Here is a 62,335-nt window from a genome sequence, read left to right as displayed (position 1 = left end):
AGGACTGAACAATTAAAGAATGGATAAATGAAGGAACAACCTGTGGCAAGGATGGACCAGTCAGCGTTTGTTTAACCATTCACCAGGGAGGGACATTATGGTTGTTTCTAGTTTGAGGCTACTACAAATAAAGGCCTATGTGAGCATTTGTATACAGGTTTTGTGTGAACATGTATTTTATTTCTCTGGAATAATGCCAGAAGTACAGTTACAGTGAGGGTATGTTTTTGTTTTTGTTTTTAAGAAATTGACTGTTTTCTGGAGTGATTGTATTATTTTATGTTCACATCAGCTCTGCATGAGACCTCCAGTTTCTCTGCATCCTTGCCAGCACTTGGTACTGTCATTTTTTGGATATTTATTTTTATTTTTTTATTTGATTGCCCCGGGCCTTAGTTGTGGCACGTGGGATCTTTAGCTGTGGCATTTGAGATCTTATTTGTGGCTTGTGGGATCTAGTTCCCTGACTGGGGGTCGAGCCTGGCCCCCTGCTTTGAGAGCGCAGGGTCTCAGCCATCGGACCACCAGCGAAGTTCCAATACTGCCATTTTTTATTTTATTTAATTTTATGTTCTTCTAGGTATAGAGTGATACCTCCTGGGGGTCTCGAGTTTCATTTTCTTTATTGCTAATAATATTGAGCATTTTTTCACATATATATTTGTCTGTATGTCTTCATTGATGAAAGGTCTCTTTGTATCTTTTGCCCATTTTATAATTGGTGTGTGTATGTGTTTACTATCAAGTTTTGATATAAATTATCTTGTTTCATTAACAAGCTTGAAATGGGCTGTTGGTACTTGCAGACTCATGGGTAGTGTACTTTGTATTTAGTGACAGAGCAGTGTACATTGCTCTCGCCTGGAGAATCCCAGGGACGGGGGACCCTGGTGGGTTGCCGTCTATAGGGTCGCACAGAGTTGGACACGACTGACTCGACTTAGCAGCAGCAGTGTATGTTGTATTTAGTGACAATCGTAGCAACATCAAATGCTTATTGAGCACACATTTTGTCAGGCACTGACCTATGTGACTCACAGGCTTTAGCTCAGTGTATATATGTTATTTTACAAATATCATGTATTCCTGTCCTAAATTGTAATCACCGCGACAATTTATTTACGAATAGCTGTCAGCATAAACAAACAGCTCTGGTAACACAGCATTGCCCAGATTCGAATTGGCTCAGTCTATTTGTGTTTAGTCAATTGAAAAACTTTTAAGCCACTGATGTACAAGTCAGGAGAGCTGCTCTTCAAGTGAAAAACGATTTCCACAGTCAAGACATATCACACAGGACACACCTTTATTATTTGTTTTAAGTAAATATCTGTCAATGTTCAGTTCAACACATTGTGCAAAAAGAAAAATCCCCCCAAGCTTTTATCTCCTCCTAAAACAAGGCAGAAAATAAATGCCTGTTTACATTACATAGTTTTAAAAAACCACATTGGTGTGAATAAAGCAGATACAATACAGTGATCAGATATTCTGAATTCCTGGATGAGTTTAGGAGCCTATTTCCTGAGGTTTTGAGAGAGGTGGGAGGTTTGGGGAGGGTCCTGAAGCAGCTTCGAGTTGGCCCTACAGTAGAAACACCGCTGTGACAGGCAAGATCCCTTTGGGAATAGGACGCACTCCTCTGTGCCTTAGGGCTGTACGTATGTGTTGCCGGCGAGTCACTGAGCAGGATGCCTTGGGGCCCCTGGCTTCTGGACAATCAATCATCTGTGCTGCTGCTTCTTTCTACACTTCCAATCAAAAGGAGGATGCAGGAGTTCCCTGGCAGTCTGGGATTCCAGTGCAGGGGGTGTGAATCTGATCCCTGGCTGGGGAACTAAGATCTCACTTGCTGTGCTGTGCAGCCAAAAAGAGAAAAAGAAAAAACAAAAACCCAGGAGGATGCAAAGCCCAGGGGACTTGGGCATCATGCAGAGTGAAGCCACAGATCTGTGCATTGTTAGCCCAAGTCCCCTGGACCAATGTTCAGCAACTGCATTTTGATGGATTGGTCACAGTCATTTATCCCAACCCCAGCAGACCCAGCAGGTCCTGGGATATCCTCTGCCCGCACATCTTTCTCAGCGAAACTCAGGGAAGTGCTGGTGCTGTGAGAAACCTGTAGCCCACTGCCCTCTTTTCCATCTCTTCCCTGGTCACCACCCAGCCCTCTGAACCTCCCAGGTTTGACCTTGCCCCTGTTTCTCCTCACCCTTTATCCTTTGGAATTGAGGCTTGACCCATTTTCTTACAAAACTCCAGACCGTGTTTTTCTCTTTAGTCTACCACCGTGTTGCCCTATGCCACCTCAAGGAAGCAGCCCTGGTGAGACAGGAAAGGGGCAGGGCACAGCCTTTAAAAGAATGATGTAGCTTGAGGACCCTACGTAAATGGATTAGAACCACCTAAGTCCAAGATGGTGGACAAGTCAACTTCACACATTGTAACACATCAGCAAGCTAAACGACACATCCACAGACACCATGAACATGAAGGTCAAAAGTGGGCATGACCCAATTCCTGGAAATCCCCATCCCTTCCCTAAAATAGCTGTTATACCCTTCCCGCTCATTAGACTATGAAATTTCCCACTTCTTTAAAAACTGACAACCCCATTCCCTGGTGACTCTCTGGCCTTCCAAGATGGCCCACACTCTGTCTGCGGACTGTGTTTCCCCCCAAATGAAGCTTTCTCTTTACCATGGCTCGCTCTTGAATTCTTCCCTGTACAAAGCCAAGACCCACACTTGGCAGTGGTCCCAGGGACTGAGATGTGGCCTGGGATGTGACCATCCTCTCATGCCCCACACTTTCCTGCAACACTGGGACTCTCCCTTCCAGAAAGGCTCTGGGGACGGGGGGGGGGGCGGTTCTGCCCATCTCCCTCTTCCCAATATTATTTTCCCTCCCCCTTACCAGCTAGGCTGTCTGCAAGTTACCTTTCCTAGCTGACTCTGCTTCCTTTATGAATGGGGTCCCTTTTTAGTGGGTCTCTTTCTCACAAGGCTGATGTGAGATTGATGGATTCCGTTATATCAGGGGTTGTGATGGTATAACGAAAGGGAAATTCTTATTTAAATGGGCACAAATTTTCAATTTCTGGAGATGCATGGCAGCACATCATTGTAATTATACTTATATATCCCATCACGTCTTAGTACTCAAACCGTAGTTAGATAATTCTAGAAATGGGCAGCCCTTCCTTTTCCTGTCCCTGTCTTGATCTCTGCTCTCAGATCCTGATAACCTGTCCTCCACCCTCTGGTCCCAGTCCCACCCTCTTATCAGTCACTCAAGGGGACTCACAGAGCGCCCCTCTTACCCAGCAGTGGAGGACCGCTCCCTGACTGCTATCACCATGGCAACTCACTGTGTCCTCCTTCCTCCCCACCCCCCATTTTCCAGTGCTGCTGGCAGATTTATGGAGTTCCAGACTTCTCGGGGCTGGCAGGGAAGAGGAAAGAGGCTGAGGGAAAACGGAGGCTCCCTTGACTGCAAAGGCAGCTGGCCATGCAGCTCAGGTTGGCTTGGGTCCCTGATCCCAGCCTGGTATTCAGTGTTCCCTCTGTTGTCCCCACACATTGTAGAAACCACTTGGGGATCCCTAGGCACCCCCAATTCCCTCTGAGAAAGGGCCAGCATGGGTCCCTAGGGTGGGGGGTTAGTGGCACATGGCTGGCATAGTAAGCATGTGGTTCAAACAGAAGATGGGTCTTCTGCTCTTGCAGCATGGTGGGGCAGGGGCTGGGGGATTACCTGATTGAACCAGGGGCAATGAGTTTTGCAAATGCCAAAGGCTGTCAGGGGCATTGGTTATTCAGCCATTCCCAATGTGGTTGGCCAGAGTGGGGCAGCCTAAGGAATACTCACCCCTGCTGACGTGAAGTAGGGAATTTGGAGATATATTTCCGCATGGGACCCCCTGGAGGACAACACAGGGACAGTGGGCATGAGATGCCAACCAGTTGGGGAGTGCAGCCTGGTGGGGGTCAGCACCAGACCCTGAGAACCTACCTTTTCCCCAGCCCACCTGTAGAATGAACACACCCATGTCTTATACATGCAGGACCTGCAACGTGCAGATAAACTCTCACTGGTGCTCTTGTAGTTAGAAGAAATCATTTCAAGGCATGAGCTGAATTTAAGGTAACTTAAAATTTTTTTTTAATTTATTCATTTTGGCTGTGCTAGGTCTTTGTTGTTGTATGGGCTTTTCTCTAGTTGCAGAGAGCTTGGACTACTCTACTCACTAGTTGCGGTGTGTGGGCTTCTCATTGCGGTGAATTCTCTTGTTGCGGAGCACAGGCTCTAGAGTGCATGGGCTTCAGTACTTGCAGCATGTGGGCTCAGTCGTTGCGGTTCCCAGGCTCTAGAGCATACGTTCAGTCATTGTGGCACACGAGCTTAGTAACTCCACAGCATGTGGGATCTTCCAGGATCAAGGATCGAACCCATGTCTCCAGCACTGGGAGGTGGATGCCTTACCACTGAGCCAACAGGGACGCCCTCAAGGTAACCGTCTGTCATGATGTGTATTCTTAGTCAGCAGGGCTGTGGTAGTGGCAGGTGAGAGCCCATGAACATGATGGTGGTTGAACAAACCCTCCTCTGAAAGGTTTCCCAGATGTGGTGGAATTGAGACCCAGGCTACAACCTGGATGAACCTTGAGGATGTTCTGCTGAGTGAAGTAAGCCAGACACAGAAGGACAAATACTGTATGATTCCACCTACATGAGGTAATAGATGTGGTAATGAATTTACTAGAATAGGTGAATTCATTGAGACAAAAAATAGATTCGAGGGTATGGGAGGTTGTGGGGGGGAGGGGGAGTTAGTGTCTCATGGAGGCAGCGTTTCAGCTCAGGAAGGTGAAAAGGATCTAAAGATAGGGGGTGATGGTAACACAGCCTTGTGAATGTGCTTAATGCCACTGAACGGTACACGTAAAAATGGTCAAAATGGTAAATTTTAGGTTATGTGTATTTTACCACAATAGCAGAAGTCACCTCCCCCGCCCAAAAGGGGGTGGTGAGGTGAGGCTGAGTGGAGAATTGGCCTGTCCCTGCCATGGGGCGTGGGAGTGCAGGGCTCATCTGAGGCTTTGATGGGGAGCAGTGTTCTGTGCCCCTAACTGCCTCACTCTGCCACCTCCAGCCGCCTGTGGTGTTGAGAAGGCTGTGTCCCGGTGCCCTGCCCCTGATTGCTGAAGCCACCATGGATGCCCCGTCACCTCCCTGTGGGGTTCCACCTCATTTGGGAAACCCCAGGGTGGTGACCACCCTCAGCATCAGTCACGTCTCCCTCTCTCTGGAAGGCACAGGTATGTGAAGTGGGCTGTGAGGACCCACCAGTGCTGGCCAAGTGGCTACAGCAAATGTGTGGCCCACGTGCCAGCCAGCTGGCAAGAAGGTGGCTCTGCTCTCCTAGGACCCCCATGTTGCTCCCACACCAGCTCGAGGGCCTGGGGTGCCGGCAGCCCCTCCTTGCCTTCTGACTCACTGTTCAAACCCACCAGCCCTTCTGAAAGAGCCGGAAACAGGCACGAAGCCCTCCAGGGAGCTATTTTTAGGGTTCATCTGTTCTTTTTGATTTCTCCTCTAGATTCTATATTCTCCCACCCCCAGATCAGAAAAAGCTAAAGATTCTGGAAACTAGTCATCAGTCCCTCTGTCCAGGTGCTCTTCCTTTGCTGGGCAGCTCAGTTTGCAAGCTGGGCCCTCACCCCCACCTTCCCATACCACTCCTTCTCTTTCTTCTTCCCCAACCTCACCCTCTGGTTCCCCAGCTCCAGAGGCAGTGCAGAAGGCAAGCTATTTGTCTGACATCATCTTCTACTCCCTGGTCTTCTAAGAGTTACTCACTCAGGCAATCCCTGTTCAGCCAGAGGAGACTGTCCAATTGCCAAGCAACCCACTGTTGGCCAATCACAGAGCTCAGAGGTGATGTCATGGTGAGAGCTGAGCAGTGGTGCTGATGTGGAGAGAAGCCCAGGGTACCACTAATTGAGGGAGTGAAGAAGGCAGCAGCTCGCTTCTAACTGGACTGCAGGTAAGTAGAAATGGAATGCAAATTATTTGAAGCTTTACATACAAAAGAAATGAAAAACAGCAGCTGTAGAGAGGAGAAGTGAGGAGTCTGGTATCTATTGTGTTGCCTTTTGGTTTCATTCAATTCAACTTTGCCAAATCCTGGGGGCAATGGGGTGAGGCAAAAAGGATGGTGCCTGGCAAAGGGGCAAGGGTGGGCTCTAGGAGTCTCTTCTATTCTGGACCTCAGGGGACAGAGGATGGGTGGGAATTGCCAGAGCTTCTTACAGATCAGCCATCCACAATGAGTTCTTTCTGCATAAAAATGTTTTGTTGCTGAGGGAGAAGGGTTTTATTCAGAGTCTGGCTTTCCCTGGATCATCTCTGGCCCCCCAGAGCCCTTACGAACTGAAAGCAGACCTGTGGTTTACATTTCCTTTCTCAGCCACAGTTATTCTGTCTCCCTTGCCCATTGGCAGCCTCCTTTGCTTTCTCCTCAGTCTGTACTGGGTTGCTTTTTTCTCTTGGTTCTAATAATACAATGAGCTCACCATCTCTTCTTGCCCCGCCCCGCCCCTGAGGTCAACCTGGTCCTACCTAGGCAGGGACAGATGGCTGTGAGGCTGCAATCTGTGGGAACCCACACCTGCCACACCCTGTTCTCTGCCTGTAGCCTCAACCAGGGCGCGACACCTCCCCAGCCCCAGTGCTCAGCCCACTGCCTTCACCAGGAGTTTAGGCATTGTCCCCACCTCATCCTCGGGGACACAGGGTTTTGACAGCCAGCGGCCAGCTGTGTCCCTGCATGGCATGCTGCCTTTGTTTTATTCCTCTTGGAAGGTATGGTCAGTTGTGGAGGAGTCTCATTGTCCTGAAAAGGTCAGGACCCCATAGGGCAGCACAGAAATATACCAATAGCACTTGTCCAAATGCCTGGAGAAGGGACCCCAGAGGCTAGAATAGTGGTGGTGGGGGAGAGGCAGCCAGCAGTGACCTGTGGGGTGGGTGGGAGGTTGAGGGTGGATGTGGGGGAATCTAGTCTCCACCAAGGCTGAGGCTCCCTCAAGGGGGCGGAAGCCTCTCCTACAGGCAGGAGTCAGGGTGCCAGCGGGGGATGAGATCATCCTTCAGACTAGGGGATAATCCTAGTGCTGGAGCTAGCAGAGAGGACAGGTCTAATCGACAGTTCCACCGCAGGGAGGTAGAGTCGCCCGGAGACCCTGCCCCACCCTTCAGGGCCAGCCAGACCTGTGGTGCCTCGGCTCTCCCACGCCCCTACCTTGCCGCTGGGAAGACCTGTCATTTTCCCTGAAGCCCACTTCTCATCCATAGTGCTGGAGCACCTGTCAGCAAGTCCCAGCCCATCTGGGATCCCTGGCTCCACCCAGGCTGCTCTGGGAACAGGTTTGAAATGGGCAAGAATCCTTAACTGCTGAAGGTTCTGCCACAGAGCAAAGGAGAGAATGAGTCCCCCATCACTGGAGGCATCCAAGCCAAAGTCGGATGACCACCCAGCAGGGTAGCTATAGAGGAGATTTCTGCATTGTCTTGGAGATTGGTCTGGATCAGTGTTTTTCAAACTGCAGACTGAGACCTGTTTGTGGATTTTGAAATCAATTTTGTGGGTTGTGACTTGTTATTTTCTTTTTTCGGATAAAATGGGATAAAATAGAGTAGGAAAAAAGTAAAAATTCATCCCATACAGTAGTGTTTTCCTATACCATTTTTAGTTGCATATTCTCAGTTATGTTAAATATAAATATATTATTATGTTTATAAATAATTTAATAACATTCATAAGCAGATATGAATATATTTATGTTTATATTTCAGTTATATGTATGTGTATGTATATACATATACATAGATATATACATATGTGTGTGTATATATATGTAAATACATATATATGTCAGTATCATGGCATATATATATATTGGATCATGATATAAAATGTGGTTCTTTATTGTGGATTCCAGTAAGAAAAAGGATTGAGAAAAACTGGCCTAAATAACCTCTTACCACTTTTTCTAACTATAAGACTGTAAACCTTTGGATAACTCTTACTAGACTACGAAGTTCATTTAAAATTTTAAAAAATTCTTGATTGTGGTAAAATACACATAATGTGAAATTTACCATTTTAGCCATTTTTAAGTGTTCAGCCAGTGATATGAAATACTTTCACATTGTTGTGTAACCATCGCCACCATCTCCAGAACTTTTTTCATTTTCCCAAACTGAAACTGTCCTCACTAAACAGTAACTCCCCATTCTTTCCACCCCACCCCTGGCAGCTCCCCTTGTACTTTCATTATTGTGACTCTGAGTACTTTAGGTCCCCCATCAAAGTGGAATCCTACAGTAGTTATCTTTTTATGACTGGTTCATTTCACTTAGCAGAGTGTCTTCAAGGTTCATCGCTATTGTGGACTGTGAGCTTCCTACAAGAAGAACTGTTTTATTCATTAGTGCTCCAGGTACAGAATAAGTGCCCAAACTCCAAGTGTTGCTTTAAGTGGAAAACTATATCTCTTTAGGGAGAGACGATTCTAAATGACCCATCAAAGACAGAGAAGTCTGGTGTAACATGGTCCCCTCTGAGCAGACTATGGAACAGATACTATGCTGATGGGTAGTGGGAGTGTCTTTTATTTCTGGCTTCATATCTAGATTTCACTGTGGCTCAATCATAGACATTCTAGGGACAAGTGAGGTTAGCTGTCTTCTCTTGTCCAACTAGGTCGTTTTAACCACACTTTCCCTGTGCGACAGACGTGAGCTGACTGGCAAGATTTAAAATAGAGCAATAAAGACATAAGCTGAGATCCAGTGAGCGAGGTCCTGGAACAGAAAAGAGAGACAATGGCAAAGAAGGAGCATAAGAGAGAGCTAGAGAGAAAGTGCCTACATGAAACCAACCATATAGAATGGGAAAATTCAGATCTTTGGGGTTCTTGGTTTTAAATCATTGAATATTTTTTAAAAAGTCAAGATCAGAAACAAAGAAAGGCTTCATTTTTCCTGAATTCCTAAGATCCTCTCTCCAGATCCCCTTGCTATTTTTATATTATTTCCCACTTACCTGGAGACTATCGTTTGGAGATACAGAGATACAGAATTCCCAGAGATTTTGAAATCCTGAGTAGGTGGACATTTTGGAGGGTGGGGTGGGAGGAGAAGAGAAATTTGGAGGAAAATTCCAAAACATGCCGTGTGTGATGGCCTGTAGGGAACCAGACTCTCTCCCTTCCCATCTCACCTCCCCTCTTTTTTGGCTTGGGAAATAAACATGCATCATATATAACTTAATTTACTTTTAAAATTAGAATTTGCTGTATTTAGAGATGTGGTAGTCTTGGGAAAAGGTTACTTTTTGTCCTTTTCTTTGAGGGAAGAGTGAGAACCAAAAAAAAAAAAAAAAAAAAAGTTCCTTGACATTTTAAAAAGCATTTTTGAGATTTGTACATTTTCAGTCCCACGAGGAAGACAAGGATACACACAAATAAAGGTATTGGGTTGGCTAAAAAGTTTGTGCGGATTTTTCCATCACATCTGGCTAAAAATCCGAATAAACGTTTTGGCCAACACAATACACCATGCCTGCATCCCGATACACAACGATTCTGCTTCCCCAGTAGAACTCACTGGTTTTTTCTATCATTGCAGACTGATCATTGTGTGTCCACTCTTTTAGGGTCCTGCTTTTAGCGGTGGGTGGTGGGCAGAAGCCAGACTGAACAGATCAGAAGGGGTAGGAATCTGGGGGTGGTGGCCTAATTTATGACAGGGCACAGGTGACCTGAGAGCTCAGAGAACAAAGTAGTGAGTGTGAATCCTGAGAAAGGAGCTAAGCGCAGACTCTGTGTTGAAAGACCCAGCGGGGTGGGGGTTGGGCAGAGTGCAGTGTTCCAGTGGGTCATTTGGGTATGGGGGCCCAGAAATCCAGACCGGGTAGAGAGCGTGGTTCAGACTGTGTGTGTGTGAACAGGTGGACCGACTATCTACTGATTGCACAAACCAACTGGGCTGTTGATCCCACAGTAGGACTGTCTGTTTCCTACACCTGCCACCAAACCAGATAGCAAGGACTCAACAAGGATTCCATGAACCCCTCCTGGAAAAGAATTACTCCAGCATAGTCTAGATAATCAGAGTTTTATCACATTAAAGGACTCAAGTACAAAAGAGATGGGGTATTGATAATGACCACCAAGAAAGAAAACGCTAGAATTTAGAGTCATTGCCTAGTTATAATCAACATGCTCATAAAGGTGAATGCAAATGTTAAACATCTGGAGGCCAGGGAATATATATATATATATATATATATATATATATATATATATACACATCATCGTATTTCTCCTTAGTACCTCGCCTTGTGCTTATAGTAAATATTTCTCCAAAAGTATTTGTTGAATGAATAATGTAAGAAAGAAATCAATAATGATACTCTAGAACTGAAAATCCAAGTCACTATGACGAAAGTCAGGTTTGTAGGGAAAGGAAGTAAGAGTGTGCTAAAGCTCTTATCTCCTAAAGAAAATCATTAGATACTATTCTATTCGTCTAATGAAATTACATGCATTCCTCATTTTATTGCGCTTCACAGATATTGCAGTTTTTACAGACTGAAGGTTTGTGGCGACCCTATGTTGTCAGATGATGGATAACCATCATTTTTTAACAATAAAGTATCTTTTAGACAAAATGCTACTGCACATTTAGTAGACTCTAGTATAGATAAACATACCTTTTATACCTACCAGGAAACCAAAAAATTCATCTGACTTGTTTTATTGCAACATTTGCTTTATTGTGGTGGTCTTCAGTTGATCCTGCTATGTCTCCAAGGTCTGCCTGTGGACATAAATGATTTTAACTTCAAGATAAAATCAAGATGTAAAACTTACAAAGCATCGGAGAAGAATGAAAGAACAGAGAAACAGGAGTAATACTGCAAAAGAGAAGAGTCTCCCTCTCATGTAGCTAGACGTGGGGCCAGAAACCAGGCTCTGCCCCTCCTACGTAGTCTTGGGAACAACACTGGACCTCTTGGGTCCTCTGTCTTCTTTTTGAACACAGATGTTAACCAGACACACTGTAAGATCTCCATGGCTCCTCCCATTTATGGGCACAGAACTTGACCCCTGGAAGTGTTCACAAATCTATTGCTTGTTCTCTGCTGACAGTGAAAATGATTTAATTGATTGACTTGGTAGGTCATGTGTGTTCATTTTAACAGGGACTTTCTGAAGCAATGCCTAACGCAAAAGAGGGCTCAGTGCTGAGACTAAGGTACTTGTGGTTGGGAGGGAGAGTTGGGACAGGCAAGCTTTTGTGTGCCCTTCAAACACATGCCCCAGGCAATCATTCATCTTCCTTATGTTAACACTTGGCCTTGAGTCTCAGGAAGTACCATGGAACTGTGATGTTGGGCTGACCAAAAGTTCATTCAGCACTATCCATAACATCTTATGGGAAAATCTGAATGAACCTTTTGGCCAACCCAATATAAGAAGACTTTGATAAATCCCATTTTTATGGGATCCCATAAATCCCATCTTTGTGATTTTCGACTTATATGACTTTAGGCAAATCAAGTCACCTTCCTGAATTGATCATCTGTAAAGTGGGTTTAATAGAATAGAATAGAATTTAATTCTCTCTAAATTCTATTGGATAGAATTTAGAGAGAATGAAAGGATAAAAGTGATGATAATGATGTAAAAATAATAGACATAAATAGAAAACTAGAAGGAAATACCAACAGCAAAGAGTAGCAAAATGCCAGAGATTTGTTTCCTTTTCTCTGTCACACAGATGATCTGAAATGTATTAATATGTTTGTAATTAAAACATTATCAGTAAAAGGAATATATATATATATATACACATACACACACATATGAAAGTGCCTGGCAAGCTGTAGAGCACTATGAAACATTCCTGTTGTGACTAGGAGTAAGATCACAGGGATTTGCTCTATGTGCTGATGCTTCCAAAGGCTTTGACCCCAGGATGTGACACAGAGCTGGGTCCCAGGTCCTTGTTCTCCATCCAGCAGCCCTTCACCGAAGCCCATGCCCCTGACTTGTGTGTGTGTGTGTTTCTAAGCTTAAAAAAATTTTTTTTATTGGATTATAGTTGCTTTACAATGTTTTGTTAGCTTCTGCTGTATAGCAAACTGAGTCAACTATACGTGTATACATATATCCCCTCTTTTTTGGATTTCCTTCCCATTCAGGTCACCATAGAACATTGGGTAGAGTTCCCTAAGTATACAGCAGGTTCTCATTAGTTACCTATTTTATACATAGTACCGTGAGTGTATATGTGTCAGTTCCTCCATGTGCCTGATTCATACTTCTAGTAATTTGATTCTCCTGTATCTATTGAATGGAAAATAAAACTAGCCCCCAAAGCACCATCACAGTGGATTATTTGGGGCTGTCTGTTTTCCAGACTTCATTTTGCTCCTCTGGCTTGCCAACAACAAGGAGGGGCCCCTCAGCCTTAGGCCATCAGAGCTCTGCATTTGCCAGCAGGTGATGTCTCCTTGTTTCCTAGAAGCACTGTTTCTAGGAAATGAAGCTGCATTTCTCAGCCTGCTAGGGACAGTCTGGAGGTTATTCTTGGCCAGGGCTCCCACCATTTCTTCCCCTTGGAGCCTCAGAAGCAGACCCAAGCAGGTGCTGATGAGACACTCGTCAGTTCCCCAAATCACTTAAATCACAGGTTGCACATACACGGACAGGCAAGGCCCACTGAACCACACCAAGGACTTGAGCATCCAGGGATTTTGGTATCCACAGGTATCCTGGAACAGATTCCCCCATGGATCCGGAGGAATGACTATATTCTGCTTTGTCTAGTGTCTCTCTGCAAGTCTCAACCCACCGTTCTTGGCCCATACCCTAATACCTATTCTTTCTTCCTTTATAACATGGTCCTTATTATTGCCAGAGATTTGCCCAAGGCTAGCAGAAACTTCTGAGACTCTAAATTCACACCCAGGGGACCCATTCATTTTTTTCCTTATTGAAAACCCTTGTGGTTATTTTGGGACCTGGCTGAGGGCTTGGCATGGAATTAAATATTCAACAAATATTGTGGAAAGAATGAAAACCACAATCATGAAAAAATAATTTATCTCTTCTTTTAAAGAAAACCCAAATGAGACACATGACTGCCAATCAGAGACTTTGGATCAACATGAAATAACCAGGTTTACTGTACGGACATGATATGATTCCATGACATTTAGGCAGCTTGTGCAGTGTATTTCAGGTTAATGTTATAATTTCAACAGGACTTTAAAAAATACCGGTAATTGGCACAAATCAAAAGAGCCAGCTTCCTCTACTGCTTGTGGGTAAAGGAACTGGGTCAGAACTCAGAACTTCTACAGCATGATTCTATGAGTTCTTTTACTGTCTCTGAACACTCTTTCCAGGGACCACTCTATTCAAACCATTTGGATGCACATTAGCTTTTTTTCCTCTGGAAAATAGTCTACAGGGGGTTTGACACATCCTGATGGCATTTTCTGGGGAGAGCTTGCAGTGACAAATAAAATGCTTGTTCACTCGGATCATATGGATGGTCAGAGATGCCTCCGGAGGTCAGGCATGCATCCAGTAAATGGCCATATGGCATCTGAGAGCTGGATGCTCTTCTGTATTGGCTCTTGGCTATTGATTGCTTTATAGAAAGCCTGAGGGCACGAGTCACAATTTCTGGTCTTGTAAAAAATGTCCTTCAGCATCCCTATCACCATCAGTGGCTCTGGTGGAACCCCCACGTCTCACCCCCCCCCGCCCCCCCCGCCGCCACCTTGTGGGATGTTCCTGTTGTGTGGGAGGAGAGAGGGAAAAGCACTGACTCTGGAATTCAGAGGTTTGGTTCCATCTCTGCCACCAACTCAGTGTGGCGTCTAGAAACCCAGTCCCCAGGGAGGAACACACTGGCGTTATGGAAGGGACAGTCGTTGGTTGTGTGGGATCGTTGTGTGCCATGAAGGACGTTTAGGCTACCTGGTACCACAGGGATGCCTGTAGCACCTCCAGTCAAACAGTCCTCCAAAAGTCACATGTATTTCCCAGGAGTGAGGTTGCCCCTAGTTGAGAATCCCTTAGTTAGTGATGGCCAGTTCTTCCTTCCCTGACATTTTCATGGTCTTGGGGGAACTGGAGGCTCTGATCTCTTCATTTTCATTTTTTCCTCCCACCAAGAGATCCCTCCTCTGTCAATAGCCTTGATTCTAGATCTTCATGGTCAGCTGCCCTACCCCCAACCAAGATTTCCTCCTTCTGTGTCTTCTGATGACCTAGACCTCAGCTCCATGGGATTACCGCTAACTGATTAATTTTATCAATTGTGCTAATGGTTCAATCCATCAACAAAAATGTGTAAATGCTTGCTTTTCCATACACAGACTCTTAGATGCTGGAGCTGGACTAAGAGTAGGGAGCAGTTTGCAAAAGGGAAAACAGTGTCGCATGGGATGCAAACAGTCCAGGGTTTAGCTCATTTAGGCAGGCCCTCATCCCTTTGGGCCTCACCTCAGCTCCTAGTCTTCTTCTCCCAGCAGTATAATCTAAAGAGAGAGATGGGTTTTAGACTGAAAAGTCCAGCCTTGCCCCTTACTACCGGTAGGACTTAGTGTACTTAACCTGACTCTGTTGAGCTCCAATTTCCTCATTATAAAAGGACCTCAGAAAATAAAACTGAGATAATGCCTATGATTTTTCTGGTACCAAGGAGGTACCCAAGAAGTGGTAGTTATTATTATTGCAATGATCCTCAGCATCACCATTTTTCCTCTTTTTTGTTTGTATTCAAAAGATGCCAGTGGCTTCCTACTGAATAGAAGATAAAGTACCTTTCCCTGGTCTGGAGGTCTGATCTTCCTATTCCTATTCTAGCAACTGGTCCCAATGCATCCTTCATGCAGCCCAGTGGGTCTTCTCTGTTTCACCGGTAAACCCAGTCCACACACCCAGCACACAGGCGAGTTCTAGAGCCACTGCAAGACTAGAAGCCGGCAGAAGCCACACTGCATCATAACCCCATCACCCTCTCACCTTTGCCACCTGAAGCATGAGTCCTCTCGCCACTGGCTGAGCTTGATCGTACCTGACAGCACAGGGGTTGGGCTGCCCAGGGAGGCCCTGCCTCTCCAAAAGTCAGTCTGCACCCATCAGAAATGTGTGGGAGTGAGCACCAGGGGATGGGACAGGGGAGGCAGGGGCGATTGGGAGGCTGTGGTCCTGAACTCTGGCTCTGGTTCTGTGGTTATCGGCTGAGTGATTGAGACATGTTCCTATTCTGTTGCGGCGGGCCCCTTTGAGCTTCTATTGCTAGATATGGTCAGTTTCCTAGTCTTCCTTAGGGGTAACCAAGGAAGGTTAGGGGCAACCCAAGGCCTGGAATTGGCCTCTGCCTTAATAGAAAGCATGCAAGGACACTCTGGGAGGGCCACAGCTGTGCCTCAGCAAGGGTTTTTGCCAGATGATGTTCTGATATCTGGTGTCTTGGATAGAATCTCCCACTGATGGGCCTGACTTCTTAGCTTTACCTCCTACTCTGGCCTCTATGGTCTTTTAAACTTCACCTGCCTCCCTAAATTCCTAGCATTCTGTCCTCCCTGACCTTGGCAATAACACCCCTTATTGCCCCTCTCTGGTAGTCCCTGGTTAGGCCTGGTGGCCCCACTCCATTGCAGGTATTCTGCTGTGACTTGACAACCCAACCCACACTGTCAAGCCATTTGACAGATTCCACAGCACTGAGACAAGCTTGCAGGGCCCAGGTCTCTAAACTAATGCTGGTCTGTGGGCCTTTGGGTTCATGGGATGCACCCAGGAGAACGGCCTGGGCTGTTGGTGTTCAAGATGGGAGAACAGAGGACTGAGAGCTGCTTTGAAGGGCCTGAAGGTCAGGGGTTAGCATAACTAGATCTTTCTAGCTGTGAGTGTCCAATCTGGGTGTCACCCACAAGAAACTTGGACTACTCAGGCAGCAAGGCTGAGTGCTGAGGAGGGGGTGGGACCGGCCCACCACCCACATTGATGCCACAGGTTAGTTAGGGATGCAGTCAGGCTCCCTGCTGTGGCCACCACTACCCAGGGACTCTGGACCACTTTGCATTGTTGGCCCTTGCAGAAGAATCTTCCCTCCCACCTCTCCCGCCTTCCGCCGCCACCCCCCACCCCGCCCCCGTTATATCCTTTCTTAGAACATTCTTTTGAGTCTTAAGTGCCATAGAAGTGACGTGACTATTGGCATGAAGATTTATAAGGGTACCGTGTACCTCAGGTACACATACACAGGTCATCTTTTTTTTTTGGTGAGCTCCAGGACATTTGCGATCTTAGTTCCCCAAGCAGGGATCAAACCCATGATGCCTCCATTGGGAACCCAGAGTCTTAACCACTGGATCACCAGGGAAGTCCCAGAGATTATCCTGAGAACCAAATCAGACCATGTGAAAATACTGGTAGCTGAGATACAATGAACGAGTGAATCATGGATTTGAATGAATCCTGGCCCTGTTGCTTATCAAGTATATTAGATTGCTTGGGCTACTGTAAGAAATGATCACAAACTTAGTGGCTGAACACAACAAAAATTCATCCTCGTGCAGTTCTGGCGTCCAGAAGTTCAGAAATGAAGATGTCAACAGGGTCTTACCCCGCCCAGAGACTTGGAGGAGGGTTCCCCCTGCCTCTTCCAGTTTCCAGTGCTCCAGGCCTTGCTTGGCTTGTGGCAGCATCACTCCAGCCTGTCTCCACCTTTCCAAGGTCTTCTCTCTGTGCATCTCTCCATGCATGTTTCTTATAAGGGCACTTGTACCATCTGGACAGACAGAATGATCTAATCTTGAGATCCAACTTACTTAAACGTGCAAAGAAGTCACATCCCCAAACTGCAAGGGTTAGGATGTGGACAGGTTTAGTTCGAGGACACCACTCAACGCACTACACTGAGTGACCTTGGTAATGCCATTTAGCCTCTCTGAGCTGCAATTCACACCTCTTTAAGACAGGGGTAGTAAGTCCTACATCACAAGGTTATGATGAAAATTAAAGTGAAAGCACTTGTCACATAGTAGATGCTCTATAAATACACATGGTTAATGATGCAGATTTCAACCCTGTGAAACTGAGAGCTCGCAACTGCAAATCTCATGGGCATGAATACCTCTGCTCATCTTTTTAAAAAATTTCTTTTGTTTATTCACACTGCATGGCCTGTGGGATCTTAGTTCCCTTACCAGGGATCGAATGAACCCTTGCCCCCTGCATTGAAAGCACAGAATCTTAACCACTAGACTACTGGGGAAATTCCCTCTGCCCATCTCTAGGAGGTCTCCTCTTCCCTGCCCTGTCTTCTTTCTCTGCCTATCTGACCTGTACTTGATTCCTCCTGCAATTAAAACTCCTCACATAGTATCTTTCATTGATGTATACAGAGTGCCTAGTACGTAGTCTTCATTAAATCATATCCTGAGGTTAGACTGCCTTTCCCTGAGTCCCCAGGACCATGGAGGAAACAGTAGTTAGCATTCAGTCCTTCCACTGGCTATAAGAGATGAGCTTTTAAGTCAGAAGATTTGAACCAGCGCTACACCAACTAGCTGTGTATCCTTAGCTAAGAATCTTAACATCTCTGAGCCCCAAGTTCTTCACCTAAAAGCGAAGCTGACAATGCCTGTCTTATCAGCCCAGCCAGCCTCCTGCAAAGATCGACTGGGATAATGTAGGCAACCAGGACTGTAATTAGTCACATGCTCCATGAGTGTAGGGTCTTAATTATCATTTTCAGCTCAAGCCAAGGGACATAGTCCCTGACTCTAGGTAGCCACGCTCACAAAAAAGCCCAGCTTGGTATCCTTCCTCAGGGTGTTGTACTTACTCTGCCTCCTCTTTCCTATTTGGACCCCCACTTTTAAAAACAAGTATCTATTTATTTTTCTATTGAATTTTTTGTTTCGGCCTCACCCTGTGGCATGCAGGATCTTAACCAGAGATGGAACCTGCCTGCCCTGCCCCCTGCAGTGGAAGCTCAGAGTCTTAACCAGTGGACCGCTCTCACTTCTGATCCATTACCCAGGTTGAGGTCTGAGCCTGTGCCCTCTCCTGGAAAGGTCTCCCTCCCTCTGCCAGTCGCCCCATCAAGCAGCCTGGTCATGAGTGGGAGATGGTGTGGAATGGAGCTCATGACCAGGGGGGTCGTTTCCCGGCACTCTGCCCGCATCTCTGCTCGGGGACTCACTGGTGCTGCCAGGATCAACTTGACTCCAAGGACAGAGGCCCATTGTGTTGTGTCGGGAGGGGCCCTGGCAGGGACCTCTGGCTCCAAAGCACAAGGAGAACACAGAGGCCCTGAGGGGAACAGAGCCCTTCAAGTCTGTTGACCTGGTTTCAAATCTCTGCACTTTCGCTTTCTAGCTGAGTGACCCTGAGCAAGTCACACAAACCCTCTGAGCCTCCATTTCCTCGTGTGCAGACGGGAATGACAGTCCTTACCTGTAGGTGTGTGATACCTGGTAGTGAGCTTGATGTAAAAGGCTGAGGAAAGGAAACTAATATTTATGAAATTCTCCCTTTTGCTGGATGCTTTTCTCATTTCATTTGGACAACTCTGTGCAGAATTAAGATGGGGAGAACAAGGTTAGATGTGTGACATGACTAGTGATTGCTACAAGAGAGGTGAAGCCTGTGTCTGACCCCACACTGGTCCAGCCTTAAAGCCTTGGTGGAGCCTCTTGTTCCCATCCACTCCCCTGCCCATCTCCAGTCAGTACTGCTTCTGATCGCAGAAGGAAAACACCCCAGTAAGCAAGGAAAGGGGTTCTAAGTTGGTTCAGAGTCCCTTTCCTTCCTGGGGTGGCAGACAGTGAGCTCATGTCACCTTCTGCTGGCACAGTGACCACTGAGGATGACTGGGTTTGTCAGGGTTCTCCAGAGAGACAGACCAGTAGGCTACATATAGAAAGAGAGGACTGACTCATGCAGTTATGGAGGCTGAAAAGTCTCGCTATCAGCTGTCTGCAAGTTGGAGGCCTGGGAAGGCCAGTGGTATAATCCTGTGTGGGTGAGTGCTTAGTCGCTTCAGTCATTTCTGACTCTTTGTGACTCCACAGACTATAGCCCACCAGGCTACTCTGTCCATGGGATTCTTCAGGCAAGAATACTGGAGTGGACTGGTGTGCCCTCCTCCAGGGATCCCCAACCCAGGGATCAAACCCACATCTCTTATGTCTCCCGCATTGGCAGATGGGTTCTTTACCACTAGTGCCATAGGGGAAACCCTGAGTAATCCTAGTCCAAATCTAAAGGCCAAAGAACCAGGAGCTCCCATGCCTGAGGGCAGGAGAAGATGGATGTCCTAGCTCAAGCAAAGAAAATCCTCCCTTTCTCCACTATTGTGTTCTACTCTGGCCCTCAATGAATTGGGTGACGCCCACTCAAGCTGGGGACGGCCACCTTCTTTGCTCAGTCTCTCGACTCAAACGCTCACCTCTTCCACAGACACCCTCACAGACACACCCAAGGATGTTGTTTACCAGCCATCTGGCCATCTCTCTTAGCCCAGTCAAGCTGACACAAGGATGAACCATCACAGTAACCAAGAATCGAGTGGTGCCCATGATGGTGGCTCACTGCTGGTTGTTCCTCTCTCCATCAGATAGAAGGTTGCCTCCTATCTGTCCTCCAGACACGCTCCAGTCTGTTTCCTTCCTGCCTCTTCACCTCCTTCTTCACACTTTCTGGTCCAGCATCAATCAGCTTGGGACCCTCGTAGCTTTCTCACCCCGACTCTCTCTTTTACTAAAAAAAAATATGTATTCATTTGTTTGGCTATGCTGGATACCAGCTGCGGCATGCAGGATCTTCATGTGGGATCTAATTCCCTAACCAGAGATAGAACCCCGGCCCTCTGCACTGGGATTGCAGAAGTCTTAACCACTGGGCCACCAGGAAGTCTCCCTCACCCTGACTCTGGCATGTGCTGTTCCCCCAGAAGAACATCCTGCTTAATTTTGACTCATCATTTAAGACTCAGTACTGGTACTGCTAACACCAGGGGTCCTTTCTGGCTCCCCAGACCTCATGCAGAGTCTAAAGCCCCATCTCTGTAGTCCTGCAGTAATCCCCAATGCTGATTTCCATCTCTGCATGAATCACATGATGATCACATTAATACTCAATATTTGTCTCTTTTCATAGTCTAGGATTGTCTTAAAGGGGGTCAAGCAGTGTTTAGGACAGTGGTTCTGGAGATGAGCAAAAGAGAGTGAGAGGGCAACTGAAGAGGTATTTTGTTGGATTTTTCTTTACGTTTTCTAAAAGAAATTTATTTCATTTTATTATGACATTGTAGAATAACTATACTCTAAATTTCTTTTTTAAAAACTGGAGTATATTTGCTTTACAATGTTGTGTTGATTTCTGCTGTGCAACAAAGTGGATCAACTATATGTATATGTATATCCCCTACCTCTTGGACCTCCCCACCATGCCCACCCCCATCCCACCCCTCTAAGTCATCACAGAGCACCAGGCTGAGCTCCCTGCATTATACAGTAGGTTCCCACTATCTATCTGTTTTACATGTGGTTAGTGTATATATGTCAATTCTAATCTCCCAGTTCATCCCACCCCACCTCTCCCCACCTGTGTCCAAATGTCCATTCCCTACATACATGTCCGTTCCCTCCATCTGCATCTCTATTTCTGCCCTTCATTAGATTCATCTGTACCAGATGAATCTTTCTGACTTATTTCACTCTGTATGACCGGCTCTAGGTCCATCAGTGTCTTTACAAATGACCCAGTTTCATTCCTTTTTACAGTTGATATTCCATTGTACACACGTACCACACTGAAGAGGTATTTGACATCCTCTGTCCACTGTCATATGGTCTGGACAGGAAGGTCCAGGGTGAGTGGACCTTCACAGAGTTATTTTGTGAATATGTCCCAGGTGATTCCGACTTAGGGTTGGTCTCTCACCTCAACCTTTGCCTTGGACCAGGTGACTGAGCCGCACAAGGAAACAGATGAACATCTACTGATACATTCAGTTTGGGGAAACCCGTGTTTGAGGCTTGAGGGGTCTTGAGATTGGGAAGTCAGTGATGAAACTCTTATTGTGCTTGGAAACTGAACTTGACTTGGGTGATGTGGAAGAGGTGGCTTGGTGTTTGGGGAAGGGAAATTCAGCCTGGAGGTGGGGGACAGATGATCCTGAAATTTCCTCCCTGGTTGTATAAAGACCTTCCTCATGTGAATAACCTGTCAACTAAAATGCTCTTAATTTTTGGATTTGTGACAGTGTCCTGAGCTGACATCAGACTTACCTTGACTTTCACTAGGACTCAGCTCTCATATTCCAGAAAACATGACCCTTGCTGGTAAGTACAAAAACCCATTTATGTTATGGGCGCCACAACACAGGGTATTTCTGTACACATGTGTTTGTACTTACATGTGCACAGAGAAGATAAAAGGTTGACAGGAAATGCACCTAAGGGTTAAAGAGATTATCTCTAGGTGGGAGGTGGGATCATAGCTGAGCTTTTCTTCCTTGTACTCATCTGAGTGTGTTTTTTGTTTTCTACAATGGCTATGTAATATTTTTGCAATTAATCCTGCTTTCAATTTGTAAAAGGAAATGAGGGGTGAGTTGCAGCAGTGGGGGTGGGGAAGGGACTGACAGGAGCACACACCAGGGCCTGGAGGAGTTGGGTTGGACTGGACTCAACATATCAGCTCCATGGACTTCCCTGGTGGTCCAGTGGTTAGGACTCCATGCTTCCACTTCTGAGGGCCCGGGTTTGAGCCCTCGTTGGGGAACTAAGATCCTCTAAGCTGAGTGGTGTGGGGAAAAAAAAAATCAGCTCTAAACGTGACATCCTGGTTTCCAAACCCTCTCCAGACACAGAGTGACCAGATAGGGGTGGGGGTATGTGTCCAGTCTTCACGGAGGGACACCAGCCCTTTTGGCTTTGACCACTGCATTGGGATGATCAGGGAAGGCTCACAGCCTAACCTTGTCACCCAGGGAAGGACACGATCACAGGAATGGTGGCGGCCTTCTTTGCCCTCACAGAAGTACTGCCAAGTACCTTGAGAATGGAGTGTGTGTTGCCTCTATCCTAGAGTGAAAGGAATGGAATATCCTGGGCACGTGGGGGGAAATAGAGAAAGGTCCAGGGTGCATGCTGGGGTGAGGGCACTGGTGCTTGGGGTCCATGTTGTTGCTGTTTAGTCGCTCAGTCGTGTCTGACTCTTTACGACCCCCAGGGACTGTAGCCCACCAGGCTCCTCTGTCCGTGGGATTTCCCAGGCAAGAATACTGAAGCAGGTTGCCATTTTCTTCTCCAGGGGATTTTCCCTGGCCCAGGGGTCAAACCTGCATCTCCTGCAAGTCTCCTGCATTCTTTATCACTGAGACCTGGGAAGCCATTGGGGTCCATACCTGAGGGCATTTTTTGCGTTCAGTATCACAAAGGGAGATGATGCACTGGAGAGAGGATAGGGTCCTCTGGGAGCTCTGGCAGGCTCAGGTTCTCATAGGTGGGCAGAAGTGGGTCCAAATCATACATAGGGGTTCTAAAGAGAGCTGCTCAGGGCAGAAAGGGCTGTGTCACCGTGCAAGGGTCTGGGTGGTTTGGGTGCCTCTGTGGAGCCTGGTGACCCCCGGGGTCTGGTTTCTGAGTCTAGGAAGGGGGTCGCCCTCTTCACCTGTCCGTGTTTCCACAGCCTATAAGGAGAAGATGAAGGAGCTCCCGCTGGTGTCCTTGTTCTGCTCTTGCTTCCTGGCCGACCCCCTGAATAAGTCATCCTATAAATATGAAGGTACATGAGGGCCACCGCTGGGGGACTAAGGACCGAGGCTTCCTGTAGCTTGTCTCCAGGAGCCCAGTATACCCACCCTTGTTTCCCGAGATTCTGCCCTATGTCACATTTTATTTCACAGAGCCAGTAAAGTCACTGCAGCTGATTCTGGGGGGTCTACATGCAACACGATGGTGGGAGTGGGGCTGCAACCCGGGGGACCAGACACCAGCTGAGGGTCTGAGTCAGACCCTCTCAGAGTGCCCTTGATCTCGGCTTTTGTTCACTTGTGTGACAAACAAATGTGGTGGAAGATGCAGAGGCCAAGTAGACAGAGAGTCTGCCCTCAGGGACACCTAGCCTAGAAGAGGGACAGTCATGTGTCAATCACCAGACACCCTGGCCCATTGTCTCTTTAGTGAAGGGTCAAGAATGCTCTGAGTGAGTCCAGAGGTGGGAAGGGACTTCTGTGCTTTGGCCACCCAAGGAGTTTCTGGGATGGCCGTGTTGCCCGAGCCCTGTGACAGGTCCCAGGATACAGACAAGGAACATTGATTGGCCATGTCCTGATTGAGGGGGGTTGGTGGCTGGGGAAGCCAGGTCACCTCTTAATTTCCTGGGGCTTAAAAGGACGGTACGGGTTTGGTCTGGAAATGAGAGATGGGAATGCTCGGGTCACCTGAGATTGTTTTTTCTGTTTAGGCTGGTGTGGGAGACAGTGTAGGAGAAAAGATGAGAGCCAGCGGAGAGACAGTGCTGACTGGAGAGAAAGAAGAGAGCAGGGTAGGAGGGGGCGGGGGGAGAGGTCTGCAGGCCGAGCATCAGATCTGTAGTGGAGTGAGGAGTGGACGGGCGGTGGGTGGTGAATGTCTCCGTGTGTACCAATTTGAAAGTGAAAGTGTTAGTTGTGTTCAACTCTTTGAGACCCCACAGCTGTAGTCCATCAGGCTCCTCTGTCCACGGAATTTCCCAGGCAAGCCAGTTTGAGCAAGAGCCCAGCTAAAGGGGGACCCTTGTGGCAGAAGCAAAACAAAGGCAGTTGCTACAGCCATGATTAGAAATCCCCTGTCCTGGGGCTCCTGCTCTTAGAGCCAGAGACTCTCCAGTGGCTGCCCACTCCAGCTGCATCAGAACCCAGCAAGCTTGGGTGCTATGTTCAGGACAGACCCAGAACCCTGGCCTTTGGTCAGCCTTGAGGACCCTGGCCCTCCCTCATATGTGTGCATGCTATAGGGGGGCCCGTATGGTCTTCAAGGAGGGGTGAGCAGCCCCTTTTCTGTTCTCTGCAGCAGACACAGTGGACCTGAACTGGTGTGTCATTTCCGACATGGAAGTCATTGAGCTGAATAAATGCACTTCTGGTCAGTCCTTTGAAGTCATCCTGAAGCCACCCTCCTTTGATGGGGTGCCTGAGTTCAATGCCTCCCTCCCCAGACGGCGAGACCCATCACTGGAAGAAATCCAGAAGAAACTGGAAGCAGCTGAGGAGCGGAGGAAGGTAAGTGGCTCTCCTTTTCTTCCCCGGCAGGGCGTGATGGGGAGGAAGTTGAAGAAGACAGGTTCTGAGCTGAAGTCGGGTCACCACCAACCTGTAGATATGAAGGCAGCACCTCCAGATACCAGGAAGGGAATGAAACACTATGGGAGAGAAACAAAGATATAAAAACCCCAGGTGTTTAGGAGCTTGCTTAGGGGAAGAAGATGCTATATTACATGCCTCCAAGGGGTGACCTTATAGTGACCTGGGCCAACACTAAGGATTTAAGGAAAGGCTGGACAATTAAGGAAAGGGGTCCTTAACTGGGAGAGGGGGAAGAAGGTCATGGCATGGTATATTGGGTTGGTCAAAAAGCTTGTTTGGGTTTTTGGTTAGTGCTTACGACAAGCCCAAAAGAATTTTTTGGCCAACCTGATACTTTCACCCCTTGGTGTGCCTTCCTTACTTTCTATGGATTCTTATGGTTCAACTCCGATGCTGTTTCTGTGTAAGCTTACCTTCATCTTTGAAGCTGAAAATGATGATCACCCTTGAATTCCTATAGCACTTCATTTCTGCCTCAAGGCATACGTCACATGCTAGCCTGGGTTAGAGTTATTTATATATGATTTGTCTCTACTAGACTTTTTTTTTCCTTTCCCAAGCTGCTAGAATAGTGTCTGCTACACTGTATCTGATCACTTTTTTGTGAATGAACGAATGGATGGATAGATGGATGAATGATGGCAATGAGAAAAAGAGGACTGAGAGCCCAGTGGGAGAACCCAAGAAGCATCCTTGCTTCCTGCCAACAGGCCAGGGGCCCAGGCTCAGGGAGGTGTGCGCTCTGGGTGTGCAGCTCTTAAGTTATGATGGTAAAATCACACCCTGGCTTGCTCACCTGCAAGGGCCTCCTTTTCACTTCATGCTCCCATAGTACCAGGAAGCAGAGCTCCTGAAGCACCTGGCAGAGAAGCGAGAACACGAGCGGGAGGTGATCCAAAAAGCCATCGAGGAAAACAACAATTTCATCAAGATGGCAAAGGAAAAACTGGCCCAGAAGATGGAATCCAATAAGGAGAACCGGGAGGCCCACCTTGCTGCCATGTTGGAACGGCTGCAAGAGAAGGTAAGAGGTCTCGGATTGGAGAGGAGACTCCTAGGACTTGCTCTTCCTTCCACGGCAAGTACGATGGACATGCCTATCATTTCAGGGAGCAAGTAGCAAGGCAGGAGTGGCCACATTTCTCTTAGGTTAGATCCTTAGAGAGTTCCAAGGGATTACTTGGGAGGTGGCAGGCAAGAACTATAAACTGAGCCAAGAACCATGAACCAATGAACCAAAAACCATGAACTCCTTGGGGGGATGAATTGCCCAGCTACACAATTGAAATTTCTCATTGTCTGAGGGAGATTAGACTGCTTATCTTCCAGAGAAGCCTGCTGAATGCTTTTGTACATTCCTGGCTTCATCCTTAAATGCCCTGATTTGATTTAATGAAAGATGCTGACTTGAGCTCTTGACTTGAGGCCAAGGGCATGACCAGCTGAGCTGCCCACTGAGCAGGAAACATGATCCTCTCCAAACTTCTTGATGTGGGCTGAGTGGGTCACCGGTGTCTCCAATATTCTGCCTTTTGTCAATAAACCTAACGATGTCACCCGAATATGAGAAACGTGAGAGACTGGGGTTGGTCCCGCGTGTCAGCAGAAGCACAGCCCATTCTGCTGAGAACACGCTGGCCTCGTTTCCTGAGTCCCAAGGCTGCCCCAGTTTCTCCTGCGGCTCCTGGGAGAGCTCCAGCTCTGTGTTTTATTTCCAGGCGCCGCCTGCCGCGCGGTGACTCCCGGGACCCGATCGGTGGCCTCATCCCATGGTGAGCAGCGTGGTCTCCGCTCCTTCCTGCCCATCCACCTAGACTCTCAGGCCCTTGGCACAACTACTAGAAAGATCTGGTTTCTTCACAGGGGATCTGGATGTTGTGTAGGCCCTGCAGCTGGCCAGCATGTGGCAACCCCCATCCACTCTCTTTCTCCATCCTTCGGGGGGCAACGAGCCCTCCATAAGTATCAGATGGGAGGGAAGTGTTCTGGGTCTGATTTCAGGCTTCCTCAGTTATTGAGAGATGGGTAGGAACAAACTCTTGCAGGAAAAAGAAATCAGAGACTGGGACAGGATGTGGCCTGGGCACTCAGGCTAAACCTGAGACAAATACTGAGGATAAAGCCATGATATGCGATTTGAAAGACTGCAAAACACTTTTATTTCATCATACCCCTATCCTCACAATGCGATGAGCAGGACCGGCATTATCCTTATTTTACCAGTAAGAATCCATGTCAGAGGAAGGTCCAGTGACTTGCCCAGCGTCACATAGCCACTAAGCAATGGAGCTGGGAACAGAACTGAGTTCTTTGACTATGAGTCTAGGTGACTCTTTCTATGCTTGTTTCAGGAAGACCAGACCACAAGCATCCTGCCAGCTTTTTGTCAGACAGGGAGCCACTTGGAGGCCAAGGAAAGGGAGTCCAGAAACTAGGGATCCATCCAGTAAGCAGATACAGGGAATAGAGAGAGGTTCTGAGCTAGAGAGGCTGGGAAAGTCCAAGGTCTGGAGGAAGAGCTATGGGGGTGAGATAAGCCTCAAATGAGCACGATGTTAGAGCAGACGTGTGGGTGGGCCTCACTCCTCTGGGTTCCTGACCCCTCTTCACCTTTGCCCCTCGATGAAGACAGGAGGTAGGATGAGATAGGTGTGTGGTGTCTGCTCTGCTAGGCACCTATAACAATGCCTGTGCATCAGTACTTGCGTGAGTCACCAAGCGTCAGCACCAGACTTACCTGGTGTAAAGTTGAAAACTATAGGTACTTGGACCCTAACCCCAGACCCACCAATCCTGGCTCTCTAGGGATGGTGCCTGAGGACCTCAGTGGTTTTTTTTCATATTAAATTTTTTTTATTAGAGTATAATTGCTTTACAATGTTGTATTAATTTCTGCTGTATAGCAAAATGAGTCAGCTATACGAACACATACAACCTGTCCCTCTTGAGTCTTCCTCCCACCGCCCCCCCATCTCACTCCTCTGGGTCATCACAGGGCACTGAGCTGAGCTCCCTGTGTCATACAGCAGCTTCTCACTAGCTATTTTACACATGGTGGTGCACATATGTCAGTGCTACTCTCCCAGTTCATCCCGCCCTCCACTCCACCCTCCCCTGTGTCCATGTAGGGCCTCAGTTTAATAAGCTTCTAAGATCATGCTGACATGTGGCAAGGTTGAGAACCACTGCCCTAGATGTACCATTCCCCATGCTTTCTTCAGGGCCATGGAAAGTTTTAGGGTCTCTCCAGGGACAGATCTGTAGTCTAAGGTACCTTCTGGGACCTTGGGCTGCCTCAGTGGGTCTTCCCCAGGCTGATTCATACCTGGATGTGAATGGATAGAAGGCTCTGGCAGAGACCCACTTTACTGAGCATCTATTATGTGCATGGTGCTAGATGAGGAACTGGAGATACTAATACAAAGAGGAAAAGGCATGCTCCCTGCCCACAAGGAGGACCCAGATGTCTTCATCATGATCAGGGATGGAAAGTAGACCATGAAAAGCCCTAGAGGTGAACCCCAAAATTACAGAATTCTAGAGGTAAAAGAGCCTCCTTTCCATTTGTTGTTTAGTGGTTAAGTCACATCTGATTCTTTGTGACCCCACAGACAGTAGCCTGCCAGGCTCCTCTGTCCGTAGAATTTTCCAGGCAAGAATACTGGTAGCCATTTCTTCCTCCAGGGGATCTTCCCAACCCAGGGATTGAAACCAGGTCTCCTGTATTGCAGGTGGATTCTTTACCACTGAGCCACAGTGATGTCTGTGGCCCTCCCTGAGCCTGATCAGTGAAGTGAGTTGGTCAAGGTCACACAGCTGATGGGCATTTGAAGTCAGAGCCCATTGTTTGGTTTGATGATGCTCAGAAACAAAGGGAGCTTCCCTGGTGGTTCAGACAGTAAAGAATCTGCCTGCAATGCAGGAGACCAGGGTTCAGTCCCTGGGTTGGGAAGGTCCCCTGGAGAAGAGAATGGCAACCTACTCCAGTATTCCTGCCTGAGAATTCATGGACAGAGGAGCCTGGCAGGGAAACAAAGAGTTGGACACCACTGAGTGACCAACAGTCACTTTCAAGAAACAAAAGAAGATTCTCTATCACACTTTGTGGAACTGGACATTTTCCAAAATCCTTTATTTGATTTATGCTTTACAAGCCCTTGTCTTTCATCCAGGGGCTTAAAACAACCTTCACTAAAGAGGTGGACCAGAAACACAAGGGCAGTCCAGTTGCCTGTGTGTAGGGGCCACCTGCGGTGAGTTCTCCTGAGCTACTCCTGGCATCAGGTCAAGCAGTGTAATCAGCCCCAAGATGGCCAGGTGAGGGTGGCAGAGGCTGATGGTCCCTGCCAGGTGGGTCCCCCAGGGAAGTTGTTCCCAGGTAACAAGCATCCTGGGGCCAGAGGCACCAGCAAGCTCCCTCACCTGTCTCCTGCCAGGCTCACCTGCCTCCTCTGGTCCCTTCTCAAGATGCCTTTGCAGACCCTGCGAGTCTCTTCCTGTGGTGGCCAGTGGTGACCACACTGTTTGCTTTGGCCCTCCAGCCCCTCCGTCTCCCTTTATCCCGGGGTAGTCGGTGTGACCCGATCTTTTCTCTCCCTTCCCTCCCAGGACAAGCACGCGGAGGAGGTGCGGAAAAACAAGGAGCTGAAGGAAGAGGCCTCGAGGTAAAGCCCAGAGGCAAAGAAGTTTCCAGAATGGCCAGACAGCTCCAGCAGCTCCGCAGTTCCGGAGGCAGCCTGGCCCATCGCTGGCTGCTCTCCCAGCACTGGGGTTTGGGGGGAGGGGGGTGGCCAGGGGCGTTTCCTCTGCTTTTGGTGTTTGTACATGTAAAGAATTGACCAGTGAAGCCATCCTATTTGTTTCAGGGGAACAATGATGGGGTGGGAGAGGGGAGTGAAGGAGAGAGGTGGGGAAAGAGAGATGGAGAAGGACTCGTGGACATTGTAATCCAGCCCAGGTCAAATTCTAGGCTTTTCTTCACAGTGAGCATCCGGGCACCGCCTTGAAGGAAGTTAACAACAGGCGGTAGAATTCCCAGCAAAGGGCAGAGTCCTGGGTGGAAGGAGGGCTGCAGGGCATGGCCAGAGACGCCAGCAGCGAGTGGGGGGCCCTGTGACGGGGGGGATGAGGTGTGAATGTGTGTGCGTGTGTTAACCATTATCTTTTGATCGTCATGACCAACAATGAAACATTTCCTCCAAGTCTCCAGTTCTTTATTTCCTGAATTTGTCCTTGTGTAATTTATAGAATGTTCTTGAATTTGGTTTCCCCCCATCAGGGGCCAGATGCCCCCTTATTTGTTATTTTGACCATCAGGGCATCTGAGGTGCTGGGTGAGGATAGTTGAGACATGCCATTCTTTGGCATTGTTTGATTTTTCTTCATTTTTACCCGCCACTCCCCTCGCCTTTCCTGGGCTGTCCCATGTTGTATTGAGTGCACTGAATTGATAAAATTAATATTCCTTTGAGTGGATTGACATTCCAATGTGGTCTCCAAGAAGAAAGAGGGCTCCCCTGGTGGCTCAAATGATAAAGAATCCTCCTGCAATGCAGGAGACCTGGGTTTGATCCCTGGATCGGGAAGATCCCCTGGAGAAGGGAATGGCTACCCACTTCAGTATTCTTGCCTGGAGAATTCCACAGACAGAGGAGTCTGGTGGGCTACAGTGCATGGGATCGCAAGGGTTGGACACAACTGAGTGAAAGAAGGAAGGAGGAAGTCTGCCTCATGTGAAGGATATGAGATGCTAGGTGGTCACAGATAGTGAGTAACTGAGGAAATAAAGTTTGTTAGTGGAAAGCAGAGAGGATCATTTCATGATCCAGAACATGGAACCACAGCTGGGAAAGGAGCCTCCCTACTTCTCTCCCTGCAAACAGAGGGGGTGGGGACAGCCTGTATGTGAACAGGGTCCCAGGGCACCTTGCCACCTTGTCCTTCCCACTGTCTTATACAACTCTGTAAATAAAATTTTTTTTCTTCCCACTAGTGGCACTGCAATTTAGATTCATTTAGAGTAGGATAACAGGAGGGATCAGAGATGTCATTTTTTAATTGTGTGGCAGGAATTTTGATTAGTACATGGAGTGGACACAACTCTTCCTTTGAGTGGGTGGAGACAAGGATGATAGATATACACCAAGAGTATGTCCACACCACACTTACCTTCTGAGTGTAAGTGACAAACCTGCTTATGGTTATCTAAGCCCAGAACTCAGGTTTACATATAAGCACAAACTCCCTCCCCCCCACCGTGGTGGCTTTTGCAGGAATGCAGTCCCTCTGCTGTGCTGGTCTTAGGTCTTTAGCCATTGATCTATCTCATTCCTCTGTGCTCTCTCCTTGGCTCTTGAGTCCTATTCTTCTCCATTTACCTGTCCTTGGACTTAATTCTTTTCTCCTGCTCAGCACCTTCTCACAGACAAGAGGTTAACTTGAATCCACTCTGACAAAACCTAAAAGCAATCTTTGAAAAAAATTACACTGCTTTCAAGCAAATTATTGGCATGCCAGAACAAAGTCCAAACTGAGCCCAACAATGTAAAATTAAAAATATCTGGTATCTAGTAAAAATCTACAAGACATACAAAGAAGAAGGAAAATATTGCAGATAATCAGGAGAAAAATCTATGGAGGCAAATATAGAAAGGAAAACTTTGATGGAATTAATAGATAAAGATTTTAAAATAGCCACTAAAATCTGCTTCATATGTATAAGGAAGTAATAGAAAACAAGAAAGAAATGGAAGATATATAGAAAAAGACCCAATGGAAGTTCTAGAATAAAAAAACATAATATTTGAAAAAATTACACATATACACTGGATGAGATTAGTGGCTGGTTAGTCAAAAGAAAGCTTGAAGACAAAACCACAGAGATTATTAAAGCTAATTACAGAGTGAAAAGTACTAAAGAAATGAGGAGGGTAGCAGTGATCTGAGGAATAAGAAAGAAAATGTTTCAGCACATGTAAAATTTGAAGAGAGGAGAGTACAAGGGAGATGAGGGAGCAAAAAATTATTTTAAGAAATAATGGCTAGCATATTTGAGATTTCATAAAATGTATAAATTGGAGAAGGAAATGGCAACCCACTCCAGTATTCTTGCCTGAAGAATCACATGAACAGAAGAGCCTGGTGGGCTACAGTCTGTAGGGTCGCAAAGAGTCAGATATGGCTGAAGATACTTAGCAGCAAAATGTATAAATATCAGTTTTAAATCTCAACAAACCTCAAGAAGAATAAACAGAGAAACAACACCAAGATACACCCCAACCAAATAGTTGAAAAACGGTGATAAACAGAAAATTTTTCTCCGCCTCCCTGCAGTTTTTTGAGGCATATTCAACCTACAGGACTGTATAAATTTAAGATGTTCAGCATCATGACTTGACTTACATATATTGTGAAATGATTATCACAACATGTTTAGTCAACATTTATCATCTCATATAGAAATGCTCACTTTTCACTTTCATGCATTGGAGAAGGAAATGGCAACCCACTCCGGTGTTCTTGCCTGGAGAATCCCAGGGACAGGGGAGCCTGGTGGGCTGCCGTCTCTGGGGTTGCACAGAGTCGGACACAACTGAAGCGACTTAGCAGCAGCAGCAGCATTCATAGTGATGAGAGCTCATAAGATTTGCTCTCTAAACAACATTCAAGTATACCATGTTGATAATTACATTACATTACCCTAACCCTAATGGGTTTCCCTAGTAACTCAGTTGGTAAAGAATCTGAGTTCTTTACCTGGTTCAGAAGGAAAAGGCAACCCACTCCAGTACTCTTGCCTAGAGAATTCCATGAAAAGAGAAGCTGGGCAGGCTACAGTCCATGGGATAGCAAAGAATTGGACAGGACAGTGTGACTTTCATTTTTTCTTTTCTTTTCACCATAACCCTGAATTATGTAAACACTCCAATTACAAAGTATAGACTGCTACATCAAATAAAAAAGCAAAGTCCAAGCTATTTGCTACATACAGTGGGTTCATTTTCAATATAAATATTAAGATAGGTTAAAAGTAAAAATAATAAATAAAGATATGTCATGTAAGCACCACTCAAAAGAAAGCTGAGGTGACCACAGTCATATCAGACTAAGTAAGATTTCAGAACAAAGATCATTACTAGGAATAAAAAGGACAATATATAATAAAGGAGGCAATTTATCAAGAGAAAATAATTGTAAATGCTTGTGTATCTAATAACAGAGCTTCAAAATACATTGGGAAAAGCCTGATAAAACTGAAACAGAAATAGTTAACTAGCTTGACCAACTAGAATACTATCTCCAACAACAGTGGAGTATACATTCTTTTTCAAGTACACATGGAATTCACCAAAATGGACTAAATTCTGGGTCATAAAGCAAGTGTCAGAAAGTTCAAGAGAATGGAATCATACAAAATAAATTTTCTGACTCTAGGGAATTAAAGCAGAAATTAGTAACAGGAAGATCTCTGGAAAACCCCCAAATATTTAGGAATTAAACTACACACTGTAAATAACCCATGAGTAGAGCCATAAATCATACAGAAATTTAGCATGGAAAAAAATGAAAGTCGTTCAGTCATGTCTGACTCTTTGCAACCCCATGGACTATACAGTCCTCCAGGCCAGAATACTGGAGTGGGTAGCCTTTCCCTTCTTCAGAGGATCTTCCCAAACCAGGGATTGAACCCAGGTCTCCTGCTTTGAGGGCAGGTTCTTTACCAGCTGAGCCACAGGGAAGCCCAAGAATACTGGAGTGGGTAGCCTATCCCTTCTCCCGTGGAACTTTCTGACCCAGCGATTGAACCCAGGTCGCCCTCATTGCAGGTGGATTCTTTACCAGCTGAACTACCACGGAAGCTCCAGAAATTAGCATACTTTGAACTAAAAGAAAGTATCACAATACATCATAAATTTTAGGAAACAGCTAAAGAAATGCTTAAAGAGAAATTTATATTTTAAATGCTAATATTAGAAAAGAAGGAAGATTTCAGATCAACAATCTAAGGTTTCACCTTAAGAATTTAGAAAAGCAAGAGCAAATATATCCAAAATAGGCAGAAGGAAAACATAAAGATAAGAGCAGAAACCAATGAAATTAGAAACAGAAAGACATAGAGGGTAAACAGGAACATAAAAATGCTTAACATTGCTAATTACTAGAGGAATAATTGTGCAAATGAAAGCTACAATGAGGTTTTAATATCACCTCACACCAATCAGAGTGGCCCCATTAAAAAGTCTACAAATAATATTTTGGTTAGCATTCTGTGATTGTGTTATTCCTTCTGGAGGTTGCAGGATTGTATTCTTGCTTCTTCTGTCTGCCCTCTGGTGGATGAGGATAAGAGGCTTTTGCAAGCTTCCTAATGGGAGGGATTGACTGTAGGGAAAACTGGGTCTTGCTCTGGTGGGCAGGGCTGTGCTCAGTAAATCTTTAGTCCAATTGTCTGCTGATGGGTGGGACTCCTTGTTAGTTCTTTGTCCTGAGGCAACCCAGTCCCGGAGACTGCAGGCTCTGTGAGACATCCAAGAGGACTTGCCAAGACGTATCTCCCAGCACTGCTGCTTCCAGTGACTATGTCCCCGCCAAGGGCCCCTGCCAACCTATGCATCTGCAGGAGATGCTCCGACACTAGCAGGTAGGTCTGGCTCAGTCTCCTGGGGGGTCTCTGCTTCTTACTCCTGGGTCCTGGTATGCACAAGATTTTGTTTGTGCCCTCCAAGAGTCTCTGTTTCCCCAGTCCTGGGGAAGTTCTGTAAGTCCTGCTGGCCTTTACAGTCAGATTCTCTGAGGAGTCCCTGTCCCTTTGCTGGATACCCAGGCTGGGGAGCCTGATGTGGGGCCTAGATAGCCTTCACAATAGTGCAAGAACTTCTTTGGTATTATTGTTCTCCAGTTAGTGAGTTGTCCACCCAGCAGGTATAGAATTTGACTTTATCATGATTGTGCTTAGTCGCTCAGTCATGTCCAGCTCTTTGGGACCCCAGGGACTGCAGCCCGCCAGACTCCTCTGTCCATGGGGATTCTCCAGGAAAGAATACTGGACTGGGTTGCCATATTTCGGCCCTCCTAACATCTCGTTGTGGCTTCTCCATTGTGCTTGGACACGGGGTATCTTTTTCTGGTGGGGTCCAGTATCTTTCTGTCAGTGGTGGTTCAACAGCTAGTTGTGATTTTGGTGCTCTGGAAGGAAAAGATGTGCGCATGTCCTTCTACTCTGCCATCTTGAACCAATCCTCACTTAGGCCTCAAAAAGTCTACGAATAATAAATGTTGGAGAGGGTGTGGAGAAAAAGAACCATTCTACTTTGTCGTTGGCAATGTAAATTGGTGTAGCCACTATGGAGAACAGTATGGAGATTCCTTAAAAAGCTAAAAATAGAGTTATCATATGATTCTGCCTTCCTACTCCTGGGCATATATCTGGACAAAACTGTTACAGAAACCACAGAGATGTGAGTTCTATCCCTTGGTCAGGAAGATTCCCTGGAGGAGGGCATGGCAACCCACTCCGGTATTTTTGCCTGGAGAATCCCACAGACAGAGAAGCCTGGCAGGCTACAGTCCACGGGGTCACAAAGAGTATGACAAAACTGAAGTGACTTAACACACGTGCACATTACGTGATGCAGAGTAAGGCTTCTCAAACTGGGCACATGATATCTGGGGATATACAAAGCTACAAGACAAAAATTTCACATCTTCCCAGAAGACCGTCTTTATTGAAAAGCTGAAGGGAGACATTGTTATGATAAATATGAAAAGCAACTACAAAACAAAAATGCACCTCAATGTTTTTATTGTAGTAAAAAAACACAAAATGTAAGACGAACCATCCTAACCATTTTTAAGTGTATAATTCGGTAATATTCATTATATTCACCTTGTTGTGAAACAGATTTACAGAACTTTTCCTCTGACAGAACAAAAAACTCTGTACCTTTTAAACAACAATTTCCCTTCCCCCCCACCCTCCAGCCCCTCCCTGGTAACCACAATCTACTTTATATTTCTATGCATTTGACTACTTCAGATAACATACATAAATGGAATCAGGCAGTATTTGTTTTTTGTAACTGGCTTATTTCCCTTAGCATGTCCTTAAGGTTTCTCCATGTTGTAGTTTGTGCCAAGATTTCCTTCCTTTTTTAAGCTGAATAATATTCTATTGTATATATTTTGCTCAGGCTTCCCTGGTGGCTCAGTGGTAAAGAACCCTCCTACCAATACAGGAGACTCGGGTTCGATCCCTGGGTAGGGAAGATCCTTTGAAGGAGGAAATAGCAACCCATTCCAGTATTCTTGCCTGGGAAGTCCCGTTAACAGAGGAGCCTGGTGGGCTACAGTCCATGGGTATCACAAAGTGTCAGATATGACTTAGAGACTGAGCACAAGCATGCTATTTTGTTTATCCATTCATTCATTGATGTATACTTGGGTCTCTTCAACCATTTGGCTAATGAAAATAACGCTGACATGAATATGAGTGTACACATATCTCTTCAAGGCTCTTCCTTCAATTGTTTAGGATGTATATCCAGAAATGGGGTTGTGGCTCATATGGTAATTCTATTTTTAATTTTTGGAGGAACTATCATACTCCATATGCTGAGCTGTGCTTAGTCGCTCAGTTGTGTCTGACTTTTGTGACTCCATGAACTGTAGCCCACCAGGCTCCTCTGTCCATGGGGATTCTCCAGGCAAGAATACTGGAGTGGGTTGCCATGCCCTCCTCCAGGGGAATCTTCCCAACCCAGGGATCTTACCCAGGTCTCCCACATTGCAGGCAGATTCTTTACTGACTGAGCCACTAGGGGAGCCCAAGAACACCGGAGTGGGTAACCTATCCTTTCTTCAGAGGATCTTCCCGATCAAGGAATCAAACCGGGGTCTCCTGCATTGCAGGTGGATTATTTACCAGCTGAGCTACCAGGGAATCCCACTGTTTTTCATAGCAGTTGCAAAAATTTTCATAGATTTTTGAGGAAAAAACAAAAGCTTCTAGGATTTCACTTGCTTCTAAATGGCCAGGTCTGTCTACACTCCACACACCCCAAGGATCAGCTTGCTCACTTCTCTAACATTATGCTCATTTTGGTGGAAAAGTTTGGGAAGTCTTGACGTAGGGGTTGAAAATAACCTCTAGAATCATTGCAATCTGGATTTATGAATATTGGATCTACTGTTACCTCTGTGACTCTTGATAAGTGACTAAACCTTTTGAAGTTTTAGTTATCTATCTCTAAAATAACTAAGATTAGTCACTACTAAAGCTAAAATGCTTAGTACTATGTCTGGCACACACCTAACGCTCAGTGAATAGTAATTAGTGATATTCTATGGCTGTTCTCCTCTGCAATGAGACTAAGTTTACTTCCTCTTCCTCATGATAATGTTATCATAATCTTCTTCATGATAGATGTTTAAAAATATCTAACATGTCCGCCCTTATCCTCTGGTAAACTTTCCACATTTATCTCCAATGCTATGCTATGCTAAGTCGCTTCAGTCGTGTCCGACTCTGTGCGACTTCATAGACGGCAGCCCACCAGGCTCTGTCGTCCCTGGGATTCTCCAGGCAAGAACACTGGAGTGGGTTGCCATTTCCTTCTTCAGTGCATGAAAGAGAAAAGTGAAAGTGAAGTCACTCAGTCGTGTCCGACTCTTCGCGACCCCATGGACTGCAGCCTACCAGGCTCCTCCGTCCATGGGATTTTCCAGGCAAGAGTACTGGAGTGGGGTGCCATTGCCTTCTCCATTATCTCCAATAGTTACTCGCATATAATGTTTACTTTCTATAGAGACTTTCAAGTTGCCCCGTATCTCTCTTTCTATAGAGACTTTCAAGTTGCCCCATATCTCTCTTAAGTGTGATGTTCAACTTTCCTGAATCCAAATGGGTATGGCCATTTTAGCAAACCATTTGGTGATATATAACATGACCCTAAAAAACGTCTATTGTTGTTGTTCTTGTTTGTTGTTCAGTCGTGTCCAGCTCTTTAGGACCCCATGGGCTGGAGCCCACCATCTCCTTTGTCCATGGGATTTCCCAGGCAAAGAATAGTGGAGTGGGTTGCCAATTCTTTCTCCAGGGGATCTTCCCAGACCAAGGACTGAACCCGCGTCTCCTGCGTTGAAGGCAGATTCTTTACCACTGAGCCACAGGGAATCCAAATGTCCATACCCACTGATTTATTTACTTTCTAGAAATCTAAAGAAATCTGAAATACCAAGTTTATGGACAAAATTCTTATGAGAATATTAAATATAATATTAAAATGCTGCTCATGTTACTGTCTGGCAATAGGGAAATAATCTTAAAAGTGTGGGACAATTATACAGGGAATGTTTGTAAAAATTTTTAATGTTATAGGGAGCTTGACTCGGCAGCCCATGTGAAAAAAATGATATAATTTAAGTGGAAAAAGCAGGACATAAAATTATATATAATTTAGTAATTCTTAACCATATAAAATTACACAGGCAGTATATGCTAATTTATGTGTTTAGCTTTTCATTCTGTTGAGATCCTATTGTAATTTAGATAAGGGCAAGGTTCTGAAGATACAAATAGAAACACAATAAAAATTCTTTTTCTGGAATGTCCTGTAATCTAGATGAGTTATATAGATTTTCAAAGTATTGTGATAAGTCATATAATGAAAGTAGATGTTTTATGGGAAAGCCTGACTGTTCAGTGGAGTGGGAGGAGGTGAGAGAGCAGAGATGTTTACACAGGAGAGGGTTATCTGAGCTGACTTTTGGAGAATTACCAGAAGTGGGTCAGGCAGGCAGAGGATGGGAAGAAGAGGGTTTATTGTTGTTCAGTCCCTTCAGTTATATCTGATGATTTGTGACCCCATGGCTGTAACAAGCCAGACTTCCCTGTCCATCATCAACTTCCAGAGCTTGCTCAAACTCATGTCCATTGAGTTGGTGATGCCATCCAACCACCTCATCCTCTGTTTCCCCCTTATCCTCCTGCCCTCAGTCTTTCCTAGCATCAGCGTCTTTTCCAATGAGTTGGCTCTCTGCATCAGGTGGCCAAAGTATCGGAGCTTCAGCTTCAGCATCAGTCCTTCTAATGAATATTCAGGACTGATTTCCTTTAGGATTGACTGGTTTGATCTCCTTGCAGTCCAAGGGACTCTCAAGAGTCTTCTCCAACACCATGGTTCGAAAGCATCATTTCTTCAGTGCTCAGCCTTCTCTATGGTCTAGCTCTCACATCCATACATGACTACTGGAAAAACCATAGCTTTGACTACATGGGCCTTTGTTGGCAAAGTGAAGTCTCTGCTTTTTAATACACTGTCTAGGTTTTTCATAGCTTTTCTTCCACGGAGCAAGTGTCTTTTAATTTCAAGGCTGCAGAAGAGAGTAGGGGAAGGAAGCAGAGAGCCTTCCAGACTGAGAGAACAGCCTGTGCAAAGGTAAGAATGCGACATGGCATTCTGGAAGTGACTAGTAGTTCCCTATAGCAAGGATTGATAGTAATAAAGGATGTGCCAGGAGTTGGAGGTACAAGAATTGGCTGGACCCAGATTCTTCATGGAGCTAGAGGAGTTTGGGAATGCTGGCTGCATCCTGTGAGATTTCTGGAGGGTTTAAAGCATGAGATCTGTGCTATGCTGTGCTATGCTTAGTCATGTCCATCTCTTTGTTACCCCATGAACTATAGTCTGACTGGCTCCTCTGCTCATGGGGTTCTCCAGGCCAGAATACTGGAGTGAGTTGCCATTTCCTCCTCCAGGGATCTTGCCTGACCAGAGGATCAAATCCATGTCTCTAGTGTCTCCTGCATTGGCAGGCGGATTCTTTATCACTAGCATCACCTGGGAAGCCCAGAGAGGAAAGAACTGTGGCTGAAGCAGGGAGCCTGCAGAGGAATGTTCAGGAGATCAGGCAGGGTGAGAGCCTGAACTAAGTATGTGATGGTGAGGCGTTAGAGGGAAGAGTTGCAACAGGAAGAATCAATGGCATTAGTGACTTAATAAAGAGATTTCCAGGTTTCTAGCTTGAGCAGGTGGGCAGATGGTGTTGCTACCATTAAGAAGAGAAAAGAATATGGGAGAACAGGGAAGGTTACAAGGGAAACATTCAGTTTGGGGGATGGTGAATTTAAGATTTGATTTCTTTAAATAATATAACCAAACTGATTTCTTGATTACAATTAAGTTACATAACTTGCTTATGAGTTGCTTTTCATAAAACAGCATTAGGGAGTAAGTAATGGGGCTCTGTGTTCAACAACCAAGGCTGGGGTCAATAGTCCTGGTAAGTGTAGGAACAGGCAATCTCAGAAGCAGTGACTGCAATAATATCCTAACACCTGATGGAGATAAATTTAAGTTACAGCTATAAATACATACAAAAATTTATGCTTGAATATAGAGTAACTAATTAATGCTAAATGTATTGGACATTAACTTGTCATGAGCATAACTTCAAATTATCATAAGTCATTTCAGTTTCAGGGAATCTGTTTCATGAGTATGTGTTTAGTTTGCATAGTAAAACTTTAAATAAAAAACTCAACCTCTCCTGTTGTTGGTTTATTCATTTTTGACCAGGAAATGGAAACAGTACATACAACTTCTGGGAAGTGTTTTTATTTTATTTAAAAAAAATTTTTATTGACATAATTGTTTTACAATGTTGTGTCAGTTTCAGGTATACAGTAAAGTGATTCAGTTATATATATCAGTTCAGTTCAGTTCAGTCACTCAGTCGTGTCCCACTCTTTGTGACCCCATGAATCGCAGCATGCCAGGCCTCCCTGTCCATCACCAACTCCCAGAGTTCACTGAGACTCACATCCATCAAGTCAGTGGTGCCATCCAGCCATCTCATCCTCTGTCATCCCTTTCTCCTCCTGCCCCCAATCCCTCCCAGCATCAGAGTCTTTTCCAATGAGTCAACTCTTCGCAAGAGGTGGCCAAAGTACTGGAGTTTCAGCTTTAGCATCATCCCTTCCAAAGAAATCCCAGGGCTGATCTCTTTTAGAATGGACTGGTTGGATCTCCTTGCAGTCCAAGGGACTCTCAAGAGTCTTCTCCAGCACCACAGTTCAAAAGCATCAATTCTTCTGTGAGAGTTCAACTCTCACATCCTTACATGACTACTGGAAAAACCATAGCCTTGAATATATATATGTGTGTATATATTTTCTTTTTTTACATTATCTTCCATTATAAGTTATTGTAAAATATTGAGTATAGTTTCTTGTGCTATACAGTAGGTCCTTGTTGGTTATCTATTTTATATAGAGTAATGTGTATATTTTAAGCCCAAACTCCTAATTTATCCCTCTTCCCTCTCCCCTTTTGTAACCAGAAGTTTGTTTTCTATGTCTGTGAGTACATTTCTCTTTTGTAAATAAGTTCATTTGTACAGGAAATGTTTTCATTTGAAGGAGTGTGTTCTTTTTCCCTTTCCTATCTCTTGCCTTCCCTATCTCTTGCTGGATTGAATCTGGGTGTGATATCTGGAACTGGAGGAGCCATTTTGGATCCTAAGGTATGCATGGGAACATAACAGGGTCACAGAAGCCTGGATCCCTAACACCAAAACTTACTTCAGATGTATAAAAGAGAAATAGACATCATTTTAAAAAGAGATGCAGACACAGAGAACAGATCTGTGGACACAATAGGGGAAAGTGAAAGTGAAGTCGTTCAGTCATGTCCGACTCTTTGTGACCCCGTGGACTGTAGCCTACCAGGCTCCTCCCTCCATGGGATCCTCCAGGCAAGAGTACTGGAGTGGGTTGCCATTTCCTTCTCCAGAGGATCGTCCCCACCCAGGGATTGAACCCAGGTCTCCCGAAACAATAGGGGAAGGAGAGGGTGAAATGAAATGAGAGAAGAGCATAGACATTTATACATGACCATGTGTGAAATAGATAGCTAGTGGGAACCCGCTGTATAGCACAGGGACCTCAGCTCGGTGCTGTGATGACCTGGAGTGTGGGATGTAGGGTGGGTGGGAGGGAGGTCCAGAGGGAGGGGATATATGTATACATATAGCTGATTTACTTCATTGCACAGCAGAAACTAACACAACATTGTAAAGCAACTATAATACAATTTAAAAAATTAAAATTTTATTTTTAAATAAAATTTTCAGTTATAATTGGATCTAGTCATATTAGATTTAATTTCTGTATTTATCAGTAAAATTTATATCAATTTTTTGTCCTAGCCACTTCCTGCATTTGTGCTAATACACTGAAAGCACTGAAGTGATAGATATGAATAAAAGGACCCCAGAGCTTGTATTCTATTAAGGAAGAATCATACAGCACCAACCAAAACAACAAGTCATAGGTTCTATTGTTGTTTGCTGGGGGCCCAGAAGAGGAACTCCTTAGCCCAGGCTGAGTAAGCATGACTTTGAATTGAATCCTCTGCTTGAGGAGGCTACCACCAGCTATGGAAGGGGTGTGGAGAGAGGGCATTTCAGGGATTATACAGTATGAGGAAAGGAAACAGCACATACAACTCCTAGGTAGTGTTTTCTGGAAGTATTTTAGGAACAATAAGTTATCCAGGGGCTTCCCAGATGGCTCAGCGGTAAAGAATCTGCTTGTCAAGCAGGAGACATGGGTTCAGTCCCTGGGTCAGGAAGATTCCCTGGGGGAGGAAATAGCAACCCACTCCAGTATTCTTGCCTGGAAAATCCCATGGACAGAGGAGTCTGGCGGGCTGCAGGAGTCCATGGGGCTGCAAAGAGTCGAACACGACTAAGCAACCAAAACAACAAATTATTGTAGTGACCAGAACCCCATATACAGTGGGGTTTCCAGAAGATAACCCTAGCATGATTGTGTCATTGAAAAGGGTTCTGAATTTCAAACAAATCTGGACTTAATCTACAGGCAATTAAGAGCCCTCAAGTGATCTACAATGAAAATAAATCTCTTTACAGACTGCCATGGCAATGATTGTACAGTCCTATATTCAGAACATCAGTTTGTTGTCAACCAAATGGTGAAGGAACTCCCCATGGAAACACAATATAATTATAATTTTCTTCCAAGGGATTCATATAACTGTGGGGGCAAGAGGTGAGAGTTGGAGGAAGGAAAGGAGGAAGTGAGGGAAGGACACATATACACACACACACACACACACACACACAGAGACAGTGAAAGAGCGAGATAGAGAAAGATAAAATGAGACAAGAGTGTGCGCATGTGTGTGTCTGTACTTTTGCTAGAGGCTACAGATGGTAGACAGGGGAGGGAAAAAAGCCTGAAGACTTGTAACAGAAAAGCCTTCAAAGGAATGGAAAGAAGAATCGAGATGAATTTTGAAAAGTTTAATTAAAACCGTGGAACGTTTCTGCCTCCGGGAAGGAGAAAACAATCTCTAGATTTATTTGTAATGAGATCTTCACACTTTCTTCCTCGGTCTATTTTTGTGATATCTCTACAGGCTAATGGTAATAGATGTTAAATGTCTTTTTTGATGGAGTTTCCAGAAGTGTTAATATATGTGGTATTTATTTGATTTCAGATTTATTCTTTATAAAATGGAATATTTATATGTAGTCTCATGCTAAGTCGTGTCTGAGTCTTTGCAACCCTATGGACTGTAGCCTGCCAGGCTCCTCTGCTCCTGGGATTCTCCTGGCAAGAATACTGAAGTGTGCTGCCATTTCCTCCTCCAGAGGATCTTCCTGACCCAGGGGTTGAACCTGTATTTTTTGTCTCCTGCATTGGCAGGTGGGTTCTTTACCACTAGCACGACCTGGGAAGCCCTATGAAACTGAGGGAAAAGTTAAATCTTTAAAATTATATTTTGTACAGGGGACAAGAGAAAAAAAAAATACATTGCTCCTACAATGTGCCTTTTATCTCGTGGCACTTAGCTTGTGTTATGTCATTTAGTTTAATCATCACTCTAACCCTATCAGAGAGGCATTGCATTCATTTAACAGAAGGAGATGAGCATCTCAGAGACTGAGGATAATGACCAGATTGTTCTTGAAGGAGAGAACCAGGATTTGAATTCTGCTCAGCTTGACAACAGAACCTGTATTCTTTCTAAAACACTGAGAATATTCTGACTTTGCCTTTCCTTGGCTAAGAGAACCTGGGCAAGTGTTACAGCCTCATGAGGCGAACTGAATTCCCAAAGGAGAGGCTTTTGGGAACCTTGAAATGAGGCACACTAGTTACTGTGGGCGAAATTTCTCATGGGAAACAAATACAGCACTTACATATATATATATATATTTTTTTTTTTTCCCCCTTGTTAGCAGGTTTACTTGAAGCCCTCGAATTTATGCAGAGAAAAGCCTTCTGAAGCCACTTGAAATGCTCTGAACTCAGCAAGGAAGGAGGAGTAACTGAGAAATTCTAGGGAGCTTTAGGTCACCAAATGTCTTTATATATAAATCATATGATTCCTTGCAAGGTCAGGAGGGTCCATATGGGAAGCTTTAAGAACATGGGAATGCCTAATGACTGGGCTATTTCAGTCGTGTTGTGTCAGAAGTCTTGAATATCTCACACAGGATATTAATCTGCTTTCTTTATCTTCTAAAATTCAGTGAAAGTATTTGCACAGTCATGGCAATGTGCATTTAAGTTTTCTTACTTCTTTTTCTCTGTGGTTATTTTATGGAACTGTCATGTACGTAGAGACAAAATGGAGTATTATGAGTATAAGGCTCTGTGGTTGGGTGATGAGACCCTGAAGCAGGAATAGGAAATAGAATTCCAGTGGTTAAGACTGCGCTCCCAGTGCAGGGGGCAAGGATTCGTCCCTGGTCGTTGAAACTAAGATCCTGAATGGCATGTGGTGCAGCCAAAAAAAAAAAAAAAAAAGAAAAGAAAAAAAAATGGGGTATCTCATATTGCCCTGTAGTCCAGAATTCAAGAGTTCACAAATTCTGGCATTTATCTCCCACTTCAAACTTCTTATACTCCTTCCAGCAAAGCTCTTTTGTCTACCAGTGTGTTGTCCTTTATGTGCTATATGTTATTCTTTGAGCCTTCTCTTCATCAACTCACCTATGCCCTGCTCTTTTTTCATTGAACAGCTCTAATCTCACCTCTGTCAGGAAGGCTTTGTGGTTCTTAAAGCCTGCCCTGCTCCACTAGGCGGAAATATAGAGGAATCCTTGGGGCTCCCCTGAATAGGGGACAACTGCTCCAGGGGAAAAAAAGGCAAGAACAGCCACTGGGAACCTTGAGGGTGCAGTCAAACCAAAGATTTACTGGAGACAGCTGCTTCTTCAAGCAGCAGCTTCAACAAAACAAGCATAGGAAACTGCACAGGGATCATTTTGCCTCCTGGGTCCCCCACGGATTTTTCTCTCCCATCATCTTAGGCTGCTGAATCACTGAGTAGTAATGTAGACTCTTGTCAAGCTGTGTTTTAGTTTATGATCTGATAAGGACTCTACATAAACTAGTTGTTTAGTTGCTCAGTCATGTTCAACTCTTCGAGATTCCATGGACACGCCAGGCTTCCCTGTCCTTCACCATCTCCCAGAGTTGGCTCAAGTACAAGGCTTTTCTCTGCAATTGATGGCTCAATCATCCATTGAATTGGTGATGCCATCCAACCATCTCATCTTATGTCATCCCCTTGAGCACAAAGAGAATCTACTGACTCCGCCAGATAGAACTGTCCTTGTTCAAGGATATGTAACAGGGAAAAACCAATCAGACTGTGATAAGGGATGAAAGTACAAAATAAACCTTTCACAGCACTCAAGTTATATAGGAATACTTGGTATTTTTTGAGAAATATTTACTATCATGGAACAGAGAAGAATTTTTAAACTTTATATTTTGTATAAGAATATAGCAGAAAAAGCCTTGAATAGCCAAAGCATTCTTGAGAAAGAAGAATGGAACTGGAGGAATCAACCTTCCTGACTTCAGGCTCTACTACAAAGCCACAGTCATCAAGACAGTATGGTACTGGCACAAAGACAGAATTATAGATCAATGGAACAAAATAGAAAGCCCAGAGATAAATCCACACACCTATGGACACCTTATCTTTGACAAAGGAGGCAAAAATATACAATGGATTAAAGACAATCTCTTTAACAAGTGGTGCTGGGAAAACTGGTCAACCACTTGTAAAAGAATGAAACTAGAACGCTTTCTAACACCATACACAAAAATAAACTCAAAATGGATTAAAGATCTAAATATAAGACCAGAAACTATAAAACTCCTAGAGGAAAACATAGGAAAAACACTCTCTGACATATATCACAGCAGGATCCTCTATGACCCACCTCCCAGAACATTGGAAATAAAAGCAAAAATAAACAAATGGGACCTAATTAAACTTAAAAGCTTCTGCACAACAAAGGAAACTCTAAGCAAGGTGAAAAGACAGCCTTCAGAATGGGAGAAAAAAATAGCAAATGAAGCAACTGACAAACAACTAATCTCAAAAATATACAAGCAACTCCTACAGCTCAATTCCAGAAAAATAAATGACCCAATCAAAAAACGGGCCAAAGAACTAAATAGACATTTCTCCAAAGAAGACATACAGATGGCTAACAAACACATGAAAAGATGCTCAACATCACTCATTATCAGAGAAATGCAAATCAAAACCACTATGAGGTACCATTTCATGCCAGTCAGAATGGCTGCGATCCAAAAGTCTACAAGCAATAAATGCTGGAGAGGGTGTGGAGAAAAGGGAACCCTCTTACACTGTTGGTGGGAATGCAAACTAGTACAGCCACTATGGAGAACAGTGTGGAGATTCCTTAAAAAACTGGAAATAGAACTGCCTTATGACCCAGCAATCCCACTGCTGGGCATACACACTGAGGAAACCAGAAGGGAAAGAGACACGTGTACCCCAATGTTCATCACAGCACTGTTTATAATAGCCAGGACATGGAAGCAACCTAGATGTCCATCAGCAGATGAATGGATAAGAAAGCGGTGGTACATATACACAATGGAGTATTACTCAGCCATTAAAAAGAATACATTTGAATCAATTCTAATGAGGTGGATGAAACTGGAGCCTATTATACAGAGTGAAGTAAGCCAAAAAGAAAAACACCAATACAGTATACTAACGCATATATATGGAATTTAGAAAGATGGTAACAATAACCCTGTATACAAGGCAGCATAAGAGACACTGTTGTATAGAACAGTCTTTTGGACTCTGTGGGAGAGGGAGAGGGAGGGATGATTTGGGAGAATGGCATTGAAACATGTATAATATCATATATGAAACGAGTCACCAGTCCAGGTTCGATGCACGATACTGGATGCTTGGGGCTGGTGCACTGGGATGACCCAGAGGGATGGTATGGGGAGGGAGGAGGGAGGAGGGGTCAGGATGGGGAACACATGTATACCTGTGGCGGATTCATTTTGATATATGGCAAAACAAATACAATATTGTAAAGTTAAAAAATATAAAAAAATAAAAAAAAGAGTATAGCAGATTAACTGGAGAAGGAAATGACAACCCACTCCAATGTTCTTGCCTGGAGAACCCCAGGAACGGGGAGCCTCGTGGGCTTCCGTCTATGGGGTCTCACAGAGTCGGACACGACTGAAGCGACTTAGCAGCAGTAGTAGCAGCAGCATAGCAATTAACAATGTTGTAATAGTTTCAGGTGAACAGTGAAGGGATTCAGCCATATATATACATGCATCCATTCTCCCCCAAACTCCCCTCCCATCCAGGCTGCACATAACATCGAGCAGAGTTCCATGTGCTATACAGTAAGTCCTTGTTGGTTATCCATTCTAAAAATAGCAGAGGATATGGAAAATTTAAATTGCAACTGCTGGGGGGGGGGATGTGGGAGGAATTGGCAGATTAGGATCAATGCATATATACTATATGTAAAATAGATAACTAGTGAGAACATATTCTATAACAGAGGGAACTCTACTTAATGCACTGTAGTGACTTGAATGAGAAGAAAGTTCAAAAGGGAGGGGTTAGGCTTCCTTGCGGAGAAGGCAATGGCACCCCATTCCAGTACTCTTGCCTGGAAAATCCCATGGATGGAGGAGCCTGGTAGGCTGCAGTCCATGGGGTCGCTAAGAGTCGGACACGACTGAGCGACTTCACTTTCACTTTTCACTTCCATGCATTGGAGAGGGAAATGGCAACCCACTCCAGTGTTCTTGCCTGGAGAATCCCAGGGACGGGGAGCCTGTTGGGCTGCCGTCTCTGGGGTCACACAGAGTCGGACACGACTGAAGTGACTTAGCAGCAGCAGCAGCAGCAGCAGGCTTCCCTGCTAGCTCAGTGGTAAAGAATCTGCCTGCCAATGCAGGAGACGTGGTGGGTTCGAGCCCTGGGTCTGGAAGATCCCTTGGAGAAGGAAGTGGCAACCCACTCCAGTATTCTTGCCTGGGAAATCCCATGGACAGAGAAGCCTGACGAGCTACAGTCCATGGGGTCACAAAAGAGTAGCATGATAGTTAGTGACTAAACAACAGCATATATGTATGGATGGATGATCCATTCTGCTGCACAGTAGAAACTAACACAACACTGTAAAGAAACTGTACTCCAATAAAAATTTATTAAAAAATAAATAGCCCCTGCTATGTGTTAATGAAATTCAAGAAGTTTGGCCCAAATTACAGCTAAAAGATGATAAGAAAACACATTAATATGGAATAGACTGAGAAGAAAGAGGAAGAAATATGGAGATGCATGCAATATTGGGAGCTATTGAAGGAAAATAAAAATGTACGCCAGAATTAAGACACAGAATAGTAAAATAAATTAATAAATCACTCACCATAAACAGATGATTTAAGCCAGGTATAAAATGAGCTTAAAGATTTCTCCTAAAAATGCTGAGGGGAAAAAGAGAAGTAAAAATTTACAGTGAACAACAAATGAATAGAAAGTACACTGTTAGCATTGGGTTAACCATTCATTTTAAAGGGAATATTTATTTACTTATTTACACATTATTTATTGACAATGGCGAATGCAGTTACAGTAGATCTCAGGAGAGTCTATGGGAAAACTTATTTTCAAGAAATTAACTTGACTGAACTTGATTCTATTTTCACATTCGAATTCCTACTTTCCTATTATGTTTTGAGGGCGTCCCTGGCTTTGGACCTTCCTTATTCACTGACATAAGAATGGGAGTTTATAAATGTGCAGCTGTATAATCACAATTCATTTCTTTCTGGAAATTGGGAGGGTTCACGCAGTGTGCAAATTTTGTCGTTCTGATTATCAGGCATGGCACCTCAAAGCGGGCAGGAGTGTGCAGGGAAGAGTGGTAGCCACCAGGTGGTGCTCTTGGTTCTTGCTGATTTCATTCTGGGAGTTTGAGCAGTAGTTCTGCAAAACCACAAGACTCGCCCAAGACAGGTTGCTACACCAGAGCTCACAGAATTGGTAATTAGGAGTAGGGTTGCTATGGAGACGGCAGGGAGCATCTTGGGATGTTTATGGCTTTGTAGGAGCCAGTGCCTATAAGCCATCAGATTGCTTCCTTTGATGATAATGGCTGGTGTAGCAAGGTCATGAAAATCCTTTCAGATTGTGCACATTGCAATGGTCGCTGTTCTTTCAATGATCTTCTTGATTCATGGGTTATAGCTGGGGTGTTGAGAGTGACAGAATGTACTTGTTTTAATATGTTTATCTTCTACTGTATTGTACTTTTGGCATTTTTCCATATTTGGTTTTCCTCATCCCTAGCATTTCTCAATTTTTTTTTCATAAAAATACTCTATGAAGAAAGACTTGATGGTCTAACAGGTTTGAGCAAGACTGCATGTTAATTGCTTTTGAAGATTCAAAATATCCACCGTATATTAAGATCAATGCAAAGTCCTGTTTTATGTTAAAAAGATCGTGTGACAATTGAACCTATTTTAGTGGAATATTCATTAACACTTAGGGATTCTTCCCTCATTTTGTCCCTAAGATGTTAATGAATGTTCCATTAAAATGGGTTCAGTTGTAGTAATTTATTATGTTTACATGGGTCTCCCCAGGCTTACTGTCTAATCGAGGTTCAATAACCTAAGAAATATTTTTTGGTTGAATTATCTCTCTGTGGATACTATCGGTTGCAATTTTTTAAAAAATATTTATTCATTTGACTGTGTCCAGTCTTATTTGCAGCAGACAGGATCTTTGTTGTGGCTCTTGGGATGCGCTAGCTGTGCCATTCAGGCTTAGTTGCTCCATGGCATGATGGACCTTAGTTCCCAGACCAGGAATTGAACCTGTGTCCTCTGCACTGCAAGGCAGATTCTTAACTAATAAACCACTGGGAAAGTCCCACAATTAGTGTTTATAAACAATCTTTAGCCATAAGTTTTAGTGGGATTCCAACAGCAAGATATAGCAACACCATTGGTGATAAGTCATTTGTAACTTAGTGGGTTGCCATTTCCTTCTCCAACCAAATTATCACCACGTCCTCATGAAACGACAAAAGAATGAAGCACTTTTGCCTCTACTCAACATTTGTTTTTTGTATTATTGCATATTCTCAGTGTTTCAAGATCATTATGTTGCTAGCAATTTTTCCGAGAGACACCATTTCCCCTGTGAATAATCTTCTGCGATTGATCATAAAACGTAATCCATAAAAAACTCACAAAAATGCAAAAACACTGAGCATTTGCTCATGCGTCTTTTGTTTCCCCAGGGAGCCATCCTTACTAACATTTTATTGGGTGCATGACCTTATGTCTCTTGCCTTTTTTGGAAGTGTTATGCATGTCTGAACTCCTACTAGCATAAAAAGAACAATAACCGTGGGGGCATAAAGGGGATGCTATTTGTTGAAACCTGTATCAGGACTCCAAGCAGAAGGCTCTCTGACTCCTTTTCTTTGAGTAAGTCTAGGCTGCATCCATTGAGGTGGGTTCTTCTACAAAGAGTATAGCCTCTTCTTGTTTCTGTATTTAAACAGATCAAGGCTCTATAACCTTTTTCTGTTCCTACAAGTTGTGCAAGACTGGGGAGAGGGGTACCTCTGAGTCTTTGTCTTATTATCTCTGAAATGGGTAATAAACCCCAGCAAATGAATTACTTTGAGAATCAAATGTGATAATGTATGTGATGAAACAGCAGAGTCTGTCATATCAGTAGGCACTCTGTTGAGGTCACTTCTCTTGTTACCTTCTTACTTTTTCCCTTTCTTGGCCCTGGAAACAAAAAAAATCATTGAATCTAAGGACATGGGATGGAGCTAGAGTAATGGCAGAGACATAGCTAAACTCTGAATGTTTGTGTCTCACTAAAATTTATGTGTTGAAATCTAATGCCCAAGGTGACAGCATTAGGAGGTGAGAACTTGCAAGGTGGTTAAGTCATAGGGGCAGAGATCTCATAAATGGGATTTGTTGCTATTTAGTTGCTAAGTTGTGTCTGACTCTTTGCAACCCCATGGACTGTATAACTCTACCAGGCTCCTCTGTCCATGGAATTTTCCAGATCAGAATACTGGAGTGGGTTGCCATTTCCTTCTCCAAGGGATCTACCCAACACAGGGATTGAACCCAGGTCTTCCACATTGGCAGGCAGATTCTTTACCACTGAGCCACCAGGGAAGCCTCTTTATAAGATTACAGTGAACATTAATCATATAACGTATGCAAAGCTCCTAGCACATTTTTGGGAGACAGTATTCCAGGAATGTTAGTTCTCTAACATCCTTCCATTCTTCCTTCCTTCCTTCTTTCTACTTTTTTCCCCCTCTCTTCTTCCATCTCTACCTCTCCTTTCCTTCCTTCCTTTTCCTTTCTTCCTTATTTTCCTTCCTCTGAGTATAAATAAGTCTTTTTTGGATATCTCTGAAAACTATACTTTACTTACTCCCTTTCTAATGTCTCAGCAGAAGAGAGAAGGGAGAAGGGAAGAAATCAGAAAAGATTTTCTGTCAGAGAAAGATAAAATGATTGCCCTAAATAGCATTGGAGGAGTACAAGTCTTTCTCTTGTGTTCCATCCTACCTCTTGGTTTGAGAGCCTGGAAAATCCCATGGATGGAGGAGCCTGGTAGGCTGCAGTCCATGGGGTCATGAAGAGTCGGACACGACTGAGTGACTTCACTTTCACTTTTCACTTTCATGCATTGGAGAGGGAAATGGCAACCCACCCCAGTGTTCTTGGCTGAAGAATCCCAGGGACGGGGAGCCTGGTGGGCTGCCATCTCTGGGGTCGCACAGAGTTGGACACGACTGATGTGACTTAGCAGCAGCAGCAACAGTGTCCTGGTGGGCAGTATGTGAGTGTGTGTGTGAGACAGGGATACATCTGAGGCTTTGAATTAGGAGTTGATGCTCTCAGAGGGGAAAACCATGACTCTCCCATTTGGTATTGCTCTCTTATTTTTCCTGAGTCCATTCCCCTTTTTGGATTGTTTCTCTTTGTAATTATTCTCTAATTTGACTGATACAAGATGACTTGGTATCTCCTTTCACTTTTAAGAAGGCCATACCCCACGTTCCCCTGCATCTCTCAGAAAACAAGGCAGTAAACAGGGTGGTACCCAGAGGAAATAAGACAGGTCTGTTCAGAATGGAATATTAATTAGGTGAAAATTAATTCTCCCCAGTTTGTGAGGAGTATACTTTCCTGAGCTCATACAGAGCCAGGAATCATTCAAGTTCCCTTGAGATACGGTGGATGGACCCAGCTGAATTCACAGAGCGTTTCAGAGAGACTCCCAGAGGGTCGCAGGTCACATGGGCTTTTTATCTCATCTGAATGTCTCAAGCATACACCACAAGCTTAACCTATTACAAACCAAACACTTGTTTCCCTCCTGATCTTCCAAAAGTCCCAGTTTTTCCCAATCTCCCTCATCTCAGTGAGTAAAAAGAAATATCCTCAATTAGACTCTCAAGTCAGAAAGGTGTGGGTGACCTTCTGAATCCTCTCATGCCCTCAGCACCCACATCAGCAGGTTCTCTAGTTTGTATCTCCCAGATCAGTTCAGTTCAGTTCAGTCGCTCAGTCGTGTCCGACTCTTTGCCACCCCATGAATCGCAGCACGCCAGGCCTCCCTGTCCATCACCAACTCCCAGAGTTCACCCAGACTCACATCCATCGAGTCAGTGGTGCCATCCAGCCATCTCATCCTCTGTCATCCCCTTCTCCTCCTGCCCCCAATCCCTCCCAGCATCACAGTCTTTTCCAATGAGTCAACTCTTTGCATGAGGTGGCCAAAGGACTGGAGTTTCAGCTTTAGCATCATTCCTTCCAAAGAAATCCCAGGGCTGATCTCCTTCAGAATGGACTGGTTGGATCTCCTTGCAGTCAAAGGGACTCTCAGAAGTCTTCTCCGACACCACAGTTCAAAAGCATCAATTCTTTGGCGCTCAGCCTTCTTCACAGTCCAACTCTCAAATCCACACATGACCACAGGAAAAACCATAGCCTTGACTAGACGGACCTTTGTTGGCAAAGTAATGTCTCTGCTTTTGAATATGCTATCTAGGTTGGTCATAACTTTCCTTCTAAGGAGTAAGTGGCTTTTAATTTCATGGCTGCAGTCACCATCTGCAGTGATTTGGGAGCCCAAAAAGTAAAGTCTGACACTGTTTCCACTGTTTCCCCATCTATTTACCATGAAGTGATGGGACTGGATGCCATGATCTTTATTTTCTGAATGTTGAGCTTTAAGCCAACTTTTTCACTCTCCTCTTTCACTTTCATCAAGAGGCTTTTTAGTTCCTCTTCACTTTCTGCCATAAGGGTGGTGTCATCTGCATATCTGAGGTTATTGATATTTCTCCTGGCAATCTTGATTCCAGCTTGTGCTTCTTCCAGTCCAACGTTTCTCATGATGTACTCTGCATGTAAGTTAAATAAGCAGGGTGACAATATACAGCCTTGAGGTACTCCTTTTCCTATTTGGAACCAGTCTGTTGTTCCACGTCCAGTTCTAACTGTTGCTTCCTGACCTGCATACAGATTTCTCAAGAGGCAGGTCAGGTGGTCTGGCATTCCCATCTCTTTCAGAATTTCCCACAGTTTATTGTGATCCACACAGTCAAAGGCTTTGGCATAGTTAATAAAGCAGAAATAGATGTTTTTCTGGAACTCTCTTGCTTTTTCCATGATCCAGCAGATGTTGGCAATTTGACCTCTGGTTCCTCTGCCTTTTCTAAAACCAGCTTGAACATCAGGAAGTTCACGGTTCAAGTATTGCTGAAGCCTGGCAGCACATATTGCTGAAGCTCCCAGATGGATATCTTTAATTCCTTCAATTTTCTTTATTTCCACTTTATTTTCTTTATTTCCACTGCCAACCATCTCCTGTCTCACATGTAACCAACTCAGTTATCACTTCCCAGTTAAACCTCTGCAAGCAGTTTTTCTGACCTGCTTCCAATTCATTCTTCATATATTAACTATGTGTGTGTGTTAGTCACTTAGTTGTGTCCGACTCTTTGCAACTCCATGAACTATATAGCCTGCCAGGCTTCTCTGTCCATGGAACTCTCCAGGCAAGGATACTGGAGTGGATTGCAATTCCTTCCTCCAGAGGATCTTCCCGACCCAGGGATTGAACCCTGGTCTTCTGCATCACAGGCAGATTATTTACCACTTGAACTACATGGAAGTCCTATATTAGCTATAGAACCTTTTAAAAACCTTAAATCATATCATGCCATCCTCCTAAGTTTAAACTTTTTAGTAGATTCCTATTGAACATGGAGAGGGCTTCCCAGGTGGCTCAGTGGTAAAGAATCTGCCTGCTAATGCAGGAGATGCAGGGTCCATCCCTGGGCTGGGAAGATCCCCTGGAGAAGGAAATGGCAACCCACTCCAGTATTCTTGCCTGGAGAATCCCATGCACAGAGGAGTCTGGAGGGGCTCCAGTCCATGGGGTCTCAAAAGTCAGTGAGTCAGTTCAATCACTCAGTCATGTCTGACTCTTTGTGACCCCATGGACTGCAGCACGCCAGCCTTCCCTGTCCATCACCAACTCCCGGATTCTACTCAAACTCATGTCCATTCCATCAGTGATGCCATCCAACCATCTCATCCTCTGTCGTCCCCTTCTCCTCCCACCTTCAATCTTTCCAGCATCAGGGTCTTTTCCAATGACTTGCTTTTTTGCATCAGGTGGCCAAAGTATTGGAGTTTCAGCTTCAGCATCAGTCTTTCCAATGAATATTCAGGACTTATTTCCTGTAGGATTGACTAGTTGGATTTCCTTGCAGTCCAAGGGACTCTCAAGAGTCTTCTCCAACACCACAGTTCAAAAGCATCAGTTCTTTGGCACTCATCTTTCCTTATGGTCTAGCTCTCACATCCATACATGACTACTGGAAAAAGCATAGCTTTGATTAGATGGACCTTTGTCAGCAAAGTAATCTCTCTGCTTTTTAATATGCTGTCTAGGTCGATCATAACTTTTCTTCCAAGGAGTAAGTGTCGTTTAATTTCATGGCTGCAGTCACCATTGGCAGTGGTTTTGGAGCCTCCAAAATAAAGCCTGTCTTTGTTTCCATTGTTTCCCCATCTATTTGCCATGAAATGATGGGACTGGATGCCATAATCTTAGTTTTCTGAATGTTGAGTTTCAAGCCAGCTTTTTCATTCTCCTCTTTCAACTTCTTCAAGAGCCTTTTTAGTTCCTCTTCACTTTCTGCCATAAGGATGGTGTCATCTGCATATCTGAGGTTATTGATTCTTCTCCTGGCAATCTTGATTCCAGCTTGTGCTTCATCCAGCCTGGCATTTCTCGTGATGTACTCTGTATATAAGTTAAATAAGCAGGGTGAGAATATACAGCCTTGAGGTACTCCCTTCCCGATTTGGAACCAGTCTGTTGTTCCATGTCCAGTTCTAACTGTTGCTTCCTGAGCTGCATACAGATTTCTCAAGAGGCAGGTCAGGTGGTCTGGTATTCCCATCTCTTGAAGAATTTTCCACAGTTAGTTGTGATCCAGACAGTCATAGGCTTTGGCGTAGTCAGTAAAACAGAGGTAGATGTTTCTCTGGAACTCTCTTGCTTTTTTGATGATCCAATGGATATTGGAAATTTGATCTCTGGTTCCTCTGCCTTTTCTAAATCCAGCTTGAACATCCAGAAGTTCAGGTCCCAACGGGTCCCATCACTTCATGGTAAATAGATGGGGAAACAATGGAAACAGATGGGGAAACAATGGAAACAGATGGGGAAACAATGGAAACAGTGAGAGACTCTATTTTCTTGGGCTTCAAAACCACTGCCGATGGTGACTGCAGCCATGAAATTAAAAGACGCTTACTCCTTGGAAGAAAAGTTATGACCAAGCTAGACAGTATATTAAAAAGCAGATAGATTACTTTGCCGACAAAGGTCCGTCTAGTCAAAGCTATGGTTTTTCCAGTAGTCATGTATGGATGTGAGGTTTGGACCATAACAAAAGCTGAGCACCGAAGAATTGATGTTTTTAAACTGTGGTGTTGGAGAAGACTCTTGAGAGTCTCTTGGATAACAAGGAGAGCCAATCAGTCCATCCTAAAGGAAATCAGTTCTGAATATTCTTGGAAGGACTGATGCTGACTCTGAAGGTCCATTGCTTTGGCCACCTGATGGGAAGAACTAACTCATTTGAAAAGACCCTGATGCTGGGAAATATTGAAGGCAGGAGGAGAAGGGAATGACAGAAGACAAGATGGTTGGATGGCATCACTGACTCAATGGCCATGAATTTTAGCAAGCTCTGGGAGTAGATGATAGACAGGAAGCCTGGCATACTGCAATCCATGGGGTTTCAAAGAGTCAGACAGGACTGAGCGACTGAACTGAACTGAACTGATCTGAGCTTTTCTTAATTAAGTTACACTTGCTCTTAATATTGTGAGACTATTTTATGTTTGAAATCACTATGGAAATACCTTTTCTAATTTGATATGTTTATTTTCATTTTATTGTTTTTATGATGCATGAATATTTTACATTTTTATTTAGTTATATCAGTTATATTTTTCTTCAAGTGCTTTGACTTTGGCTTAAATGTTCAGAAAGTTTTTCCCTACCACAAACTTGTGTTAACATTTATCTGTTTTTTCTTCTGATTTTTTTGGATTTTATTCTGTGCCTTCCATTTAACTACTCCATCTGGAATATATTTGGATATATGAATTGAGGTAAGGTTCTAATTTTAAATCATTTCCAGCCAGTGTTTTAATACTATTTTTGAATAATCCATTCCTTCCATATTGAATGTTCTGAAATGTCTTTAACATATGATGCATTCTTGTTCTTACATATTGCTGTTCTGGGATTTCCTTTTCTGTTCCATCAATCTATATTTTTATCCTTTATTCCAATACTATTTTCATAGGTATTACTTTTATGCTTTAAAATAAAATAAGCATACTAAAATACTTTTTCTTTTGGTTCAAATTATGGCCAATCCATGAAATTCTTCCTCCAAGGGGAGAAAAAAAAAACTTTAGAAGCAATTTTCCAGTTCCTAAAAATTATATTGGAGATTTAATTGAAATTCGATAAAATGTATAGTCCCGGAGAAGGCAATGGCACCCCACTCCAGTACTTTTACCTAGAAAATCCCATGGACGGAGGAGCCTGGTAGGCTGCAGTCCATAGGATCGATAGAGTTGGACACGACTGAGCAACAAATTGCCAACATCTGCTGGATCATGGAAAAAGCAAGAGAGTTCCAGAAAAACATCTATTTCTGCTTTATTGACTATGCCAAAGCCTTTGACTGTGTGGATCACAATAAACTGTGGAAAATTCTGAAAGAGATGGGAATACCAGACCACCTGACCTGCCTCTTGAGAAATCTGTATGCAGGTCAGGAAGCAACAGTTAGAACTGGACATGGAACAACAGACTGGTTCCAAATAGGAAAAGGAGTACCTCAAGGCTGTATATTGTCACCCTGCTTATTTAACTTATATGCAGAGTACATCATGAGAAACGCTGGACTGGAAGAAGCACAAGCTGGAATCAAGATTGCCAGGAGAAATATCAATAACCTCAGATATGCAGATGACACCACCCTTATGGCAGAAAGTGAAGAGGAACTAAAAAGCCTCTTGATGAAAGTGAAAGAGGAGAGTGAAAACGTTGGCTTAAAGCTCAACATTCAGAAAATGAAGATCATGGCATCCGGTCCCATCACTTCATGGGAAATAGATGGGGAAACAGTGGAAACAGTGTCAGACTTTATTTTTCTGGGCTCCAAAATCACTGCAGATGGTGACTGCAGCCATGAAATTAAAAGACGCTTACTCCTTAGAAGGAAAGTTATGACCAACCTAGATAGCATATTCAAAAGCAGAGACATTACTTTGCCAACAAAGGTCCGTCTAGTCAAGGCTATGGTTTTTCCTGTGGTCATGTGTGGATTTGAGAGTTGGACTGTGAAGAAGGCTGAGCGCCGAAGAATTGATGCTTTTGAACTGTGGTGTTGGAGAAGACTCTTGAGAGTGCCTTGGACTGCAAGGAGATCCAACCAGTCCATTCTGAAGGAGACCAGCCCTGGGATTTCTTTGGAAGGAATGATGCTAAAGCTGAAACTCCAGTACTTTGGCCACCTCATGAGAAGAGTTGACTCATTGGAAAAGACTGTGATGCTGGGAGGGATTGGGGGCAGGAGGAGAAGGGGACGACAGAGGATGAGATGGCTGGATGGCACCACTGACTCGATGGATGTGAGTCTGGGTGAACTCTGGGAGTTGGTGATGGACAGGGAGGCCTGGCGTGCTGCGATTCATGGGGTGGCAAAGAGTCGGACACGACTGAGCGACTGAACTGAACTGAACTGAACTGAGCGACTTCACTTTCACTTTTCACTTTCATGCATTGGAGAAGGAAATGGCAACCCACTCCAGTGTTCTTACCTGGAGAATCCCAGCGATGGGGAAGCCTGGTGGACTGCCATCTATGGGATTGCACAGAGTTGGACACGACTGAAGTGACTTAGCAGCAGCAGCATAGTCCACATTTGGGAGAAGAGAATTGTTTTTCTTTTTAATAATTTATTTATTTATTTACTTCTGGCTCTGCTGGGTCTTCATTGCTGCACTGGCTTTTCTCTAGTTGTGGTGAACAGAGGCTACTGTCTAGATGTGGTACCCCGGCTTCTCATTGCTGTGGCTTCTTACTGTGGAACACAGGGTCTAGGTCACGCGGGCTTCAGTAGTTGCCACATCCAGGCTCTAGAGCACAGGCTCAACAGTTGTGGTACACGGGCCTAGTTGCTCTGAGGCATGTGAGATCTTCCCATATCAGGGATAGAACCTAGATCTCTTGCACTGACAGGTGGATTCTTTACCGCTGAGCCACCAGGGAATCCCGAGAACTGAATTCATTGTTCATTAAATATTTTTGTCTGGGAATAGAATGGCTTTTATTTTCTTCAATTATTCAAGTCACTTTTATATCCCTTGGCAAAGTTTTATAGTGTTCTTCAAATAGGTTTATAAACATACAGTTAATGTAGTGCTTGCATGTATGCATGCTAAGTTGCTTCAGGCGTGTCTGAATCTTTGCAACCCTACAGACTGTAGGCCACCAGGCTTCTCTGTTCATGGGATTCTCCAGGCAAGAATACTGGAGTGGGTTGCCATGCCCTCCTCCAGGGAATCTTCCTGACCCAATGATCGAACCCATGTCTCTTGTGTCTCCTATATTGGCAGGAGGGTTCTTTATCCTACTAGTGCCCCCTGGGAAGCCCAATGTAGTGCTTAGTATTTTATATTTTATGTTAACTATTATTTTCCTAGCTTATTGCTAATGTTTTGGGGAAAAAAATCTTTGTATATTTATTTTGTGATTGAATATATAAACACTCACTAATTCTTAAACATGTTTAGTTAATTTGGTTAGGGAGGTGGATGTTTCCAGTTTACAATCTTTTTATTTGCAAACACAGTGGACCCTTAGTATCCCAGGTTCCATATCTGTGGATTCAACCAACTGTGGATTGAAAGTCCAAACAAATACCAAGTAGAACCCCTAGATATGGAAAACTGGTGACTGTATTCTTCCATTTTATATAAAGGACTTGAGCATCCATGAATTTTATATCCATGTGGGTTCTGGAAGCAACTCCCCACAAGTCACCTAGGGATGATTGTAGTGATTATTTGTTCCCTGCTCTGATGTTTATACATCATATTCTTTTTCCTTGTACATTGCACTAGCTAGAACCTTCAGAAAAATACTTACCAAGAGTAATTATGATGGGCATTCTAGCCTTGATCCAGACTACACTAGGACTTTTTCCAGTTTTTCAACATTAAGTGCAATACTGGTTATATGATTAAGAAATATATAGGTATATTAATCATATTTAAGGAAATACCTACATTCCAGGTCACTGAAAGTTTAACCAAATCAAAACAGATGTTCAGTATTATCAAATGTCTGTAAGAGTTGTATTTCTCTTGAAAGCTAAGATGTACAGGTAATTGGCGGATGGATCAGTTGGTGTGTTCTGAATCTACTCGTGTTCCACTGAAACCATGCTTCCCACCAGCTGCTCCCAGCCAGTGACTGAGGCAGCTGAGATGCTGAGATGCACGGATCTCCTCTGGTGGGTACCCTTCCTTCCCTTGACATTTTCCCCATCAACCTTGCCCAGAATTTCTTAGAATTCAACTGCAGTTTAAGGCTCATTCTACCTCAACTTCTTTCCTTCCCTCTCTTCCTCAAGGGTCAGCCCTGCCTCCTGGCTTGATGCCTTTCCTTACCTTCTAAAATTTCCTCCCCATTGGCCGCTACAGGTATATTTCCCCGACAAGTCTCTTGTCTCTCCAATCCCATCTGCTATACCATTGGGCCACAGAGAGAATTAAGTGAGATAAGGAAGGAAAATGGCAGTAGAAAGCCTTCAGTAAATGTTAGCATACAAAAACACTAAGTATTACATTTTATCACAGTGCTTAACACTCCTTTATGGATACATCCCCTTTCTTCTTTAGTTATACATTTGTAGATTTTTTTTGTTTGCTTTTTGCTTTTTTCTCTTGAGTGAACTTGCTAGAAATGTGTCCATATTGTTCTCTTTTTCACAGAATCAGCCCTTGGATTTATTTATGTATTTATTGATTCTAACATTAATTTAATAATTTTCATCTTTGTATTTATCAACTTCATCTTGATTGATCCCAAGTTTGTTGTGTATTCCACTTTGTAACTTCCTGAACTGAGTTTTTAGTTCTTTTGTGTTCATTCCTTCTTGTTTGGTAACGACACTGTTGAAAACATTTAGTTTTCCTAAGGAGTATGTCTTCGGTGGGACTGTATTGGTTTTCACGTGTCATCATCTCATTGCTGCATTTTGTAAATAATTGGTAATTGTAGTTTTGATGGACTCTTTGATTACTATCAGTAATCATTTTGTGTGCTAAGTTGCTTCAGTCCTATCCGACTCAGCGACCCCACACACTATAGCCCTCAGGGCTCCTCTGTCCATGGGCTTCTCCAGGAAAGCATACTGGAGCAGGTTGCCATTTCCTTCTCCAGGGGAATCTTCTTGACCCAGGGATTGAATCTGGATCTCCTGCATTGCAGGTGGATTCTTTACTATTTGAGTCACCAAGGGAGGCCCCAATTATTTTGAGATGATATTTTTATTTATATGTATTTTTTTTTTATTATATTTCACTAATACCTTCTGTACAAACTTCACTTTTGAATTTATTAAAATTATTTTGTGGCCTAATGTATGACCAGTTAATATAAATATTCATGAATTTTAAACCAATACTAAAGCAGATGACACATGGCAGTGCCTGGTGATAAAAAGCACAGAATTTAGCATGAAACAGAAGTGGGTTTAAGTCCTGGCTGTCCTTTATTAGCTGTGTAATCTTAGATGTGCTATTTAATATTTCTGAGATTTAATTTCCTGTACTGAATATGGAGGTAATTGTAATATTCCCTTCACAAAGATGCTGTGAAGATCAAATGTAATTGAGTGATCATTTTATACTGTTGACAGTTGTACCTTTTGGCTGCAATAGTCCAGTTTTTACAAGATTATCTTTTGTTCTTTGTTGGGCAACATAGTGACAAAGCTTGAGAATGGAAATAGCTTGTAGATGGATTTTTTTTGGCCTAAGGTACAGTATAATTGATGGACTCTGTGTGTGTGTTAAGTCGCTTCAGTTGTATCTGACTCTGTGCCACTCTATGGACTGCAGCCCGCCAGGCTCCTCTGCCCATGGGATTCTCCAGGCAAGAATACTGGAGTGGGTTGCCATGCCCCCTCCAGGGGATCTTCCCGACCCAGGGATCAAACCTGTGTCTCCTGCATTGCAGGTGGATTCTTTATAGCTGAGCCACCAGGGAAGCCCTCTCACAGTTGACTCCTTGCTAAAACAGCAGCTTTTAAATGCTCTCACTACACACACACACACGCATATAATGGTAATTATGTAAGTTGATGAAGGTGCTCACTAGCTTTTTTTTTCTTTAAAACTATATGTTTATATATGTACACACTGCAGAAATAGTATTTAGTGATCTCAACCTTCATCAATGGAGTGTACCCATTGATTACAGGCTGTCAATTCTCTTAAGCTTTTGCATGGACAAATCTAGACAATATGTAATTTTGAAATAAAAAAATTAAAAAGTTTATACTAATATTTCCTGTTTGGATATTAATAAAATTTCACAAAATATGTATGCATCAAATCATCACATTGTGTACAAACTTATACATTGTTATATGTTACTTATATCTCAATAAAGCTAAAGACAAAAAATGACTAGCACATCCAAAATTGGAATACTATGCAAAAGATGACTTCCATACAAGGATATAAAATGACCTCCAGGGTACTATTTCTGCTAAAAAGAAGCAGGAATTCCCTGGTGGCCCAGTGGCTAAGACTGCATGCTCCCATTACAGGGGGCCTGGGTTCAATTCC

The 62,335-nt window shown here is 44.2% G+C and overlaps 1 protein-coding gene across 3 annotated transcripts; it reads left to right on the top strand.

Moving 5' to 3' along the window:
* The first annotated feature begins 5,931 nt into the window (after window positions 1-5,931).
* Window positions 5,932-29,656, top strand: STMN4 (stathmin 4). Of its 3 annotated transcripts, XM_061425896.1 has the most exons (8): window positions 5,941-6,049; window positions 21,376-21,454; window positions 22,806-22,901; window positions 23,583-23,663; window positions 24,170-24,378; window positions 25,295-25,486; window positions 26,181-26,234; window positions 29,071-29,656. In XM_061425896.1, exons 2-7 carry the CDS (start codon window positions 21,442-21,444, stop codon window positions 26,199-26,201), a joined length of 612 nt encoding a protein of 203 aa, XP_061281880.1. In that variant the 5' UTR covers window positions 5,941-6,049; window positions 21,376-21,441; the 3' UTR covers window positions 26,202-26,234; window positions 29,071-29,656. The 3 variants fall into 3 exon arrangements, with proteins under 3 accessions (XP_061281881.1, XP_061281880.1, XP_061281879.1); XM_061425895.1 differs by lacking the exon at window positions 26,181-26,234; XM_061425897.1 differs by lacking the exons at window positions 23,583-23,663; window positions 26,181-26,234 and having other exon boundaries at window positions 5,932-6,049.
* The last annotated feature ends 32,679 nt before the right edge of the window (window positions 29,657-62,335 follow it).

This window comes from Bos javanicus, chromosome 8, assembly GCF_032452875.1.
Source record: "Bos javanicus breed banteng chromosome 8, ARS-OSU_banteng_1.0, whole genome shotgun sequence".
Lineage (NCBI taxonomy): Eukaryota > Metazoa > Chordata > Mammalia > Artiodactyla > Bovidae > Bos > Bos javanicus.
Note: the sequence above shows the minus strand (reverse complement) of the source record. Positions and strands in the feature narration are given on the sequence as shown.

Excerpts from the sequence above, each read along its gene's own strand:
- STMN4 (XM_061425895.1), top strand. Across the intron at positions 23,664-24,169 it reads GAGAGAAAGAAGAGAGCAGG|CAGACACAGTGGACCTGAAC; the intron begins GTAGGAGGGGGC and ends TGTTCTCTGCAG. Across the intron at positions 24,379-25,294 it reads CAGCTGAGGAGCGGAGGAAG|TACCAGGAAGCAGAGCTCCT; the intron begins GTAAGTGGCTCT and ends ATGCTCCCATAG.